The sequence below is a fragment of the Bos indicus x Bos taurus genome, chromosome 4, assembly GCF_003369695.1.
Source record: "Bos indicus x Bos taurus breed Angus x Brahman F1 hybrid chromosome 4, Bos_hybrid_MaternalHap_v2.0, whole genome shotgun sequence".
Classification (NCBI taxonomy): Eukaryota; Metazoa; Chordata; class Mammalia; order Artiodactyla; family Bovidae; genus Bos; species Bos indicus x Bos taurus.
Window position 1 is genome coordinate 119,130,712 of NC_040079.1, and position 72,089 is coordinate 119,202,800.

The window sequence follows — 72,089 nt, forward strand, 5'->3', positions numbered from 1 at the left end:
TTTCTTTGAATGTTGATTTTTTTTTAATTTTCTTGATTAGTAATAAAAATGTTTAAATTGAGAAAAATCTTTCTCAGTACAGTTTTAGAAAACTCCATGTGTTTTGGCATAAAGTATTCTTACTATTATAAATATGTAGAAATATACTTAAACAAATACCTTACAACTTTTGGATCATTTAGTAAACACTGATTATTTCCTAATATCATTGTCCCAAATTCTTTATTATACATTCATATATTTCACATTACTTAATATTCTAAAGAACACATTTTTAAAAAACCCAAAATAATAGAACCTTAAATCTGTTCCAAATGTGAAAAATTCATGGAGAACTCTAATGTAAATATTTAAGTTGTACAATTTTTGTAACCCTCATCATTTTTTACAATATTAAACATTTTTTACAACATTACAAAAAGTCAGAGCACAAAAGTCAGTGGAATCCTGTGAAGACAGTAAAACTGACTCATTAAAAGAATAGTAAAATACAGGTGGGAATTTTTATTTATTTATTTAAATTTTTTTTGAATTTTTTTTATTTAAAAACAAATTTCAATTTCACTATCATATTCTTATTACAGTCAGGTTTCCTTCAGCACAATTGTTTCTAGACTACCATAAGTAGGCAAGATCAGTTTTCCAAGTAAAACAGAAGACAGAAAATTAAATTATATAGCATCTTCCAGTTTGTTGTTAGCTCTCTAAGAAGACTCTTGAAGTACTTCTTTTAAGGTATTTGACTTTTTTATATGTTTAAATCATCCTGTAACTGTTAACATATTCTCCACAATACCTCTCTCCCATAAAAACAATTGGAAAAACCTCACTGACTGTGGGGTTCCCAGGTAGCACTAGTGGTAAAGAACTCACATGCCAAAGCAGGAGATATAAGAGATGCAGATTCAGTCCCTGAGTCAGGAAGATTCCCTGGAGGAGGATGTAGCAACCTATTCCAGTATTCTTGCCTGGAGAATCCCACGGACAGAGGAGCCTGGCAGGCTATGGAAAGAGTTAGACACGACTGAAGCAACACAGCACATACTAAACAAATTTGTTAATAAACAAACAAACTTCATATAACTTACTTCTAACCCACTGAAAGGAAAATAAGTCTAAAAATTGAAGAGAGGAGTCAAAATGAATTATATAGTTTATTGTATAAATTCGTCAATAATAGGGTACTATCAATAATATTTAATTTTCAGAATCAAAAGAATATACACTTTAGATATTTCCAACAAAGAGATACCTAATAGTTGACTCCACATGTGGACTACAGTCTATTTGGGGTTTCCTATAGTCTTAGCTTTCTACTCACTGCTCAATTCCATTCATTCTGCAAACAATGTTGAGAGTCTGCTGTAGCCATTGAGCTAGGTGCAGTGAATTCAGTTTTTAATAAGAGACATGTGGTTGATGCCCGCTTGGGTCTTATACTCTAGTATGAAAGAAAAGTATTAACTAAATCTATGTGCTAAGTCACTTTAGTTGTCCCCAACTCTTTGTGACCCTGTGGACCATAGTCCACTAGGATCTTCTGTCCATGGGATTCTCCAGGCAAGCATACTGGAGTGGATTGCCATTTCCTCCTCCAGGGAACCTTCCCAACCAAAGGATCAAAACTTCATCCATTACATCTCCTGCATTGGCCGGGGAGTTCTTTACCACTACAGCCACCTAGGAAATATGAAGAAAAACATTAGATCTACTAAATGAATAATTGCTTATCTGACATTGCAATAGACTCTGGAAATACATGGGACACAGAGTGTTTATAACAAGAAATATAAATTGGGGCCACACAAATCAGCCCCAAGTGTCAGTAAAGAAAGCAATCATACAATTATGGGACAGTTATATCTGTCAGATTTATCTGCAAACAAATTGAATAAACAGAAAACTAGCAAAAATATTGGGACATCTATAAGGGAAATTTGGGACTTCTATAGAAAACCTATGGAGATATCCCCAAAATTCCAACTCATAAAAGAATACAGAGCTTGAGATATATAACAAGGGAAATGAACAATTTTAATGTTGTTACACTCTGTACAATTTAAATGACAAATTAAAGAAATGGGTGAAACATAAAAAACTATAGTATAAGACAACATAGCCTGAGATAAAAACAAGAGTAGCCTGTGATAACATTGAACATCAAAGCAGAATTGAAGATCTCACTAGGAACTGAGGACAGCCTACAAGGCATTTCAGAAAACTGAGTTAGTAATTCCAATTGGATCTTAAGAAGCTATTCAAAATGCAGCAGAAAAATCAGAAAAGAATACAATGAAAGAAGAGATAATAGATAGGGCAGACAGAAGAAGAGTGATAAACTATGTAAAAGGAACAAATCAAGTGGGTCTGAATTAATAATCAAAGTTAATAATGAAAATTTAGTTGAAGAAAAATGATGTAGGGTAAAATGGCCCATCAAATTCAAGATAACAAAATAGAGTGTACAAGTATTCTCTGTATACTCTTTCAATCTTTCTGTAAATCTAAATCTATTCTAAAATAAAAAGTTTATTTAAAAATACATGAAAAGACATTACTTTCAAAAATTATATATCCATTGGTACATGAAAAGATGTTACTTTCAAAAATTATATATCCATTGTAAAAATTCAGAGAATTATTGACAGACACAAAAATGAATTTAACCACTAGTAATTTTCTTTTCTTTTAAATTATTTTGTTATCTTGCATTCTGAAGGCTGTCTTTTCACCTTGCTTATAGCTTCCTTTGTTGTGCATTCCTATACTCTAACAATGAGAAAACAGGAAGAAAAATTAAGGACACAATTCCATTCACCATTGCAACGAAAAGAATAAAATACTAAGGAATATATCTATTTAAAGAAACAAAAGAACTACATATAGAAAACTATTAAAAAAAAAACAGGTGAAAGAAATCAAAGAGGACACAAATAGATGGAGAAATATACCATATTCATTGATTGGAAGAATCAATATAGTGAAAATGAGTATACTGCCCAAAGCAATCTATAAATTCAGTGCACTCTATCAAGCTACCAAAAATACTTTTCACAGAACTAGATTAAATAATTTCACAGTTTGTATGGAAATACAAAAAAACCTTGAACACCCAAAGCAATCTTGAGAAAGAAGAATGGAACTGGAGGAATCAACCTGCCTGACTTCAGGCTCTACTACAAAGCCACAGTCATCAAGACAGTATGGTACTGGCACAAAGACAGAAATATAGATCAATGGAACAAAATAGAAAGCCCAGACATAAATCCAGGCACCTATGGACACCCTATCTTTGACAAATGAGGTAAGAATATACAATGGAGAAAAGACAATCTCTTTAACAAGTGGTTCTGGGAAAACTGGTCAATGACTTGTAAAAAAATGAAACTAGGACACTTTATAACACCATACGCAAAAATAAACTCAAAATGGATTAAAGATCTAAATGTAAGACCAGAAACAATTAAACTCCTAGAGGAAAGCATAGGCAAAACACTCTCTGACATAAATCACAGCAGGATCCTCTATGACCCACCTCCCAGAATATTGGAAATAAAAGCAAAAATAAACAAATGGGACCTAATTAAATTAAAAGCTTTTGCACAACAAAGGAAACTATAAGCAAGGTGAAAAGACAACCTTCAGAATGGGAGAAAATAATAGCAAACGAAGCAACTGACAAAGAATTAATCTCAAAAATATACAAGCAACTCCTACACCTCAATTCCAGAAAAATAAATGACCCAATCAAAAAATGGGCCAAAGAACTAAGCAGACATTTCTCCAAAGAGGACATACAGATGGCTAACAAACACAGGAAAAGATGCTCAACATCACTCATTATCAGAGAAATGCAAATCAAAACCACAATGAGGTACCATTTCACGCCAGTCAGAATGGCTGCTATCCAAAGTCTACAAGCAATAAATGCTGGAGAGGGTGTGGAGAAAAGGGAACCCTCTTACACTGTTGGTGGGAATGCAAACTAGTACAGCCACTATGGAGAACACTGTGGAGATTCCTTAAAAAACTAGAAATAGAACTGCCATATGACCCAGCAATCCCACTGCTGGGCATACACACTGAGGAAACCAAAATTGAAAGAGACACGTGTACCCCAATGTTCATCGCAGCACTGTTTATAATAGCCAGGACATGGAAGCAACCTAATGTCCATCAGCAGATGAATGGATAAGAAAGCTGTGGTAAACATACACAATGGAATATTACTCAGCCATTAAAAAGAATACATTTGAATCAGTTCTAATGAGTTGGATGAAACTGGAGTCTATTATACAGAATGAAGTAAGCCAGAAAGAAAAACACTGATATAGTATACTAACGCATATATATGAAATTTAGAAAATGGTGATGATAACCTTGTATGCGAGGCGGCAAAAGAGACACAGACGTGTAGAACAGTCTTTTGGACTCTGTGGGAGAGGGCGAGGGTGTGATGGTTTGGGAGAATGACATTGAAACATGTATATTATCATATGTGAAATGGATCGCCAGTCCAGGTTCGATGCATGATACAGGGTGCTCAGGGCTGGTGCACTGGGATGACCCAGAGGGATGGGATGGGGAGGGAGGTGGGAGGGGTGTTCAGAATGGGAAACACATGTACACCCATGGAAGATTCATGTCAATGTATGGCAAAATCAATACAATATTGTAAAGTAATTAGCCTCCAAAAAATAGATAAATAAATAAATTTTAAATAAAGAAAAAACAAGTTCTTAGAGAAAGTGTGCTCATTGCTAGTGCAGCTAGGCCTTCTTAGATGATGAAAATGGAAATATAAATGAGTGTGCACTAACCATGTATATACACACATATATTTCTTTGGGTAATCAATTGCATCTTAATTATGTTACTCATGAGTGCATACTAATGTCTCCAACTCTAACCCATGACCACATGATTCTTCATGGTTTTCCTAGCCTCCTCTTATTGCTTGTCTGAAACTTCCCAATCCAACAGTGAAAGATTGGCTCCCAGTCACCTGCCACCTTGTTCACATGAATTCCAGTGTAATATCCAGTGGCTTATGAAATGTTAATTCATGCCCTCAGAAAAAACAACTCTGTTAGCTGGAACACAGTGCTTGAGATCATTTCCTCTCCACTTTAGACTTTTCTATAGACTCTACTCAATTCCAAAGTTACTGAGCTCAAAACCTTTCCCCCACTACATTCAGCAACTTTGTTTCACACAAATGTGATAGAGTTAGATCCCTTTGTTATATTCTGCATTTTATCTTTGAATCTGAAAACCTCAACCAAGGCTTTAAATGAACATATGCTAAAGGTTATAATATAAAGTTATAGTACAAAGGCTCATACTTTATACTATAAATTTCTATGAGTTCTGAAAAAATAATATTTTATATCCACCACTACAGTATCATACAATATAGTTGAAAGTGAAACTGAAGTTGCTCAGTCGTGTCTGACTCTTTGTGACCCCATGGACTGTAGCCTACCAGGCTCCTCTGTCCATGGGATTTTCCAGGCAATAAAATTGGAGTGGATTGCCATTTCCTTCTCCAGGGGATCTTCCCAACCCAGGGATCAAACCCGGGTCTCCAAACATTGTAGGCAGACGTCTGAGCCACCAGAGAAGTCACAATATAGTTACATTACTCTAAAAATGTAATGTTCATATATTCAACCTTCTCACCCTCTTTGAGCCCCTGGCAACCACTGTTTTGTTTACATAATAATATATAACTGGAATCAAACTGTATACAGTCTTTTCAACTTAATTTTTTATTTGATAATTGCATTTAAGATTCATTCATGTTGTCATATAAATTTGATAGTTAATTCTCTTTCATTGCTTAAGAATATTCCGTTATAGGGATGTCCTATAGTTTATTTATTCATTCACCTAGGGTTCCAAATAGGAAAAGGAGTACGTCAAGGCTGTGTTTTGTCACCCTGCTTATTTAACTTCTATGCAGAGTATATCATGAGAAATGCTGGGCTGGAAGAAGCACAAGCTCGAATCAAGATTGCCGGGTGAAATATCAATAACCTCAGATATGCAGATGACACCACCCTTATGGCAGAAAGTGAAGAGGAACTCAAAAGCCTCTTGATTAAGGTGAAAGAGGAGAGTGAAAAAGTTGGCTTAAAATTCAACAGTCAGAAAACGAAGATCATGGCATCTGGTCCCATCACTTCATGGGAAATAGATGGGGAAACAGTGGAAACAGTGTCAGACTTTGTTTTTGGGAGCTCCAAAATCACTGCAGATGGTGACTGCAGCCATGAAATTAAAAGACACTCACTCCTTGGAAGAGAAGTTATGACCAATCTAGATAGCATATTGAAAAGCAGAGACATTACTTTGCCAACAAAGGTCCATCTAGTCAAGGCTATGGTTTTTCCTGTGGTCATGTATGGATGTGAGAGTTGGATTGTGAAGAAAGCTGAACACTGAAGAATTGATGCTTTTGAACTGTGGTGTTGGAGAAGACTCTTGTGAGTCCCTTGGACTGCAAGGAGATCCAACCAGTCCATTCTGAAGGAGATCAGCCCTGGGATTTCTTTGGAAGGAATGATGCTAAAGCTGAAACTCCAGTACTTAGGCCACCCACCTCATGCGAAGAGTTGACTCACTGGAAAAGACTCTGATGCTGGCAGGGATTAGGGGCAGGAGGAGAAGGGGACGACAGAGGGTGAGATGGCTGGATGGCATCACGGACTCAATGGACATGAGTCTGAGTGAACTCTGGGAGTTGGTGATGGACAGGGAGGCCTGGAGTGCTGCGATTCATGGGGTCGCAAAGAGTCGGACACGACTGAGTGACTGAACTGAACTGATTGTAAGATATCGTAGTTGCATCTAGACAATATAAATGAAGCTTTATCAATAATTGTACATTCTGGTTTTTGTGTGGATATATTTATTCAAATAAGCTTTGTAAATATCTGGAAGCACTACTGCTTATCATAAATTAAGGCAATGATTAGCTCTGCAAAGAGCTGTAAGCATGTCTTGTAAAGTGGTTATACCATATTGCATTCCCACAAGCAATGAATGAGAGTTCTTATTGCTTTGCATCCTCATCAGTACTTGGCATTTTTAGATTTGGGGATTTTAGTTATTCCAATAGGTATTGTAGTTTTATATCTTCACTTCTCCAATGACACATACACTGAATACCTCATCACAAGCTGATCTTCATGGTTTCTCTGGAGATATCCTCTTTGAATATCCTCCCCCCCTCTTTGGTGAGGTATCTGTTCAAATATTTTGCTATATTTTAATATTGTTGTTTTCTTGCTGTTGATATTTAAGAGTTCTTGGTATGTTTGAGATCAAATATTGTAAGTTTCTTATCAAATATGTTTTTTAAGTATTGTCTTCAAGTCTGTAGCTTGTCTATTTATTCTCTTAACAATGTCTTTCACATGGCAGATATTTTTGAGTTTCATGAGTTCCAACATAACCATTTTTCTTTCATGAACTGTGGTTTTGGCATTGTATCTAAAAAAAAAAAAAATCACCACAAAACCCAAAGTAATGTTGATTTTATCCTGTTTTCTTCTAGAAGTTATACAATTGTTTTTAACCTTACTTAGATACTTTACTCAGTATTTTAAGTTATAGAATGATCAGTAATACAGACATCACTTTCAGTTTTGCCAGCTATAATCAACATAATACAGAGAATTAGATGCTAAGAAATACCACAGTGCATGTATGCTCAGTCACTCAGTTGTACCCTATACTTTGCAACTTCATGGACTATAGCCTGCCAGGCTCAGAAGTTATACAGCTTTGCATTCTAGATTTGTGTCTATCATCCTTTCTTGAGATAAATTTTGTGAAAAGTGTACTATATATGTCTAGGTGCATTATTTTATCAGTACATACAGAAGTCCAAGTATTAAATCACTGCTTGTTGAATACTGTATTGCCTCTATTGAGTGGTCCTTGTGCTTTTGTCTCTTCATTTTTTTTAAATTTATTTATTTAAATTGGAGGCTAATTACTTTACAGTATTGTATTGGTTTTGCCATACATCAACATGAATCCACCACAGGTGTACACGTGTTCCCCATCCTGAACACCACTCCCACCTCCCTCCCCATACCATCCCTCTGGGTCATCCCAGTGCGCCAGCCCCAAGCATCCTGTATCCTGCATTGAACTTGGACTGACAATTCGTTTTTTATATGATATTACACGTTTCAATGCCATTCTCCCAAATCATCCCACCCTTACAGCACAAAGTAAGCCAGAAAGAAAAACACCAATACAGTATACTAATGCTATATGGAGAAGGCAATGGCACTCCACTCCAGTACTCTTGCCTGGAAAATACCACAGATGGAGGCGCCTGGTAGGCGGCAGTTCATAGGGTCGCTAAGAGTCAGACACGATGAGCGACTTCCCTTTCACTTTTCACTTTCATGCACTGGAGAAGGAAATGGCAACCCACTCCAGTATTCTTGCCTGGAGAATCCCAGGGGCGGGGGAGCCTGATGGGCTGCCATCTATGGGGTCGCACAGAGTCGGACATGACCGAAGTGACTTAGCAGCAGCAACAACGCATATATATGGAATTTAGAAAGGTGGTAACAATAACCCTGTATGTGAGACAGCAAAAGAGACACAGATGTATAGGACAGTCTCTTTATGCATTTTTAATCACTGATATGGACACATTCCCAAAGTCTCTTGAAGTAGGGATAATGGATTTAGATTAGTTTCATTATTTAACAAGCAATTATTTATCTCAGGCATTGAACAAAGATATATCCAGCTAGGTATATAACGTTTTACTGAATTTTATTTGCTATTCCTTCCCAGGGACATTTTTATTGTTAGACACCAAGTACTGAAGAAAAAACATTGAGCAAAATAACTCAAATTCTACATAAACAGAGCTAATAGCCTGTCAGGAAAAGCAAAATTTTAAAGAAACAATTGTCAAACAGTATGATAAGCTTTATAAGAGAAATAGAGAGTGATTAAGAATCATAGGACAAGGGTATTCTAGTATGAAAGGATCTGGAGTGCATTAGTTTTATGTTGAGTTAGAGTCACAGGCTAGGGGTGGGGACTAGGAATGTCAGGGATACGGGTGGGGAAGATACTGTTCAGAGGGAGAACATTGTGTGCTGACAAAGCACGGTTCATCACCAAGTATGAGAAGAAACACAAAATTTAAATGTGTCAGTGACAAGAGATAAGACTAAAGTGGTAGGCAGGAATCTGGTAGTAGAAATAACCCTAAGACTGCAGCAATTATTCCAGTGATCACGTTGAAATACTGACAATATCTGATTTACCCTTTCAGAAAATCCTTATTACTACAGAGTGGAAAAGACACGGGGTAGTGAAGAGTGGAAGGAGACAACCACATTCAAAAGTTTATGTGATTCAGGTAAGTGATTATAGTGCCCTGGTGTTGAAACTAAGAACTGAAATTCAAGTAATTCAAGCAGGTAAAATCAGCAGCACTTGTAGCTCAGTGAACAAAGGGAAAGGAAGAAAAAAAAAAAAAAAAAAAGCAAGATGACTTGGAGATCTTTTAATTGCAGAATGATTTACAGTATAAGGCCATTCCTGACTTAGAAAACAAAATAGGTACAAATTTGGGAAGATGTGAGCTTGGTGTGCTGGGAGATATTTTCAATAATCAGGTAATCCTAGATCTCAGTAGACATGCTTTAGATAAAATTATAGTCCTGGGAGTTGCCTATAGTGTAATGAGACTGAAAGAGCTGAAGTTGTTAAGAATTAGGTAAAGAATGAACAGAAGGTGGAATAGGACAAAGTGCTTAGCAGTACAGATCAGGGTGGAAAAGGGGGCCTTGAAAAAAAGGTTCACTTCAGTTCAATTCAGTCTCTCAGTCATGTCTGACTCTTTGCGACCCCATGGACTGCAGCATGCCAGGCTTCCCTGTCCATCACCAACTCCCAGAGCTTACTCAAACCCATGTCCACTGAGTCAGTGATGTCATCCAACCATTTCATCGTCTATCATCCCCTTCTCCATCCTTCAATCTTTCCCAGCATCAGGGTCTTTTCAAATGAGTCATTCTTTGCATCAAGTGGCCAAATTATTGGAGTTTCAGCTTCAGTATCAGTCCTTCCAATGAATATTAAGGACTGATTTTCTTTAGGATTGACTGGTTTGATCTCCTTGCAGTCCAAGGGACTCTCAGGAGTCTTCTCCAACACCACAATTCAAAAGCATTGATTATTCAGCTCTCAGCTTTCTTTATAGTCCAACTCTAACATCCATACATGGCTACTGGAAAAACCATAGCTCTGACTAGATGGACCTTTGTTGGCAAAGTGATGCCTCTGTTTTTTAATATGCTGTCTAGGTTTGTTATATCTTTTCCTCCGAGGGACAGCCATCTTTTAATTTCATGGCTGCAGTCAGCATCTGCAGTGATTTGGAGTCCAAGAAAAGAAAGTGTGTCACTGTTTCCCCATTGTTTCCTCATCGATTTGCTGTGAATTGATGGGACCAGATGCCATAATCTTAGTTTTCTGAATGTTGAGTTTTAAGCCAACTTTTTCACTCTCTTCTTTCACTTTCATCAAGAGGCTCTTTAGTTCTTCTTCACTTTCTGCCATAAGTGTGGTGTCATCCACATATCTGAGGTTATTGATATTTCTCCTGGCAATCTTGATTCTAGCTTGTGCTTCTTCCAGCCCAGCATTTTTCATGTTGTACTCTGCATATAAGTTCAATAAGCAGGGTGTCAATATACAGCCTTGATGTACTCTGTTCCTGATTTGGAACCAGTCTGCTGTTCCATGTCCAGTTCTAACTGTTGCTTCTTGACCTTAACACAGATTTTCAGGAGGCAGGCCAGGTGGTCTGGTATTTCCATCTCTTTCAGAATTTTCCACAGTTTATTGTGATCCACATAGTCAAACACTTTGGCATAGTCAATAAAGCGGAATTAGATGTTTTTCGGGAACTCCCTTGCTTTTCCATGATCCAACAGCTGTTGGCAAATGAAATTAAGCAGAACACCGAAGGATCCTCATAGATATTTCTTGTTTGAACCAAAAGTTCTCTTCAGCCTTCCCTTAGCTCCAAAGAGTAGACTTATCTGTCTCCTCAGTTGTGTCTGACTCTTTGTGACCCCATGGATGCAGCCCATCAGACTCTTCTGTTCATGGGATTCCCCCATGCAAGAATTCTAATGTGGGTTGCCATTTCCTCCTCCAGGGGATCTTTCTGACTCAAGAATGGAACTCATGTCTCTGTGTCTCCTGCATTGGCAGGCAGATTCTTTGCCTGCCTGGGGAACCCAAAGCACCTTAAGCAGTTACTGATTAGGGAAGTGAGGGAATTCAGAAACAAAGGCAAACAGTCCAGCAAGAAAACAAATGGTAGCTTAAACAATACTCAGTGATAAAACAGTCCGAGTTCTTCCTCAAGGGATAAACAACAATCTGATGCATATCTTTAAGTTGTTCTGCAGAAACTAAGAAGACTCCTATCCAGGTAAACTTGGGTAGGAGACTTGGTGACTGTCTGCTGAGCACAAACACTAGACCCCAGACTGGTTGGAACCAGATGGTTGAGGATTTAAGATTCCTGTCACCTCATCAGTAGTCAAGCACAAGATAGTCATGCACCTTGCATCCCTCACCCCAAATATTGCCTTAAAAAATGGTTCCCTGGAAACTCTCAATGTCTTTTGATTTGGGGTAAGAAATCAAGCATATTGAAAAGCAGAGACATTACTTTGCCAACAAAGGCCCATCTAGTCAAGGCTATGGTTTTTCCAGTGGTCATGTATGGATGTGAGAGTTGGACTGTGAGCAAAGCTGAATGCTGAAGAATTGATGCTTTTGAACTGTAGTGTTGGAGAAGACTCTTGTGAGTCCCTTGGACTGCAAGGAGATCCAACCAGTCCATTCTGAAGGAGATCAGTCCTGGGTGTTCTTTGGAAGGAATGCTAAAGCTGAAACTCCAGTACTTTGGCCACCTCATGTGAAGAGTGGACTCATTGGAAAAGACTCTAATGCTGGGAGGGATTAGGGGCAGGAGGAGAAGGGGACGACAGAGGATGAAATGACTGGATGGCATCACTGACTAGATGGACATGGGTCTGGGTGAATGCCGGGAGTTGGTGATGGACAGGGAGGCCTACCATGCTGCGATTCATGGGGTCGCAGGGAGTCAGACACAACTGAGCGACTGAACTGAACTGAATTGAACTGAAGAAATCAAGAGAAAGATGTTCAGAAATCAGGGGGGAAAGACCATCTGTGAAGAATGGGGTAGTCTTCAGAATGAAATGATGTTAAGAAGTCAAAATATAAGATAAGGCATGGAAAATGTCTAGGAGTTTTATTTTCCAAGAGTCATTGCAGTGAAATAATTTCAGGGATTTTTTTGTTGGCAAAATCCAGATTACACTGGATTAAATAGTGAATGAAAGTGGGTATAAGTCATCTTTTTCATGTGCACATAGATGGGTTTGTTGCACTGGAGCTTGCTGCACTTCATAGAAGTTCTTATAAATAAAATATATTACAAATAGGAGAGAGAGCTCATGAGGATGGTCTGGGAATAATGTGATTCCATTAGAGTGTATGTGCTGTAAAGAGTAGAAAATCAGGAAAAGCAGACCTAGAGGAATGTGCATTGCCCATAACAAATCCTCTGCCCATCCTCCTATTTGCCCTGTGTCTTTGCCTTTCTTCTATGCTGCTGTCTGGAATGCAGATATGGTTGTGTTGAACCATGAGGACAAAAGGTACATTCTGCTTTTCTGAGGCTCCCAAGAGTAGAAAGCCTGATGGGCCCTGAACCACTGATATCCACTCACCATATTGTCTACAGGACAGAGTTGAAGTTCAATCTTGCTTAAGAGTATTGTTATTTGTTTGCTTTTTATCACTCTGAGCAAAACTTATGTCCTGTTTAAATAATTAACTTCAATCCTGCAGGAAGATTGTGTATATGATGACAGAAAATTGGGTGAACTTTTCTTATGATTGAGAGATTCTATTTAATATTTGGAGTGAGAGTAGCGTGTTCGCACATCATAAAAGAGGAGCTCTGAAGCTGATGGTTGAAGAAGCTGGCAAAAGTCTGAAATAGTAGCTGTGGGGAATGGGAGTAAACCAAATAGGAAAATAATAGATTTGCTATTACTTCAGTGAAAATAACAGAGTTACAGGCTTCACTGAGGGGCTGTTTGAAGCTGGTGAAAATGAATGTTTAATGATGTCAGTTTAATGGTAACGATTTTGAATTTCTTGTTAACTTTTCATTAAAGGGAACTACAGAAAACATAAATGTTTAAATCAATAAATTATCACACTGAGAATACACATAAAACCAGTTCCCAGGACAAAAAACAGATATGACTAGCCCTCTTCGAGTCTCTCTCTACAATTTCAATATTGACTTCAGCTCTGTTTTTTTATTTTTTTAATTGTATTGAATAGTACAATACAGTACATTATTGTTCTGTTTCTGACTTCTTGTGCTCAATATGTGCATGAGGTGTGTCAATTTTGTTGTTTATAGCTGTTTGTCAATTTTCTTTGATGTTTGCTATATGAATACACAATTTATCTATTCTACTGTAGATAAACATCTGGTTTATTTCTAGTTTTGAGTTATTAAAAGTAGTGCTATTGTAAATATGCTTGTACAAGTTTCTTAGAACACATTTATCCACATTCCTATTTTAATATTAGCATAGCTACAACTAAAAAAAAGTTGATGTTGTCAAGTGTTGGCTACTCATAAAGCAGCATAGGAAAGCTCATGCTGTTTAGTAGGAGCAGTAGCAAAATAGTGCTACTATTCTTAAACAGATTGATATGTCTATTAAATCTGTTAAGATGTGCTTAACACTACCAACTGTAATTTCTCTCCTACATATATATATGTACAATATAAATGTATGTATATCTTCATTCTTTCAAATTATAAATCACTAGAAAAACCTTTTTATCACAGAATTCTCTGGGTCTCCTTAAAGAAACTTCCTTACATACCAATACCTTGAGACCTAAAATGCCACCATAGTTCGCTAGTTTAGTAACTTATTGAAATCATGTCATAAATGGAATCTTGGATCTGGTGAAGCTATTAACCAATCCTATGACTATTTCCCTTGTTTCTGAATGAACATTAAACTAGACATACTCAGAAACTTGCAGAATTTTTATATTGGCATCTTTATATAACAAGTTAGGCCAAGACTAGTTAAAGTGATAGCATACTGAATCTAAGTTTGAGAGGGAAGGCAGGGAAGACTGGAGAAAATGATGTATGTGGAAGGGTCAGAAGAGGAATTTTGGATAGATTTTGCAAGATAGTTGACCAACCAACATTGTTGGGATAGTGAAGTAAAATGATAGAAAGAATAAGAGGTTTTGGTAAGTGATGATATGCCAGAATTTATTATTTCCAAGGTACAACTCTTCTAGAAAATGACATAGTTCATAATGAGACAATGAAATCAGGTAATTTTGGTAGGGTAAACAATATTTTTATTTTATATGAAACTACAGGTATGAGATACCAGTATTTGGAAAGCACCATCCAAATGAAGGTTGAAGTAACTAAGGGATGAGAGGATAAGGATAGGTCATAGGTTAGAGATTAAGAGATGAAGTGCTGAATCCTCAATAAATTAAGAAGGTTGGTGTACCTCTTCCATGGAGAATATAGCATGCTGGGACAAGCATGTTAGGTTTAATATAGTCATCTGGCCAAAAAGGATATAAGAATGAGTGCCAGCTGCAGTTTCCCTTTACTCTTATATTTACCACCCTTTCCCCTGTTGCATTCCTTCCCTGTATTTCACTGCTGCAGTGCACCCTTTATGCATGTATGCATACTCACATGCATGCTCACACACACACACACACACACACAGCCCTCTACTCTCAAAATGGAGTTACGAATGCATATTTCATGATTTAGTAAACCTGTCCTCCCAATACAGAACAAATTCCAGGAAATTCTAAAGACCTCCTTTATCTGTTTTTTTTTCTTTCTTAAGTTGCAAGTATTTTTTCAAAGTACAGTTTCCTGTACTCATATTTATTTAAACCCAAAGCCTTTTTGATCTTTCTTAGCAATTATCAAGAGTAATTGATAATTCAGTCTAGCCATTGGGGGCTACTCCCACAGGGCCTATGGGTCTGTCCAAAGAGAATATAAGATGATTTTTACTCTGAGAATTTATACCACTCTGACTTCGAATCAAAATTTCCATTTGTCCAACCTCAAAAACAAAAAAACAAACAAACAAATAAAAACCTCACTACAAAATCCAATCCTTTTAAATAAGTCTTACCTTGTCTCTTTCTGGTTCAGGATAGCAGAGTAGAAGGATGTGCGCTCATCTCCTCTTATGAGAACATCAAAATCACAACTAGCTATAGAACAAACATCAACAGGAGGACACTTGAATCCCATGTGCGAAAACAAAGAAGAAGCCCCAGTGAGATGGTAGGAGGGGCAAAATCACGATTAAAAAAATCCCCATACCCACTGGGTGGGTGACCCACACACTGGAGAAAAATAATACCAAAGAAATTTTCCTACAGTTGTGAAGATTCTGAGCCCCATGTCAAGCTTCCCAATCTGAGAAGCCAACAAAGGGACCAGGAATCTCCAGGGAGTCTGACCTTGAAAGCCAGTGTGATTTGATTATAGGACTTCCACAGGATCGGCAAACAGAGCCTCCAACTTGGAGAGCACAGACTAAATCTTACATGTGCCAAGACCCAGAGAAAAGGAGCAGCAACCCTACAGGAGACTGAACCAAATCTACCTGCTAGTGTTACAGGGTCTCCTGTGGAGGCATGGCTTGTCAGGGACTCAGCACAGGGATGAGGGAACTGACAGCAGCAGTCATGGAGGACCCCCTTTGGTATAAGTACTCTTGGAATTCACCATTAACCCTACTAAAGACCCTATGGATCCCAGGGCTGGGTCCATCTAAAGCCAAATAACTAACAGAGAGGGAGCACAACCCCATCCATCAGAAGATAATTAGATTAAAGCTTTACTGAGAAAAGCCCTGTCCACCAAAGCAAGAGCCCGTTTTTCCTACCTTGTCCCTCCCATCAGGAAGTTTACAGAAGCCTCTTAGCCTCATCCATCAGAGGGTAGACAGAAGAAGCAAGAAGAACCACAATTCCACTGTGGCTATGAAAAAAAAAATTACAGAAAGTTAATCAGGATGAAAATGTAGTCAGTTATGTCCAGGATGAAGGAACAATATAAACCCCCAGAAAAAACATCTAAATGAAAAACAACTAAATAAACCAACCTTTCAGAAAAAGAATTAAGAATAATGATAGTGAGTGAAGATGATACAGGATTTCAGAAATAGAATGGAGACGATGCAAGAAATATTTACCAAAGGCCTAAAAACAAATAGAAATGAATGATTACACTAGAAAGAATCAATAGCAGAATAACTGACACAGAAGAAAAAATAAGTGACCTGGAGGACAGAATGGTGGAAGTCACTGCCACAAAACAGAATATATAAAAAAATGAATGGAGAAAAAAAAGAAGATAGCCTAAGAGACCTGTAGTGCTAGAGAAGTCTCTTGAGAGTCCCTTGGACAGCAAGAAAGCCAAACCAGTTAGTCATAAAGGAAATCAACCCTGAATATTTATTGGAAGGACTGGTGCTGAAGCAGAAGCTCCAATACATTGGCCACCTGAAATGCAGAGTTGACTCATTGAAAAAGACCCTGATGATGAGAAAAATTGAGAGCAAGATGAGAAGGGGGAGACAGAGGATGAGATGGCTGGATGGCTGTCACTGATTCAATGGACTTGAGTTTGATAGTGAAGGGCAGGGAAGTCTGGTGTGCTGCAGTTCCTGGGTGGTTCGGGGCAGGGGGTCACAGAGAGTCAGACACAACTTAGCAACTGAACAGCAAAAGACCTCTGGGGCAACATTAAACCACAAACATTCATTATCTGTTCAGTTGCTCAGGTGTGTCTGAATCCTTGTGGCTCTGTGGACTGCAGCATGCCAGGCTTCCCTGTCCATCACCAACTCCCAGAGCTTGCTCAAACTCACGTCCATCGAGTCAGTTTTGCCATCCAACCAGCTTATCCTCTGTCATCCCCTTCTTCTCCTGCCTTCAATCTTTCCCAGTATCAGGGTCTTTTCCAATGAGTCAGTTCTTCTCATCAGCTGGCCAAATTATTGGAGTTTCAGCTTCAGCATCAGTCCTTCCAATGAACATTCAGGACTGATTTCCTTTAGGATTGACTCTTTGATCTCTTTTCAGTCCAAGGGACTCTCAAGAGTCTCCTTCAACACCACAGTTCAAAAGCATCAATTCATCAGCATTCAGCTTTCTTTATAGTCCAACTCTCAATCTATTCATGACTACTGGAAAAACCATAGCTTTGACTAGACTGACCTTCATCAGGAATGTCTCTGCTTTTTAATATGCTGTCTAGGTTGGTCATAGCTTTTCTTCCAAGGAGCAAGAATCTTTTAATTTCATGGCTGCAGTCCCCATCTGCAGTGATGTTGGAGCCGAAGAAAAGAAAGTCTCTCACTGTTTCCATTGTTTCCCCATCTATTTGCCATGAAGTAATGGGACTGGATGCCATGATTTTAGTTTTTTGAATGTTGAATTTTAACCCAATTTTTTCACTCTCCTCTTTCACTTTCACCAAGAGGCACTTCAGTACTTGTTCACTTTCTGCCATAAGGGTGGTGTCATCTGCATATCTGAGGTTATTGATATTTCTCCTGGCAATCTTGATTCTAGCTTGTGCTTCATCCCTCCTAGAATTTTGCTTGATATACTCTGCATATTAGTTAAATAAGCAGAGTGACAATATACATTCTTGATGTACTCCTTTCCCAATTCAGAACCAGTCTCTTGTTCCATGTCTGGTTCCAACTTTTCCATGCTTCTTGACCTGCATACAGATTTCTCAGGAGGCAGGCCTGCGAAAGTGGTCTAGTATTTCCAACTCTTTAAGAATTTTCCACATTTTTTGTGACCCACACAGTCAAATGCTTTGGCATAGTCAATAAAGCAGAAGTAGATGTGTGTGTGTGTGTGTGTGTGTGTGTAATGTTATAGGGAACTCAGAAGGTGGAGAAAGAAAGGACCCAAGACAACATTTGAAGAGATAATAGATGAAAACTTCCTAACATGGCAAGGGAATACTCAACCAAATCCAGAAAGCACAGAGAATCCCAGGCAGGATAAACCCAAGGAGGAACAGCCCAAAATGCATAGTAATCAAACTGTCAAAAATTAAAGACAAGAATAAAATATTAAAAGCTACAAGGGAAAAATGACAATGTACAAGGCAACGCCTACCTGATTTCTCAACAGAAACTCTCCAATTCAGAAAGGAATGGCACAATATAGTCAAGGTGATGAAAGGGAAGAACCTACAACTAAGAGTACTCTACCCAACAAGCCTCATTCAAATTTGATGGAGAAATTAAAGGTTTTCCAGACAAGCAAAAGTTAAGAGAATTCAGCAATACCAAACCAGTTTTGCAATAAATGCTAAATGAACTTCTCTAGGCAGGAAACACAAGAGAAGGAAAAGACCTACAGAAAATAAACCCAAAACAATTAATATAATGGTAATAGGGTCATACATATCAATAATTACCTTAAATGTAAATGGGTTAAAATCACCAGCCAAAAGACATAGATTTGCAGGTGGATGAAAACATGTGACTACATGCACTTCCACTTACCACATCAGTCTGCTGGACCCCTCAAGTTGTATGTAATTATTTTATATTGTAATTATATATTTTTATATTAGGTTAATAATGTTCCCATTGTGACTTGCAATTATAACTGTTATTATTATTATTTTTTGGTCTGGCTATTGATGTAAAAACTGATATCTTTTACTACTGTGATCATGTAACTATTACTCACTTAATACCATTGTATCATGATTTGTCAACAGAAAAATAATAGAATTCTATATCACCAAGACTACCATTTAATAGAAAAACCTGTAATCGCTTTTCAAAATCCCCATGCATATAAGAATTATCTTGGAATATTTTGAAAAACACAAATACCCAGGTATTGCTTTTTTCTCCAAAGCTCCAAATATGTTTCTAATGAGCAATCATGTTTAAAAACAACTGGCTTTTAGTATATCGATCTTTTACTTTTACCTAGATTGTTTCACTTTTTCTATTTCATATTCAGTGCTCCCATTTCATTTAGTTTATGTTTTCCAATATCTCCATCTGTTCTTTTTTTATATATTCTTTCTCAAGCCTTTATCAAGCATAGTAGAAAAGCCTATATATAAATATATATATATATATATATATGCATATATAGTATGTATAAAGGGTTAGAAAACTTAAAAAAAATAAAGAAGTATTAGTATTTCATCTCGTATCTTGCAAGTTACACAGTCACAATCCTGAAGCTGATATAAATCTAAAAGCCTCATTTTCCTCTTTAACTAGAATGGTCATATCATTTATCATACAAAAGGAGCTGGTTTCTTAAAACAAAAGTATGTGCTGTAAACAATTATGGTGAGACAACTGACAAGAACCAAGACCATTCCAGTGTGGTCATTATGTCTTTAACCATCATAGGACTTCTGGGACACTCCCTTAAAAGGCTTTGGGTTGAATTGGGAAGACACAGAGTTATTATGATGACAGTGATCCCTTATTTAACTCACTGAACCCTTTCTACTACAGCTAGACTGATTCCAATTAAGTTTATTGCTATAAAGATCTATTAATAATCACATTAACATATCTGGCTTGGTTTGCTGAAATTTCACACATACTGGAGTCATGCCAAAGCCCTTTCCCTAGTATAACTCTATGGTATAACAGGGCTAAACCAATTCTAGATCTCTGAACTGTTGTCTTGGCACCTCCTAATACACATCTCATGAATACAGGGTTTTATTTAGCTTTGATGTTTTGAACTCCAGTGTTTCTCTCAGACTTCAGGATCTTTATTTCAGAAATACAGTTATAATTTACCACTGCTTGCCTTTGGAGAAGCTGAGAAGACTCCCATACTTTCCTCCTAACAACTCATTGTAAGATTTAACTAGACTTTCTTTTTCATTCATTCTGATTTTCATGAAAAGGTTCACGAGTCAAAATTAGGGATAAATGACAATAAAATAATAATTAGCTTTTACTGAGACTTTACTGTACAGTGGTCCTCAATATTTTTAGCATCAGGGACTGGTTTTGTGGAAGCCAATTTTTCCACAGATGATGGCGCAAGGTTAGGGGGAGATTTGGGATGATTCAGTGCATTACATTTATTGAGTGCTTAACTTCTATTATTATTACATCAGCTTCTCCTCAGATCATCAGGCATTATGCCCTGGAGTTTAGGGACCCCTATTTTCCTCACAAGATATAAAACCCTATTTATGGGGAAACTGCATAATATCTAGGGAGGATGTCACTTGCTTGAGGATATAGCGATAAATACTGAGGAGAAACTTGAACTCAGTCTGCAATAGTAAATAATTAGGAGATGTATACTTAAAAATGTAAAGCTAGTTAAATGTCTATAAATTTATTTATTTTCTTGAAAGATTTTCTACAGCACCTTATAAGTTATTATTTATTTTATAAATATAGGCAAAGAACCATGGAAATTACAAACTCTACCAAAAATTACTGGTTTTCCTGTATTTTGGGTTTCTTTACCCAAATAATTACCCATTGTACAAAAATAGATTAGAAAGTAGTTATTCATGCCTAATCAACCTCACATGATTTTTAATGTATAAAAAGCATATGTTAAAATTAATAAATATCTCAAAAGCTGCATTTTGACTTTGAAATAAGAAATAGTCTGGAAATAGCAGATTTAGTTACAAGATCCTCAGCTTTCCTTACCTCATGGTTTCTAGTCATAGATATCTTACTATGGGATGGACATATACTATTCATGTTAACTTTTTTTCTAACGAAGAACTTAACAGAAAAAAAACTTGTGGGTATAAGAGTCAATGAGTTTTGGGAAGGGCAAATAGGGGTGGGGGATTAAGTACAAACTACTTTGGGGAACTTCCCTGGTGGTCCAGTAACCTTGAAATGCAGGGGATACAAGTTTGATCCTTGGTCTGGGAAGTAAGATCCGACATGGCACAGAGCAACTAAGCCCACACAATGCAACTACTGAATTGGTGCCCCACACCTAGAGAGTCTGCACTGGAAGGAAAGATCCCACATGATACAACTAAGACATGACATGCCCTAATTAATTAATTAAAAACTATTATGTGTAGAATAAATAAGCTACAAGGATATATTGTACAACACAAGGAATACAGCCAATAGTTTATAATAATTATAAGTGGAGTATAAGCTTTAAAACTGTAAATTACTTTGCTGTACACCTGTAATTTATATAATAATGTACATCAACTATCACAATCTTAAGAAAAGGGTCCATAGGTTTGTAGAGGACATCTAAGCAGATCATGATATTAACTTTTACCAAAAATGTGACACTTCCTTTGCTGTTTCCAGGGGCCACCGCCAGGCCAGATGTTACATTTTCAAAATGATATAACATGACCTCATGAATAATTAAGAGTTCTTACTTCATAAACTTCAATTCCAAAGTTACATAGAGCTCCACAGAATAATTTAGATCTAGGTAATTTATAGTTTAGTCATGTACAGAAAGAAAAGATAAAGGGAGAAATGTCATGCAGAAATTTTAAATGAACAGTTGTATGATGGACAATTAGAGTCTATATAGGCCATCTGGCTCTATGATATTGCTGTTCATTTCCAACAACCATCAATAACCTCACTCTCAGAATCATTTATAAGATGAGATATGAAACAACAAGTTGTATAGAGAAGATTTAAAGACTCAATTCAAAGATTCAAAGATTTCAGAGTCTGAAAATACAAATGACTTGTGCACTCATGCCTAGGAAAGAGTTTGAGTGGAGTTGATTTTATTTTCAATGCTGACTTTTTCAGTATAAATAGAACCAAGAGTATGAAAAACAAACTTTTGTTTGTTCGTTTGTCTTAAAATGTTTAATTCTCTACTAAGAGCTAAGAGCCTAAAGAAATAAAGCCTTGACTTGGTTTTGTGTGTGTGTGTGTGTGTGTGATACAACTGACTATCACTAGCAGCCCTAATCCCTCATATGTAGAATGGTTTGGATTCATTCCTTACTGAGTTCCATGCTGGTTCTGAAATTCACTTATTTTGTGAAGATATGCTGTGTATATGTCTGGAAAGTATATTATTCATATTTTTTGTCATTATTGTGTGTCCTTGACTCTGTCAATCTTTGGAAATCTGACAATGTGGAGGATACTGGTAAACCCAGCATTACCAAACCTTCTAGAATTCAGAGGAAAATAAATTTTAAAAGCTCATCTTTAGTTGATAGAAGTTAATGTCTTTCTCTTTGACATTTATTAGTTGGAACAGATTCTTTGAATTGTCAGTATTACTTCCATATTTAAAGACTTTATTATTATTTAATTATTTAAATATTGCTGCTAAGTCGCTTCAGTCGTGTCCGATTCTGTGTGACCCCATAGACGGCAGCCCACCAGGCTTCCCTGTTCATGGGATTCTCCAGGCAAGAACACTGGAGTGGGTTGCCATTTCCTTCTCTAATGCATGAAAGTGAAAAGTGAAAGTGAAGTCACTCAGTCGTGTCCGACTCTAGCGACCCATGGACTGCAGCCTACCAGGCTCCTCCATCTATGGGATTTTCTAGGCAGAAGTACTGGAGTGGGATGCCATTGTCTTCTCCATTTAAACATTAACATTTATTAATAATTAATATTATTTAATATTTAATTCCTCTTATTTTCCCAAATGAGGAAAAATAATGCAGGCATGAGGTTACAAATGAAAATTTTCTTCAATACCCTGCAATATTCTCTCTTACTCAGTCTTGAGCTCCTCCAAAGAATGTGTTCAAGACCACGGAGGGAGGCTCTTTAGGGGCAGGAATGTAAAAGTGTGTTCACTCCACAGCACTGTGAGATGTCTGCAAGAGATGAGAGATGAAGATGAAGAGAAGAGAGATGAAGAGATGAAGTTTATGCCTCCACCTCCTAAGGGTGATCTTCCTATTCCAGAATTGGCTTTAATGATTATTTATAAATAAAATACATAATTTTGTGACTTCCACTTACTCAGAAAATGAAAAATGTTTACATTGGGCATTTAAGCCCCAACTTAGGAGAGATGATGGAAATGTAATATAAAATATCACTCTATCACAAGTCTATGACAGTGAAATGTAGTGATTTCCCATTAAGTCCAAGATGCAAAAATGCCTAAAATCCTTCCAAGGAGAAAGAAATGATTTAGTCTATAATCACCGAACTTGATGAGCCCCCTCTCCAGTCAACTCTTGGATGGATGGATGGCTCTGAAGGCATTTGTAAAGGCCTACAGACTCATAAGGGAACAGTGTTTGAAAGACAAAAGTTAAACAAGTTTGTTTTTGTTTTTTTTTATACACACACAGGATAAATTCCAATGAAAATAAGAAAGGAAGGAAGGAAAGGAAAAGAAAGAAAAATAAAAACCAAAGGAGGACAATGGAATGAATTCAAGCTGAGAAAGCAGCATATAAACATTTCTAGATAGCATATTCAAAAGCAGAGACATTACTTTGCCAACAAAGGTCCATTTAGTCAAGGCTATGGTTTTTCCTGTGGTTATGTATGGATGTGAGAGTTGAACTGTGAAAAAGGCTGAGTGCCAAAGAATTGATGCTTTTGAACTGTGGTGTTGGAGAAGACTCTTGAGAGTCCCTTGGACTGCAAGGAGATCCAACCAGTCCATTCTGAAGGAGATCAGCCCTGGGATTTCTTTGGAAGGAATGATGCTAAAGCTGAAACTCCAGTACTTTGGCCACCTCATGCGAAGAGTTGACTCATTGGAAAAGACTCTGATGCTGGGAGGGATTGGGGGCAGGAGGAGAAGGGGACGACAGAGGATGAGATGGCTGGATGGCATCACTGACTTGATGGACGTGAGTCTGAGTGAACTCCGGGAGTTGGTGATGGACAGAGAGGCCTGGTGTGCTGCGATTCATGGGGTCGCAAAGAGTCGGACACGACTGAGCCACTGAACTGAACCGATTATAAATCTTAGGGTTAAATAGCTGTGACAATGTTCAGTCACTAAGTTTTGTCTGACTCTTTGTGAGCCTATGGACTGTAGCATGTCAGGCTCCTCTGTCCTCCACTATCTCCTGAAATTTGCACAAATTCATGTCCTCTGATGGGCTTCCCAGGTGGCACTAGTGGTAAAGAACCTGCCTGCCAATGCAGGAGACTTAAGAGCTCCCTGGGTTGGGAAGATTCCCCTGGAGGTGTGTATACCAACTCACTGCAGTATTCTTGCCTGGAGAATCCCATGGACAGTGGAACCTGGCAAGCTACAGTCCACAGGGTCATGAAGAGTTGGACAAGACTGAAATGACTTAGCACACACATGTCCATTGATATTTAAACTTTGAAAAGAAAAATAAAAGAGCAAAAGCTAATTCAAAGAGCAAGAACACAATAATAAAAACGAGATCATAATTTTTTGTAACATCTATTTCATAAGTATTTTCAAAGAAGAGATATGCAATTGTTTTATAAGATAAGGCATAGCAAAGAGCAGGAAATATCTCTCCCACAACTGGATGAAGACAGGTTTTCTTTCCTTGAAGTTGCTTCCAATCCTATAGGAGAATATAATGTTTTACAAGGACTTATTTAAAATAATGGGACTTAGAACTGTGTCATTTGGTATACTGGATATATTTGGGTTTTAATTTAATTTAATTTTATTTCAAAGTATTTATATAGAAACATTTTGTCTTTAATAAGGCAAATGTTCTAAAACAGGTAATGCAGATGTCCTTGTGATGATGTACCAAGTATTAAGAAAACACTTTGGTCTCACTGGCAAGACTGAAAATAAAATATATATCAGGCAATTTTCATAAGGAAAAGAGCATAGATTTTTTCCCAATTTTATCTCCCTTCTTTCTTCATTTCTTACTTTTTCCTTTCTTCTTTCCTTCCTTTCCATCATTTTCCTTCTTTTACTGCTTAAATGCTTATAACTTTCTATTTAAAGAAGCTTGATAGTTTGTCCTATAAAAACGTTTCTCACTCTACTTTTCAAATTTTCAACTTATTTGTATTGTACTTCTGCAGTTACATTGACCAAGTTACCCTTAAAAAGAGCTGACATGCTTTGCTAAATTAATTCAGAACTTCCTTTGCTTAAAATGGGCACCCTTTTCTTTATATTAGAAACAGTTCTAACCACAGATAACCTTCAAGTCAGGTCATTTCCATGACATATTAATCTCATGTTTATGTGAAATATTAAAAGAAAGCTAAAACCTTGTGATTAAACACTGCACACATCTTGTTAGACATATAATTTAAAGCTGGAGGTGACTAACCTCTGAGGATCGAATATCTTCATACTTTTACTTTTCAGATAATACTGTACTGAGTAGCTGGATTAATTTGGATTTTTTTTTTCTATATTGTGAATACATTCTCCATAAGAGAGTGTTTCGATGTAAAATGATTTATTTTCTTGAAAAGACATCCTTCAGAATTCTTTGCTCAAGAGGAAGGATAAGGAATCATGTTAGCCTAAACATGAACAAATATAAAACGTCCCTCATGACTTTCTCCAAGTCTTACAGTCTGCCAAACCACAGTGAAAAATAAATATATCTCCAGAAAATAATATTGTTCTGAAGTTACTGTGCCTTAATTTTCTGAACATTTAAGTTACTGCTGTATCCGACAGTATTTTTTTTTTTTTTCTGGTCTGTGAAGGAATTAGCCACCTACATATTTTTAGCAATAAAATGAAAATACATATACGGCATTGGTTTCCTGACAGCATTGTTAACACTTAGTCATATTTCCAAATAATACTGAAAATCTGTGGTAGAGATGCATGGAAGTAACAGTGAGAATAAAATACCTGGCACTGTGTTTAAAGGGCAAATAATTTTAATTTTATTAAGAAGATTTAAATTCACTGCCTAACGGTGGACAGTCTTTAAAGAGACAGATATTGCTTTTAGATTCTTAATAACAGAATACACATCTCAAATCTTCTCCATGGAAGACATCGTAAAGCTTACTGTACTTTTTCTTCCTAAAACAGTATTTGTTATTAATAGAATCTCAGGGAACAATAAATCGTTACTATGTTAGCCAAAAGAAAAACAAAATAAAAATAGACCATGAAATAAAGACCCTAATGGTATTTGAGACCCCTCCCCCACCGCCAAAATACACGTCAGATGGAGGCTGGGAAAGCAAAGTAGTATATGAATTAGCAAAAACAAATAAATGAAAGCGTAAAAGTGGTACGACTTTTCTTTCTGGAAAATTCCCTCAATACGTGACTTTTTGTACTTTTCATCTCTTCCATTCACCAGCAAGAGTGATACGGTCCCTGCAGGAGCCGCTTCTCTTCCGCGCGAGGTTGCTCAGCAATAAATCCGTGTGAAATAATAGCTTGCGCTCTTCCTAGTTAGAGCAGTTAATAACTGGTTAAGCGACATCTCCCTCCAATGGCTGTTTTCGTCGCCCCGGCGCAGTGTCTTCGCCTAGTCCCGTCCCTCTCCTTCCCGGCGAGCCCCGTCCTCCCGCCCGCGGCCCCGGCCCCGTCCTCGTAGCCCCGCCGCAGTCCGCGCGCCGGGACTCACTGAGGCGGGAGAGGATCAGTTGGCCGGAAGCAGCGCCTGGGGACGGACCGCTGCCGCCGCTCTCCGGAACTCAGGCGTAGACCGAACGCGGCCCGGCGCGCACGGAGTTAACGGCGCCGCGGCGCGAAGAGCGGAGAGGGCGCGAGTCCTCGAGGCCCCCGCCCCGCGCCGTCCCCGCGTCCCGCGCCCCGCGCCCCGCACCCCGCACCGCGGGCTGACGCCGGACCCGCCGCAGGAAGCGGAAGGCGGGCAGCCGAGCGGCGAGCACTACTCCGCGCCGAGGTCCGGGTGTGTAAGCGCAGCCCGCCAGAGCCGAGCCCAGTATCCAGCCCTCGACCGCGCCGCCAACTCCCAGTCCCTGCTCCGGGTCCCCAGAGCAGTCCAAGCAGGCGAGGGGCGGGATGTTCGCAGCTCCACACCCTGGGCGCTGAGACCAAGCCTGCCGGACAGTGGCATTCCTTTCTTGTGAAGCTTTTTGGCTGTTGGATACACCCATGTGACCTCCCCCCCCCCCACCCCGCCAACCTTACACTTTTTGGAATGATGGGGATCTTTTTGGCATATGTTGGATTTGTTTTCTTTTCCGTTTTATATGTACAGCAAGGGCTTTCTTCTCAAGGTAAGTCTGTGCTCACTGGCAAGTATACATTTGCTCGCGGTGTGTGTGTGTGTGTGTGTGTGTGTGTGTGTGTGTGTGTGTGTGTCTTTGCGTTCAAAGAACGGCCAGGCAGATGTAGTCAGGTTCTTAGCAAGTAACAATGAATAGTGTTCTGTTTGGCATTTTTCTTTAAAGTTTATTAATAGTAGCCCAGCTAGATTTGAGAGAAAATACAGTTGGTTACTGACAACGAGGTGGGTTCCTCGGTGAGCACAAACACAGAGCTATGAGTGTGTGTGTGTGTGTGTTCCCTCTATGTGCATGCACAGGGTAACGACTCTTGCATACATTATTTTCGCAAACAGAGCTGAGCATGGGGGTCTCTCCATGGTGAGCCCTCCTCTATGTAGGCAGTATGGGTTTAGAGTTTCGTTTTTCTGTGTCCGTGTGACTTCGTTTGCGTGTGTGTTTATCAAAGGACAGACTCCTCTGAGGACCCATAAAAAGGCACGACTTGCATTACAAGCAGCAGCAGCCTGCTGAATCCAGTTGTTCAGGACTTCGCAGGCTGCAGTGATCATTTCAGCACCATGAACAGATCACATCTCTGCTGCCAGAAGACTGCATCACTTCTGCAGACAGAAATGCCATCAACGGAAAAGTCCTTTTAAGATCAGAATGTCTTCTTAACATCTCCCGTTTCCTCTAAGTATAAATACAGTTCTATTTCAGTAGAGATCATGTTGGGATTTTATAAATTTTTAAAAGAGACACTGATGGCGCCTTGCTTTAAAAAGTGGGGGCAAAGTGCATCCACCCTAAATCGACCCTGCAGCCCCCCAGTCCTCCTCCCCATGAGTACGCATTGTAGCTGTACACTTCCTTAAGCTACAAATCTGTCCTAGACTTTTAAGGAATCATCAGCCTTTCTCAGAGTGTCTCTTAGACAAGATAAGAAAAACCATCCAACGCATTCCGTGTTAGGGAAGTGCCTTTGGGAGAGAGGAAACATATTTTTGTGAGTTTCACCATAGCTCCATGAATCTTGCAAACTAGCAGTATCAAGATTTGTAATGAAAAGGCTAAAAAAAAATCTCTAGTGACTTTATAACAATCTTTAATCTGAACCAAGCCCAGGTGTGTGATTCTTACATCCCATGATGTATGACAATTTACAATACAAAAGCTTGTTGGGAACAGATATGAAGGTTAATTTGGAAAGAAAGAAAGAAATATACACAGCTTAAAAAAGTGTGCAACTTGTTTCAATGCTGTAGCCCTCCAATCACAACTGCTAATGTGTTGTGATATATATCAGGAATGTAAATTTTGACAGATAATCGTGATCTTTTCTCTATTTCATGGAACATCCAGTTAGTCACAGATTGTTCAGAAACCTGGACATAAGAGGCTCTCTTCATGTACCAGCTTGACAGATATGTGTAAAATGTACTTCCCTGAATCCCTCAGTAAGTTTTGGGGAATACTGCAGTCTGACAAAAGGTATTTGTATCTAACTATGAGCAGCCTGGCTAGCAGAGGGGAGTTATTGGAAAGCTTGTTAACCTTTCTATTATCTGGATTTGATCAACAACAAAATGATTTAGGCTTGATACCAAAAATAAGACAAGAAAGAGGCCAAGGAAAACGGTGGAGGGAGCCTCTGGGATATCATAGAGGGTTTTTTTTTTGTTTGTTTGTTTTTTTTAAAGACCCAGGAAAATGTAGTGAGCTCACAAGAGATGCTGTCAAGAGTGGAGTGCGTATTCCAAAAGGGTGCGTTTGTTTTGCAGCAAAATTTACCGAGTTTCCGCGGAATGTGACAGCAACCGAGGGGCAGAATGTGGAGATGTCCTGCGCTTTCCAGAGCGGCTCTGCCTCGGTGTACCTGGAGATCCAGTGGTGGTTCCTGCGGGGGCCGGAGGACCTGGAGCCTGGGGCCGATGTGGCCGGGGCACAGGTAGCAGAGTTGCGTCGCCCGAATTGCCTGCTTCGTGTCCGGCCCACTCACTGACTTAGACTCCTGAGTGTCCAGCCGGAATCTCGGCCAAGATGGTGTTGGGGCGCCCCTGGGAACACCCGTGGCTCACCTGGCGGCAAGGATGACGCCTAGGGATGCCAGGGGTGAACCCTGTCCTGGCGACACGGCGTTAAAACCAAGGGAAAGCAGGTTGTCTAGTCTTTCCCGGTTAAGAACTGGGAATAGACTCCTCCTTTTAGCACTGGACATTGTCAGCAGCCCTAGATGGCACTGCTGCGTCGATACATCCCCGGACACTCGCTATCCCTTCAGTATGGTGGGATGGGGACAAATTCTGTCGGTTTTTCCATCACCCCCACCCCCACCCCCTTGCGTTTTTACCACCTCTGCCAGACGCAGAGGGAAGGAGCGGGGAGAGAGATGGAGAGGAGGGGGAGACTGAACAGGAGGAGAGACAGAGGAGGGGGAATGGAAGGGGATAGAGGAGGTGGGAAGAGACCGAGGAGGGGGGATGGAGATGGGGAAAGGAGAGACGGGGTGACGGAAAAAAGGGAATGGGGAGTGACGGAGGAACCCCAGTGGAGAGGGGGTGGGGAGGGGAGGAGAGGAGAGGGGGCGGGTAGAGAAACGAGGGTCTGAACAGAGAAGGAGGTAGTTCTGCAAAAGAGGCTGCAGATGTGCGGGGGTGAGTGAAGGTCTGTAGGAGTGACAGCAGGGAATGACAGAATGCAGTCACCGAGATCCCAGGTCTCCCATCCCCCGCAGACGCCCGCACCCCGGGCACTGACCCGAATGCAGCTCCTCGAGTTTGCCAGTCCCAGTCCCCAGAGTCCGAGCACGCCCTCGAAGATTCCTCACCCCCCGCCCCACCCCCAGAGTTCCCTGTCCCCTAATCCCCGCTCCCGCTCCCGAGTCCCCAAGCACAGCCACAGGGATTGGTCCCCTGGTGGGTAGGGCAGTGCCCCTCCCTCCGGGTTTGCGCTGCGGAGGGCTCCGGCTGGGCGAGGTCTGAGCATCCGTATGCCCCGCTCCCCGTTCCTCCCCACAGGCTGAGCTGCTGCCAGACCGGGACCCTGACGGAGATGGGACCAAGATCAGCGTGAGTGTCAATGCAACTGCTGCACTCGGGCCGGGGCACCAGTTAGTGAATTTCGGTTTTCAAAAATGTTTATACTTACCGTTCCCAATAGAGGAAATTTGCACACGCAGGACAAGAGCCCTCTGGCTCTGTCTTACCTTACCTCACTGGGTACAAACACATTGAAGCAGATTTAGAATTCATACAATAAAATTATTTATCATAATGGTATAAATATTTGAAAAATTACTTGGGAATCATTTTTCACCCAAAGAGGAATGTGACACTTTCTTGCTTTTATTAACTATAACAGTAAAAGGCAGCAATACTAATAATTTATTTATACCAATAATTATCCTTCAATAGCAAGTAAAAGATGAAAATCTTCCCAGGCAGAAAAAAAAATTAAAGCGTCCAACAGGGAGTTGAAGTTGTAATTAAAATAACTCAACTTTAAATGGCATTGGCATTTCTAATGCCAGTGTTCAAAATCATGTAATATAAGACCAAAAGCCAATATAAATATAAAAGCATTGTTAGAGGAGGTTAACCTGTTGAAAATACAGAGATGTGTTTCTACTCTGCTGGTTATTACTGCTCATAATTGTCTGAAATTAGAAAGAAAATTTACTATACCTCAGAGGAAGCCATCTAGAATCACTTTATACTAATAGAATTATTTAGTTTGTTGATAATTAGTAAACAACTTTCCATTACTAGAAGTAATATGTGTATAAGGAATCTGAAAATCACATTTTAAAAGGAAATTTATTCTGAGGCTATTTTAAGCACATATAAAGTAATAGAATATTGGGGTTACATCATAATAATGTAAAAATATGCTAATAAAATCAAATTCTCTAATCTAAATATATAATCTCAGCATGGAAGAAAATGTCAAAAATAAGATACAAACCAGAAACTCCCAATTTCTTTTCATAAACTCACTGACTTTTTAGATTCTTTCAATTTAATTATTCTTATATCACAGAATCTGTTGTTTTCCAACAGTGCTAGAAAAGCTTTATTGGTAAGATCAGTAATTAATGATGTTTTTCTTAAATGTTCATTTATATATACACATATAATTAGATAGATTGTTTATTTCCTATTCATCTTTCATTTTTCACCCATACCCCAATCCTCCAAAGACAGGTGGTAAAGCAGCCTCACACATTTTGAGCTAGAGAAACATGCAGTTAGTTGCATAGTCATGCACACAACTGCTAACAGCATTATCAATGCCCAGAGTTCATACAATCTAGTCAACTGGAAAGAGCTCTAAACACAGAGGTAGGAAGCAGTGTGTTCCCAGTTCACCTGGTATGTGACCTTGAACATAGATCCTAAGCCAGCAGTTAATTTTAATTCCCAGGTGAGTTTTTACAAAATACAGTATGAGCTTTGCCCTGGAAAGATGCAGAGTGTTTCTGCATTAATCCAAATGAGAGTATTTTCTGAACCTCCTCAGATGATTCTAGTGTATAGTCAACATTGACAAGCACTGACCCCAACCCCCTAAGCCTCAGTATATTATAAAATGGAATAATAACAATATATAAGCACTCTGACTACCCCAACATTATCAGGACACCCAGTTGAAAATATATTTGAAACTACTATTTCCCATTAGTTTTACAGTCTTAATAATATTTGTATGTAATTTTCATGTACATAAATGCATACTTACGGTTATGGTTCAGATGTTGAAAACTGTTTATATATACAGTTCTATATGTAAAAACCAGATGAACACTTCCCAGATTTTCTAAATTATTTATGACTGTTTGAAAGTGTAATGCCCAGTACAGGAATAACTTTTTGCCTTCTCACTTCTCTTCTTTGTCTTTTGAAATTAATTTGGAAATTATCCAAATCCAGATCTTGAGTGTCATATGAAGTCCATCGTTGTCAGTCATGGATAATATGATAATATGATGTATATCAAATCTACCTCTTCTGATAAAAATGCTTATAGATCTATTGCATATTATGTAGAATTTTGTATATTATATATTACCATATATATATTGGTGTTAATCTGGTATAAACAATATCAGAAGTGAGAGTCAGTTTCTATTTTGAAAATCAAAGCAGTGTTTAATTAATGGCATCTCAAGTTCCAACAGCACACAGACCCTGTGGTAGCAGGGGCATATATTCCGAGTCATAGGATTTCAGGTGATATTCATTTGCTCCCTGAGTCTTGCCACCCCATGACTATAGGTCAGACTGCACCAACATCTGGAGTAAAAACTTTACTATCCAAGTCTATTTTGCCAGTCTGTTTAGTAATCATCCTGAAGTGGGGATTAAAAGCACATTCCCACTTAAACTCAGCTGTGACCAACAGCATGTTTTTGTGATCTCTCAGAGTGGTAGGTAGCCTACAGTGAAGAAGAGGCTTTGTAAACTATGCACACATTAGGTTCTGCTTCATTCAGTTGAGCTCACCTGGCAGAGGCCAGTCCCCTGATGGGATCATGGTAGAGCTGGTACCAAATGCCAACCATGTGGCTTATGGAATCTGGTTCAGCTGGACTAAACTCATGTTTCCATGATCTTGTGAATCTAGGTGTTAATAGAATAAGATAAATAAGATCTTCTAATTAGACTGCTGAGGAAATAAAAAGCTTTCTGACTGTGGCTGTGAGGCCATTAAGACCTTTTAATTTTCCAACCTTAGAAAGCTCAGGACAAGATATGGAAACCAAATCACTTGATGTAGCACTTTGTTTTTTTACCTACAATTTTTCAGACAGTGAAAGTCCAAGGCAATGACATCTCTCACAAGCTTCAGATTTCCAAAGTGAGGAAAAAGGATGAAGGCTTATATGAGTGCAGGGTGACCGACGCCAATTATGGAGAGCTTCAGGAACACAAAGCCCAGGCCTACCTAAAAGTCAACGCCAACAGCCACGCCCGGAGGATGCAGGCCTTCGAGGCCTCACCCATGTGGCTGCAGGATATGAAACCTCGCAAGAATGTCTCCGTGGCAGCTCCCAGCAGTATGCACAGCTCTGCCAACCAGCGAGTGCCCTCCACTTCCAGCCCTCAAGAGGTAGCCAAAATCCCCAAACAAAGTCCACAATCAGGTATGGAAACCCATTTTACCACTCACAAACCCTCCACAGGAAGATGGGTCAGTGTAGACAGATTTATGTGTGATGGTTTCTCTAAAATTAGAGAGCAAGTTCAGTTAAAATGAGGATGAGCTATGAGAGCCAGAGGCTGACCTTTCCTGAAGGTGTGAATTGCCCCATTAGTTGCTGGCAGTGCCTCATGTCCAGGGAATCTGAGGGCTGGACTTCTTTTCCTTCTGTATTTACACACTATAAGCACAATAAATCATGTGCATTTGGTTGCATTGTAAATACATGTTCATTTTCTCTACAGATTTATGTGTTGATAATGACCCAAATTAAGAGACTTTCACTTCATCATGTAAATGAAAGAGACACACCACATTTTCAGAGACTCATAGCTTTAAGCAGGACCAGTTACCAAGGGCTTCTGTTTTGAAGGAGAAACTTCAGCTGCCTGTGATGAAAGTGATTATGGTAATAGGAGGAAGTAAGGCGGGGTGAAAGGCAGAAAGTGGTACAGTGATAAGGCAGCTCCTGTCAATGTGGCTTCGATGCCAATTTAGAAGCTTAGTCACACATTTCCTAAGTCAGCTGTACAAGTTAAAGCTGTTCTGAATAGCATTAATTTATGCACTGATTCAGCCAATGGAAACTCACTGAAGTTTTAACCTTGGCATGGAATGAGCAGTACCTTACACTACCCTAGACTGTTCTGCATCCTGTTCAAATGCTTGATGCAGTATTATAGGATGAAGGGAGCATAAAATATTGAATTTCTCAGTTTTGAGTTTGTTTCTTTATAGTTTATCATTGAAGAATTATTGATACTACTATTGTAATAGAAAATTATATTGCTAACATTCAAATTCTTTTTAGCTACTAGATTTTTAAAATTTCATCATTTTATCAGGATGATTTATATATAAATAAACATTTAAATATATTTTTACATTTATATGTAAAAATTAAAAAATATGTACATATATATATATATATATATATTTATCAGTCACGTCCAACTCGAGACCTCATGGACTGTAGCCTGCCAGGCTCTTCTGTCCATGGAATATTCCAGGCAATAATACTGGAGTGGGTTGCTGTTTCTTCCCTTTCTCCAGGGGATCTTCCCAGCCCAGGGTTCAAATCTGTGTCTCCTGTGCCTCCTGCATTGGCAGGTAGATTCTTTACCACTGAGACATCTGGGAAGCCCATGTGTGTGCATGTGTATATCTTTAAATACTTATTTATAAACAATATTTTAAAAATAATATATCCCACCCTAGATTCCTCCTTAGGCTTCATATGCTAATGGAGACTATTTGTTGTGAGCTTGACTAAGGGTCCCTGTGATGTAGGTAAGCAGCTATCCCAGCATGTCTTGCTTACGGCACCTTATGCCATACTGAAAGGAGACAGCTTCTCTGAAGCCATATTTGTGTGACTTTGTCTCATTTTCTTCTTTATCATCTCTTTTGTCCCCCAAAGGAAAAAACCAAGTTAAAAAATATATACACATGTGTACACACACACATATACACACACATGCACACACACACACCTAATGGTAGAAATTTTTTTAGCCATTATTTGGTAAAGATGTTATACTTTTGGAGACATTGTCTTCGTCCCTTTCTCACTGTCAAAATAAGAACCTAAATGCTATATGCAAAATTTCAGAGGCCACTCAGCAGACAATTTACAGCCTAATTGATGAGGACTCCAAATCATGGAACTGAAGTTATTAGCCTGCATAGAATATTCCAGGCTAGAAATCATAAATCCATTTTGTGGAATCAGATTACTTATCCCAGATGAAGGATTCTAAGCATAGGATGAAAAGTTCTATTTCTAAATTCTTTACATTTTGGATTGAATAATATACTCTAAAAAGATTCATTTTATTTTAATATCTTTTTCTTAGTCTGATTGGTGCTAAGTGGCAAAGGCTATACAAATCTAACAAATTTCAAAGAGAAATCACCACTCATTTTCCACCCATCATCAGCCTCACCCATTGCTTCTTCTAAAGGAACAGGGTGTACTGCTTATGCAAGCCTGTATCCATCCAAAGCTATTTCCATTAAAAATTATCAGCAGTAGCAAAGGTTAATCTGAAACACATTAAAAATTTTCATTTCTATTTTCTTCTATGATTGAATACTGGAAAATATTTTATATACATTTAACATTTTCTAACTTCTAGTGCAGAAGCTATGGTGGCCCAGCCACTCATTTTATTCATGTGTAAGTCTCTGTGCTTGCACAATTATTGCATAAGATACAGTTTTGGGGTTAAATATCTATATAATCTTTCCTCTAACACCCACATCCTGATTTGTAATTTCGCTTTATGATTTTTCAGGTTATATTCAAATAAAGCTGATTTCAATACCCATGCTTCATTTATTCACTCTCCATCCTTTCGAGAACTTGTATGCCAAGCACAATGATACAAAAATGGAAGACATACTTCCATTCGTCAAAGAGTTAATCGTTTTTATATTTTCATTTGTGAGAAAACAAAATATTTGTAAATTACACTGACCATGCATCTTTGCTTTCCTGTTTTATTAAAGGCAAGATATGATGAAGACAAAATAATTGAAATCTTGCCTTTACAGACCAAGAGTTATATTAGCCTTTTGTTTTTTCACTTGATATAGGAAGGCATGTGTCATCCATGGTGTCTGTGACACTATAATACCAACCTGTTACCAAAAGCTGGGCTGTTGGCCTTTTATTTTCATCACAGTTTTTACTTAGTTGACTGAACTATTTATTTTGAAATACTCAGTTCCTAATTCATACTTCTTTCTGTCAAAGTAGTTCTGTCTCTCTTTGAAGGAAAAGTATTAGCTGAAAATAACTCTGAATATATATTATAACATTCAAATTACTCAATTTTCCTAGAGCAGAAATTTATGTTAAAAATATGGAAAAATAGTCTTTTATTATCTGTATATCACAAAATATATAGCTACTTTACCAGATATTTTTTTCAAAAGCTAATGCACATGTAACTATCCAATTGAGCTGTATCTTTATGGTGTTTATTTTTAATTCTTTTAATTCTACCTACATTTGATAATCCACAATTAGAACCAAAATACTGAAGAAAAATCATAAAGCAAATAAATAGAACTTGGCTTTTGCAGTTCCTTAGGTTTTTCTCTTCTCCAATCTTTGTAGCCATAACTAACATTTAGAATGTCCTACAGGTGTTCTGAGGGTAACAAGTCCTGATTCTAGCATGAACTGGTTTGGTTCCATCTGCACTGAGAACCAGAGAAGGCAATGGCACCCCACTCCAGTACTCTTGCCTGGAAAATACCATGGACAGAGGAGCCTGGTAGGCTGCAGTCCATGGAGTCTCGAAGAGTCTGACATGACTGAGTGACTTCACTTTCACTTTTCACTTTCATGCATTGGAGAAGGAAATGGCAACCCATTCCAGTGTTCTTGCCTGGAGAACCCCAGGGACAGGGGAGTCTGGTGGGCTACCGTCTATGGGGTTGCACAGAGTCGGACAGGACTGAAGCGACTTAGCAGCAGCAGCAGCAGCACTGAGAACAGATCCCCAAGTACCTCAATAAACTACATCATTCTCTACTCATTTCTTTCTATCTCATGGAGAACATCTACTTCATACAGAAGCCAAACCTCCCCTCCATCCACCACCACCCCAGTTTCCTACTTTTGTCCTTCCCCACCCAGTCTATACTCTCTTCTACGGATCCCCTCTCCACACACCCCCTTGCCAACAAGCCAATGAAGGTGTGAACGCAGCCTGGCCCAGTCCCACCCCATCCTGGCAGCTACACCCCTAAAGGTCACACCCACAGCCCCACCCCTCAGCTGCTGGTGTCCTGAACTCCCCTCTGGCCCCTTCAAGTTGACTGTTAGCATTCCCCTTTCTCTCTGTGGACTTCTCCAACTAAATTCCTCTCTTAAATGTAGTTCTTTTCCCATTCTCAGTGTTCCAGTATCATCCATTTCTATGGTTTCAACTGCTAAGTTTTCCTCAGAAAATTTCTCAGTCTGTTGCAAAAAAGAGAACCCCTTCCAGGGCCTGAGAGTGGGCTTTTGTCTAACACTCTGAAATGAATTGTCTGAGGAGACACAAGTGCTGACAAAGCAAGAGACTTTATTGGGAAGGGGCACCTGGGTCGAGAGCAGTGAGGTATGAGAACCCAGGAGAAGGTCTGCCACATGACTTGCAGTCTTGGGCTTATGGTAATGGGGTTAGTTGCCGGCTTGTCTGTGGCCAATCATCCTGTTTGGCCCATATTTGGTGACTCGGGGTCCTTGCTGGTGGCTTGTACATCACTCAGCCAAGATGGGTTCCAGCGAGGAGGATTCTGGGAGGTGGTAGGACCTCATAGATTGGGCATCAGTTCAGATCAGATCAGTCGCTCAGTCGTGTCCGACTCTTTGTGACCCCATGAATCGCAGCACACCAGGCCTCCCTGTCCATCACCAACTCCTGGAGTTCACTCAGACTTATGTCCATCAAGTCAGTGATGCCATCCAGCCATCTCATCTCTGTCGTCCCCTTCTCCTCCTGTCCCCAATCCCTCCAGCATCAGAGTCTTTTCCAATGAGTCATTTGGCATATGAACTGATATCTCCTCTGTTCTTTTGACCTTTCCCAAATCCTTCCTGTCGGTGGTAGCTTGTTAGTTCCACATTCCTTACCAGAACTTCCGGTTGTAAGATAACTAATGCAAGTGATTACTGTTGTGCCTGACCAAGGCAGGTAGTTTTGGTCAGTGGTTCCCCTAACAAATTGACAGTCTGTCCTGACTTCCCTCTGGAGAGCCAGACCAGGGCTCCTGCTGTCCCCGTTAACCCCACCACCACCGCCATGTCTGTTCTAGGATCCCTGTGCAGAGCAGAACCCCTGCACAGTGGTTGACAGCAGCTGTTGACACATGTGCCTTTTGTGCCCACCCTGAGCCTGGACTGGACTGTGACTGCTGTGACAATGAGACAGGAAGGAGTAATACCTCACCAGCCAATTCCAGACCTTTCCTACAAGAGAATAGGCAGCCTCTGCTGTGGCCTTAGAGCCAGCCATTGAGCACCAAGTGCAACTGCCTTGAAACATGGTGCTGACTGAAGGCAGCCAGCCTTTGACTTGAGCCCCAGGTGACCATCCCACAGACCTGTGAGACATAATAATAAATTGTTGTCTTAAGGTACTAGGTTTTAGGGTGGCTTGTTTCATGGCAATAAATATTTAGATCATATCCCTAAATATTCAAAAATTGAATTTATTATTTTAGCTTTCTCACCAAAAAAAAAAAAAAATATATATATATATATATATATATATATATTCTTCCTCTGGTGTTCCCCAGTTCTCTTAATAACACCATCACAGGTAATGAGGAAATCTTGAATATGCTCATAATCTCAATATGTGGAACACGTCACAACAGAACATAAGTATTAAATAATTATCGTTTCCAAAGCACCATCACAGATTTTCAAGGTCTCATTTCCAAGCTATTTCTCCTGATTTCCTAACCCTCACACATAATCTTCTAAATTGCTCTTTCCTGAATGTTTTCAGATATTTCTTACCTCTGTGACTTTGAAAATGACGTTTTCTTTCCCTCTTTTTGGACTCTACTCAAATGCAGATTCTTTTATAAAACTTTCTCCTGTTGTCTTAGTCAGAATTGGCTGTTTCCTCATTCAGGTCTCCACAGCAACTTATTTACACTTACTTTGAAGTCCCCATTGTATCCTTTTCCCTGGGGCGTTCCTCCTTTCAGTTGTAGAAGTCCCATTTTCTGGGAAACCTGACATACAGACAAAATAGTAGTCACCCTAAAGATGAATTTTTGGCTACAACGATCACCCCTTCTTTTGCCTTCCTGTAAGTGTCTAGGACAAGTGGATGTCTTGTTTGGGGAGAAAAGGAAGAGAGAGAGGGCAGATAGAACTTTGCTTTTGTCTTCTTTGTTCTTATATTTGCATAAATCGATTACGTTGCCTCTGTTTCAAAAACGATCAAGACTCCTAAACAGTGTTTTTCAAAGTGCAGATGTCCTGTGCCAGACTGACAAGGAAGCTTATTAAAAAGTTCATATCCCAGAACAAATGTCTTGAGTCTAGAAGCAGAAATACCCATTTTTATGTGCAGTTAATTATGAGAATCATTCTCTCTAAAAAGTTCTTATGAGTGAGAGAAAAAAAATCATTATGTACTATGAGATGTGTGTGCATGTGTGTGCAACTAAAAAATACACTTTTAGAAACTGGTCTTCTGTTATTGTTTTCTCCAGTATTGTTTTGGACTTTTGTGAAACTGTTCTCTTCAAGCTGGCACTCATAAGAAAACTGGCCATAGTTAAGGTGTAGTCATGTTTCCATGTGTGGTTGCTCAGCAGGAATACTGATTCTCTGAACTCAGAGATATGATTGTTATGTTTTCAACATGATGTGAACCTGAGCATTGAGAGGCAGCTGCTGCTCCAGCTGCTAGAATCCAAGGGCTCCGGAAGCTCCTCTCTGGCTTACAAATGTAGCAGCTTTCCAAAAGTGGTCAAATAGAGAAATGATCTTAAAACAGATTTCAGAGCTGGTGAGGGGAGGTAGATGAGGGGCTCAGTGTCTTTCTGGAGGTTATTTTCCTGAGTTAAAATATGAGGAAATGGTGCACGACATCCAGGTAGAGAGCCACATGTATAATCCAGACCTCAATGTTGATTTTGGTTTAATGATCTAACTTGGCTGCTTACACAGGTTAAATTAATTTGATCATTGTAATTCTATCAGTTAAATGGCTGCTATGTAAATCAAGCAGCCATGAATAAGATGAAAAATAGATTTGAGGCAATGCTTTGGATAATACAGGTCAAAGGATCTGCTGGAGCTATGTTTGAGTTTGAATTATGCAGAGTAAGAGTCTGTACTGGCTAAATTCTCCTGTAAACTATATTTAACTTAACTGGTTGAAATTCAGTAACTAGCTGGGTCTGTAAAACCAAGGCTCCATTTTGTGCTGTAAGAGTTTTTTCAATGCATGAACACTTAAGTGTTCTGCAAGGTTCGTTTGTGATTACTAGGGCTCTGTGATTGAGGAGCCATGAAGCAGAATTTGCCAGTATTTTAAGATCTTGTCACGAGTGATTTCATTCTCCTTAAGGTTTCAGGAAGCTGCCAGAGGAGCTTTATCTGGATAGATGACCAAAGGGTTGAGAAGGTGCTGGAAAGACCTCACTCTGTTGGTCAAAATAGAGAGAATTCTCAAGAAAGGCAAGGGCTCCTTCTTCCAAGGAACACTGCTGCCACCTATAGCCTGACAGGTGTATTCATTTCAGCTGCGCGTGCTCAGTTGCTCAGTCGTGTCTGACTGTGAGCCCATGGACTGTAGCCTGCCAGACTCCTCTGTCCATTGGATTTTCCAGCAAGAATACTGGAGTAGGTTGTCATTTCCTATTCCATCGGATCTTCCCGACCCAGGGATCGAACCGGCGTTTCCTGCGTCTCCGTCATTGGCAGGCAGCTTCTTTACATCTGTGCCAAAGAGGCAGAAATCCAGGGGAACATGCTTCTTAGACCAGCTGGTTCTCTCACCAGGGGAGGTGGTGGGCACAGTTATTAGACTGTTCTTGTCTCATGTCCATCACTCACAGCTGCATGTACCTCTGCTTCCTCAGTTATTAAATAGGAATGATCCTCATGGTTTTGAGAATTAAATGAAATTATGTACATAGAGACCATGTCACTGATCAACTCTCGATAAGTGACAAGTAGTTGGCTGTGTGTAGGTGATGAGCTAAAGAAGGGAGAATGGGTCTTCGTTCCTGACTACCTTTTATTCGTAATTTCAGAGCTTCCTTTTTTTCTTCTGTCACAGTGATGTTAATTAATGATAAATTGTCCACTACATAATCATACCACATTAGCCACCAACTGTCTTGACCAAGGTTATAACTAGATGGTTGACTTTATTGGTTACAAAATAATAAAATTCCAAAGGATTTTTAGGACTTTGAGCTGTGACCTGAATAAGTAATGTGTTTATGGAAGCTGAAGTTATACACACTGTGTGCTATTGTAATTAAATTCAAGCTTTCAGAAAAGACCCTCAGAAATTTTTTTAAATCACAAAATAACTATGGAAAGTGAAAATGAAAGTCTCTGAGTTATGTCCGACTCTTTGCAACCCCACAGGTGCATCTGAAAACATAAACAAGAATATTATTAAAAGCTTTAAAAAGAGAGAAAAGCAAAATGGATTTAGAGCCTTATAATAAGAATGGCATAGTAGTAGTAGATAACATTGTTTCCTAGATACTGTGTTTGTTGAGTGAGCTGCATACAAATCTCCCTGAACCTCAGAGTCTTTATCTATAAAATTGAGGTAGTGACACATGTGCCCTAAATAACATTTTAGCATTGCGTCATGATATATTTTAAACATCTATCAGATTACCTGGCACATGAGTGAGGTCGTCACTTTTTGGTTCTCTGAAATAACCATGCATAAAGAGGGCAATAAAGCAACATAAATATAAACAGAGAAGGCTCTAAAATAGTAAAATACAATAATATCTTATGTATTAAAATATAATAATTAAAGGTGAATTTATTTAATAAACTTAAAAAAAGAGTACAATTTAGGCTACATATCCAAATGAACTTAAATTAAGAGCTGAGCAGAAAAGAGAAATTTGACACAGGAAGATTAGCATAAAATCAGAGGCCTGACGGTTTAACATTACTAAAGAAAGTTTAAAGTTACAAAATATACAAATGAAAATAACATTGTACTATAAATAATTTAAAACATTTGTTTGATTAAATCAAGTGTAACTAATAAGTGGTGTAACAGACAAGGAAATATTTGTGTCTAACACTCAGGGAAAGAAGGGAAAAATGTCCATTTTAGAAATGCAAATGATTATGTAATCCACTCCAAATGACTTAGAGATATCAAAAGTGATCATGTAATAGCATAGCATAGCAATATTGATAAGCTCAAAGCAAAGATATAAACCTAAATCAGTTCTCCATATGACAGCAATAACCAGATAGAAAATATTTGCAGCATAATATATAATCCTCAATAGTAAAAAGAAAAGGGTATAACATATCTAATTTTTTAAAGGAATAGCAAATAAATAGTATAAATATAAAAATGATTAGAACACTTTGTTAGAAGAGTTTAGGGTTGAATAAATGAGAAAATATGCTGTTTTGGGATGAACAATCTCAGTACTGGAAATATGTCAAGTTTTTCAAAAGTATTTGTAGATTCGTTGCATTCCCAGTCAAATCCATAGTCAATTTTGAAAATTTGACACATGTAATTTGGCAAAGATGTGGCTCAGCTGGTAAAGAATCTGCCTGCAATGTGGGAGACCTGGGTTCGATCCCTGGGTTGGGAGGATCCCCTGGAGAAGGGAAAGGCTACCCACTCCAGTATTCTAGCCTGGAGAATTGCATGGAGTGTATAGTCCATGGGGTTGTAAAGAGTCGGACACAACTGAGCAACTTTCACTTTCACTTAATAATCAATACATGCCAGGAAGGTTACAGTGACTCAGGTATTCTGCTGTATCATTGCTTGCAGGGTGAATTGATACTTCCTTTCTGGAGGGAAATTGGCAAGAAAGATTGGTCTCAGGGCTTGAGGCTGGCCCTGAGATGATGTTCTGGGAGGAAAATCCAAAGAGCTCAGGAAAGAGGCAGACCCAGATCTGTGAACAGGAATGCATATCACAGAGCTCTGCCCACAATGGGAAATACTCACAGGACCAATAGGCGAGAAGTGTCCCAGTGAGCATGGCAAAACCATACAATGGATAGTAAGCACCTTCTAGAATCATGTCTTCAAAGAAAGTTTAATGAAATTAGAAAAGAACCAATATATAATATAATGTGAAAAAATACAGGACAAAGAACTTTAAAGTGAAAACATAAAGAATACTAAATTTTAAGTCAATCTGAGATATTCACATAGAAAATAACAAGAAATAATATGAAAATGCCCATCAAATTATCTGATTATTTTGTTTGTATTGATAACATTTGTACACTGATAATTTATTATTTTTGTCATAAGGAAAAGATATTCGAAATTGCCCAAATTTAAAAATAAGCCAGTGTCAGACAGCTCTTGAGAGAGAAAACAAAGAAAATACATTGAACAAATAAACAAAAGCAAAGTAAAAGTTTTGTGTAATTGTGAAGCTTATGACAAAAAACTCACATGTACACATATGTGTGTATGTATATTAAAAGCACTATGGTGAAAGTGGTGTCCCTAGAAATTGCTAGTAGCATTGAAATTAAGAGCATTATATCTAATTTCCTGGGAGCTGGTTGGAGAATCTGACCATCAAATTATTCTTATTTGTCTAAACATAATGGGTGTTATCTTGATAAATTTATATTGATAAAATAAATCAAGCACATATAAAGTCTTTAAATAAAATTTCATGCAGTTACTTTTCCTCTCTATAATATGACTAACTGAGCCCCCAATTTGGAAGGAGATCAAAGTGATGAGCAGAGGTATGGTCACCAGGGGTGCCAAGGAAAGTCAATACTCTGGGAGATTTTATACATATTAACCGTGTTTTATTTCATATGAATGCTTCAAAAAAGTCTGAGAGAGCATTTCTGTATGAATTCAGAATCCTATCTGCATTAAAAGATCCAATATAGGTTAAACTCTCAGTGCTTGAAATAAAGCAAATTGCAAAAGCTAGGGGCACCCTTAGGACACTGTCCTTACAGTAATGTAAGTGTGATGGGATCAGAACTCTGGCCCACAGGCCCTCAGCAAAGCCATCCCACCTTGGCACCAGTTGTCCTCATAGATTATTCTTGAGTTGAATGTGCTTCTTTAAGTGCTCAGACAAACATTTGTTAAGATGCAAATCAGTTTCTAGCCTCAGACAGAACTCCTGAGTAGCAGTCCTTCACCTACTCTCTGAGCAAACAGTGTATTGTATAAACCCTCTCAGTTTCAGTTCCTGAATCAGCAGAATGATTGTGTCAGCCTCCTGGGACCACAGTCAGAGGTAAAGAAATATTAGCTACTATTGTCCTAATCATCACCCTATATGCATCAGGATCAGTTCTTACTTGGATGAATCAATTACAGTGAAAATGTGCTGTTTTGAGATGCACTGTGGTCCTAGCAGGCGGAAGGCAGTTTCACTTTTGTGCCCATTCTTGAGTTGCTGTAGAAAGTAGGAACCCCAAAAGCCTGCTGTAAACAAAAAAGTCTGGGACCTTCTGTTGTGAATGGGGTATCACTCCTGCACCTTGTCACCTAGACCTTTGTGTACATGGGCAGCTGTGCTTGTCTCCCTCAGCTACAAGAGGCCTCATAACTAGAAGAGAGGTGTAAATCTGCTCACTAAAGGAAAGCGGGAAAGGAAATTTAAACAGCTGCTGCCAACATGCCTGGGCAAAATAGGCGATTTATGTATTAGGTCAAAATGAAGCACATTTCTTTTAAAAAATGGATCTCTATAAGAAATTGGCACTAGTTCCATAGGAATCTAATAAAAAGATACTCTTTTCAAAAAATTATAGGATAAAATCATCCTATTATTTGACCCTTCCCCTTAAGTCGTGGTTTAGTATGTGAAAACCTGAATAAAAATTGCATTAAAAGATAGCTCAAATTTTCTCACAGCTACTTTCATATCGTAAAGCTGACACCTATAATAAAAAAGAGGTTAGTCAAGGCCTGTCTGTAACCTAGGCCTCTTCACAGGCAAAACAGTTATTTCAGTGTTGCTTCTTTTATTATTGGAAAATTTCCATTTTAAGTTTGTTCATGGGATAAGCATCACTAATATTCACTTTGAGAAAATTAAGATTCTGGAGCCAGATCAGAGAGCCACAGCAGGACATAAGTTGTGTCCTTTCTCTTTTCTTGCTCCTTTTAATCCCACTAGATACTCAAACAAGAAGAAGAACCCATGAGGATTATACCTAAATCTGTAGATCTGTGCCCTGAATTGCAACTCTTCCCCATATCAAAACCAAGAGTTGTCCTCACATAGGAAATTAATCCATCAAGACAATCCCAGCCCAGAGAAAGAGGATATTTAAAGAGCTGGCAAGATTTAGATGTGATAAATTATCTAGATAGTTGTCTCAATGTTCTACTTACTTCTCTGAATTAAATATCCATATCCCATATCTTTCCTGGTGGCCAGAAACTTTGGTTGTCTTTCTCTTCCCACCACTAATGGTGGTACTTTGAACATCAACTTAACTTTTCCTGGTTCCAGGCTATCAAATTTAGATTAAAAGTATAGAAAAGAGGTCATAGAAAGAAGAGGAGATGTAAGAATAAGGGTGGGACCACATCTCATTCAAATATTTAAATTAATTTGGAGGAAACTTTAAGATCTAAAAGACTATAATAGAAAATTTCAAAATAATATTATATCATCAGACATTTGGCATACTGTATGGCACAAAACAAACTTTATTAATGTTTAGGAAAACAAAGAAGCTGATGTTTTCATATCCAATACTTATCAGTTCAGTCTTAGGGAAAGTTTATTTTTTTCCCTAAAGCCAGTTGTATTTTCTCTGAAAAGATTATTGTACATTTAAATAATAGCTTCACATCTTAATCTAATATGTGGAGGCAGTGAGGCAAGGTTGCAATGCCTGAGGGAGTTTCAGAAAAAAGCGCATCCAGACTGTGAGTTGATCTGACTGCATTGCTGTGCCCTCATTTCTGTACCTTTGTTTAATTATCTATTAACTGTGTAACCTAGATTGAGTTATTATATGCCACTGAATTACATTTTCCTAATCTGTGTGTTCACTGTATGGGCCTAATGAGAGGATAAACGAAGACAATATTTGTATGTCACATGTATATGTATTCCCTGACACATGGTAGGTGCTGAATCTTCCAGTTTGCTGCGAAGGAGAGGATGCTGCTTTGTTCAATCTGCCCAGTGTCTTCCACCCTCATGGCTGTAGATGGAGAGGGGTGAAAAAAAAAAAAAGGCAGTTCAGAAGGAACCATCTAAAAAGGAAGGTGCAAAAAGGGAGCCAAGTCCTTCCATCTGGCAAACAGATGAGGGCCCGGCAGGCTTTCCAGTTCAGACGCTGTGCTGAGTTAATCAAGGCAGGAGGAAGGCAGTGACTGAAAATGTGGGTAAATGGTTCCTTCTCCACCTGATCCCCAAGGATTCCAAGGTCGCGACTCCGTGTTGTTGTGATAGGTTCTTATTTTGTCTTGTTTCTTATAAAAGAAGTAGATGGAATTTTCTGTTATTCTCTGAAATAATTGTTATGCATAGTGAAGATAAAATATCTGAAGCTTTTTTCTTTCCTATTTCTCATTGGCCAAACTCATTTGTCACAGACACAGTCTTGGGCAGCGGTCTTGTTTATCCACATCCCAGTGAGGGCAGTGTGATGCGCTATCACCAGAAACAAAAAGGACTGAAGAAGAAAGCTAAATTTTGCCTGTACTCATGAGACTTCTAAGAAGCCTTCTTAGACTTTTCCATTTACAAAATGGAGCAAATCCCTCTTCACCCTACCTTACAAAGGCATGAGAAATTGCACCTGAGAGAGCACTGAGGAATCTTTAAACATAAAAACAAATGAAAGGCATCATTATTGCACTGAAGTCAAAGGACATCATGAAATCACATTCTGAATCAGAGAAAAATCTTCAGATTCTGTTAGACTGCTCCTCATCGAAGCATGTTATCTGCACATTTTCTAGCCATAATTTAGATAATAGCATCTCCCTTTCTTCTTTACAGGGTATTTTGTGGTGGGGGCAAAAGTTTAAAGACTCAAGGCATTGCTTTACAATTTGAGAATATTAAAAAAATTCCTAAAATTTTATCCTTGCCTTTAATGAGTTTATAGTGTAATCAGTGGGGTAAGATACAAATATAATGAGTTATAAGTCAATGTGAGCCCTGTTAAGGCCATAAGAGAGGCAAAACCAGAATCACCAGGAAGATTAGAGGAGAAAGAGCTTACAGCTGCTCAGTGGGAACAGACACAGCAGAATACAGGTTATCTGAGGGGAAGAGTTGCTTAAATGAATGATCATTTTTAGGGAAAAACAGATCATCTTAGCTTGGTTTCAGCACAGAGCGAAAGGAAACCAAATAAAGCAAAACAGATGACCTAATACAATTTCTGGCCTCCTCATGAGAAAACATATATAAAACAATAAAATGCAAACAATTGTTATGCTCATTTTAGGAAACATCAAAGAAATAAATACATTTTTTGAGATTTCAGAAGTGAGTGGCTGCAGAGGAAATTAGAAGTCAGGACTCCTGATTGCAATCCTGAATCTCATCATTCCAAAACAATAACAACAATAGAGCATGAGTAGCCAAAGTTTGCACTTTATAAAAAAAGTATTGTTTTTTTAATTTTCTTTAGAATAAACCATAGCATGTTTGATAAGACAATAATGTTATATTCAGAATGTGTGCTTGTGTGTGATAAGTTGTTTTAGTTGTGGCTGACTCTTTGGGACCATAGCTTTCCAGGCTCCTCTGTCCATGGGATTTTCCAGGCACTGGAGTGTGTTGCCATGTCCTCCTCCAGGGGATCTTCCCCACCTAAGGATTGAACCCAGATCTCTTACGTCTCCTGCATTGGCTTTACCGCTAGTGCCACTTGGGAAGCCCTATATATTCAGAATAGTGTGCATCTAAATGAAATTGACTATGATGATTATTTTTTAAAATTACATAGGACACAGTATATCATTTTCGAGTCTCAGATTTCACTGTTGAAATCTTTGGGGTTACAAAGATGAATAAGCACATATCCCTTCTTTCCAGACATGAATAAAACCTTTAGAAAGAAGAGAGAAACAATCTGTGATTTGATGACAGAACAGATTTGTTCTAGAATTTACTGTATGGGGAAAAAAAACATAATTGGCTTGACAGAAATAGATTTCACTTAATGAACAATATGCTAGTAATGCAAGTGCCTAAAGTGGATGAATGATTACAATCTGAAAAAAACGTTATGTGTTGCAGTGGTTTATTGCATATCTGATGGCAATTCAAAATATTAACCTTAACATATTCTGTACAGTATATAATTGGGTTTGTTTGCAGTTATACTGCCCATGTAAATTTTGTTTTAATTTGCACATACTGGACACAGTATAATAGAAAATGTTGTGTCAGAATGGCAGCTGTTCCCTTCGAATCTCATCATTCTCAGGAATGATGGACATCTCCTGTGAAGGGTTGATTAGTTGAGAAAAGAGGCACATAATTCACAGTTTCAGCAAGTTTGAGCCAATCTGCAATGCTTATACTGAAAAGGAAACATTTCACAAAATACCATTTTTGAAGAATTAATCATTTTCCTTGGTTTTATTGTTTTTAGCATTTTTAAACCTTTATTCAGTATCATACATACTTTGTGTCAAATACTACTGGCAATTTAAGGAGTCATGTAATCATTTTGTTTCTTTCTTTCTTTTAATTACATGAATTTCTTTCTTTTAATTAAATGAATTCCTGTCAAAGAGTCTCCCTTCAAAGATAACAAGGGCACATATTTAATTTTGGCTCTGATGCAAGTGATTCTACATGGATTGTATCTATTTTCCCTGTATAATCTTTATATTTAGAGCCACACGTGGACTGTACCTTTACTTTTGCATTTTTAACATTTGTCACCCAGCTTGAGTGAAGCAACATGCTCCAGAGACCCACCACTGACCTTGGGTTTTGAGTCATAGATTTCTGTGTTAAGTACATGACTCACCGCCTAAACAAAGGCAAATCAATGGTGACACTTAAGTAACCTAACTAGAAACATTAATGTGAGTCTGCTAAACCACCCCTTTAGAACCCTAAATATTTACTCTACAGTAACTTTTTGAGAGTGTGTGCTTTCACCTTAATTTCTATCACTACCAATGTGGAGCTGAAATATTCAAAAGATTGAATTTGCCTACCTTCACTCCCCTCAAACCCTTTTAACTTTTCTTGAATTAAAATAAAGGAAGAAAGAAAAGAAATGCTTTAAGGTCCATCACATTTTTGTTTTCTTATCAATAATGATAATTACTAGTAAAGGTATATCATTTACATTCATGGATAAAATATGTGAAGAAAAATGCAAAAGGACAATTTCATTCCCTCCCTTATGTAGTCTCAGAGAGCTGTCAAACATGTCCAGTTCTTGATAGTGCTAAATTTTCTTCAGATTTTAAGGATAAAAAGTTGAAAAAGCTCTTCCTCTAAAAGCAGATGCCCAAATGCACACGCTCCAGAACCTGTTCTCCTTGCCCTTGAGAAGCCTGCTGCCCTTGGTTTGGTTTTCACCTCCTGTGGTTTTACGCTTGCAGTGGTAGAACAGGGGATGTGTTTTTAGACACCCATTTAGGAACAACCAAATAACTATAGGGAATAATCCTCATAGAATTGCTTGAGAAAAAAAGTATCTGCATTTGTTCCTCTCAGTGTTCCCAACCATGAAACGGCATGGTTCGAAAACAGACAAAGCAAACAAGACCACTTCCTGGGACTGAAATACTTTGTATGTGTTGTTATTTGCAGTGCATGCCAAGACATTCATGGGCACCAGAGCCAAGCTGGCGAGCTAATTAAATATATATATGTATGTGTTTAAAACAGCCTAATAAGGAGCATTGGAAATCTTCGAGATGAGCGAATATCTTATAACTTCTTCCGCAGGTGCGAGGATAGCTACAAGCCATGGACTTTCTGTCCTGCTTCTTGTCTGTGGCTTTGTGAAGGGTGCTTTGCTTTAGTCTAAAGTGCTGACTTTTTTCCAATATCACTTTCTCTTCTTAAAGCAAAGAGCAAATCGCCTGTAAAATCTACGGAGCGGACAGCAAAGTTGACCCTAAACTCCAAGCACCACTCTGCACCCACTGTACTCTAATTACCTACACAAGGAGCGCCTGCTTTCCGAAGCATAAACGAAGAGGCTATCTCACGCTTTGTTCATAACATTTTCTTGGGCAAATCACTGATCTTTTATTTCAAGAGAATTAGTGTGAAGTGATAGAACATTTTCTAATAGCAAGATCTATATTTTTCCTTTTCTTTTGGCTACTCAAAGCATCATCTCATTGACTGCTCAGGGGTTGGCCTGACCGTCCTCGGTATAGTGAATATTTACCACAGACACCACTGATTTCCTGCTAAAGACCCATTATCTGCAGAAAGTAAGCAGAGATCAAAAGGCTACAGAACATAAACTATCATCAAACAAAACTCCTGGCTGGGGGCAAGAACAAAACTTTCAACCCTGCAAGTCAACAACATTATTTTAAATAAGAAATAATAATTTAAATAAGAAATAAAAATTTTAAATAAGAAATAATAAGAGAATTTTTTTTTAAATTTTCCCCCTTTTCTTGGGCTTGTCTCCTTTTTCTTGATTGTAGTTCTTATTCCATGCTGGCAAATGCTGATTATGGCCAATCCCTGTAAATCCTGGGAGGTTTATATGAAGACATTTTAAGCATTATATATTTCAGTGCATTTTAAGTCATTTTGCAATTCTTGTATACACAAATGACAAATTCTGTAATTGCTTATAGTATGTGTGATACAACTTCAAAGTAGATAGACTCTGAGCCTCATGCAAGCTGATTTTTATCATTCTCTATATAAATATATACAAATAAATATCTATATGTTGGACCATCAACTAACTTTCTTTTTGGATAAAACATTTGTTTTTCACTTACAATTCCTATATAGTGGGTATTTTGTAATGCATTGTTTCACTTCCACAGGCTTGACAGTTGCAGGTGGCTTCTGTTGCCCCCTGCTTCCTTCTGGAAAATGCATATTCAAAATTGTATTGGTCTCTGATAAATGAATTAATTTTGTTATGTGTATGCTGTGTTGGAATTTGCTATGTTCCTTTATATAAGGTGTTTATTGGGGTTTGAGGATCTTTTGACTGAGAATCTACGTGCTCTTGTTTTGACAGCCATTCCTGTATCATCATCATTTTTGTCAAAAAGCAATGTTGTTTCTATAAAATTTGCCTGGGAAGGGGATATGGGGAAGGTGAAGTGGTCATCATGAGTCCCTAAATTCATGAAAGAACACTTTTTGCTATGGCTAAAAAAATGTTGCTTCCTTTGATATGTATGAATTTTTCTAGCTCTGTTATTCTGTTACTTGCTAATTATATTTTAATGTCTGCTAATTAAAATTAAAATTTGGTTGTTGGCTAAATATAGTATGCAAAAGATGACTACAAATTCCCAACTAAAGAAGATAATGTGTTCGGTTTTCACTAGTTAAGTGAATTATAATTTTAAATATTTCATTCTTATTTTGGGGTTTATGACTATTTTATTTGGAACCTATTTTCTACTCTGGCAAAGAATGATAGGCAGAACTAGCATTGTGTTCCATATACACTATGGAATAGATATGGTTGAGTTAGAAATTACCTGAGTTTTCCTTCCAGAGAGATTCTTCCATTTTCATTCATAACAAACCAGAAGATCATCTCTATAAGACCAGCAGCACCAAGCCTAAGGTCCTAGACTGGAGCCTGAAGCAATGAATACCTCTGCTTTTCAAAGGTAAATGCATTGATTTTCTGCAATTCAGTTACAAGCAAGGTGATATTTTCATTATATCCTTAACATTATCTTCTGAGAAATTATGTTTCATGCTAAATCTTTTATTGACATTTTCTGTTCACTTGGCTTATTATTTCAGTCTAATGAGAAAAAAATAAAATATTTGGTTGCACTATTTTATTAACTTAGAAATTTATTTTCTTTCAAGGTAAATGCTTAAAATGCATAAAATAACAAGATAAATATTATTTATTAAGTCTATCTGGACTTTAAAGTTTGTATACATTCAAGCATAAATAAGTATACATTTTCAAATTCAGTCAGACTGGGAAAATCCACCATGTAATTTACTTTACACAAAGTTCAGGTCATGAGATTGATCAGTTCTAAGGCAAGATGGACATGTATCTGTATCAGTGATCTTCACCATGCTCACTTGTAATAAAGAACATTATGCTGGTTGGAAAAACTCTCATTACACTCATTGCATGAGGGTACAAAATAACAGTTCTTTGTCAGTATGCTACCAAGAGTCTGACTTACTGACTTCTTTGAGCAAGAACATGGCATACAATCTATTTCTCCAAGCTGGAAATTTTAATGTGAATCTTAAATATTGGAACAAAAACTATAACAAAGAGATGTCTAGTTTTACCATACACTGTGTCCCTCTGGGACTAATTACTTGGTATGTAACTATGACTATAGAAGCAAATAAAGATTGAAAAATAAGTTATTTGACTTTCTCGACCTTGACATCCAAGGTTATATGATAAATATTTTTATAAGAATAAGTCACAAAAAGCTCAAATTGCTTACATGAATTTAAGTCAAATTCTTGAATTCTTTCTTAAAGATTTACAAACCGCTTACAAAAGAGGCAATGCAAATGAAAATGCTGGAACATAAAATAAGCAAAAATCATCTAAGGCAGGAGCTCTTAATCTGAGTTAGTAAATAAAATTAGCAGAGTCCATGAACCCACTGAAATTATGTGTGTATTTTTGCACATGTGTATTTGTTTAATGGAGATTGTCCTTCACATTCATTGATTCTGAAAGTGATTAGATTATGATTTGCTGACCTAAAAGGTTGGATACTTCTGAGCACCTTAAAGGACCTGCATGCATGTGTGCTAAGTTGCTTCAGTCATATCTGACTCTTTGTGATACAATGGACTGCCAGGCTCCTTTATCCATAGGATTCCCCAGGTAAGAATACTGGAGTGGGGTGCCATGCCCTCCTCCAGGGGATTTTCCCAACCAAGGATCGAACTCACCTCCTCTGATTTCTTCATTGCAGGCAGACTCTTTATTGCAGGGCCTACTTATTATAATTTTGAACTAGTTTACCTGAAAGTTCTTGGAAGCAGGACATGTTAAGGGAAATAGTATATCTGTATTGGCAAAGAAAACATATTTTTAAATCCAGGAAATTTTTATTAAATTTATGATACACAGCATGGATGAATAGATATGGCATGATATCTGTTGAATTTTTAGGATCAATGTTAAAATCTCAAATATAACTTTACAAAATATACACAGAAGATACTATTCAAATAAGTGATTCTGGTATTGATCCTTTATAAAAGGCAAAATATTAAATTAATGGTAATTCTATGAGAAAAAAATAATTGGAAAGGGCAAATGCAGTCTGTCTCAGATAACAAACTGTGATGACTGCATCTGGGAATTAAGGCTGTGAAGCTACAAAATATGTAGGTACATAATTTCAAATATTAAACCCAAATAACTTTAATTTCAGAACTGCTTATTAATGAGGGAAGCAGTCTATTAAACAGGAAGTGTTGTAAACCTCAGAGTTTCAGGGATGAAGTAGATAAGATCCTTTCCTGTATCTAGAGAGAGACAATAAACATTCATAAACAAGAAATATAAGACATTGGTAAATTCTAAGAAGAAAAACTCAGTAGGTTTTTCTTAAGGAGTTTGACTAGGTGTGGTCAAGGGAGATTGCTCTGAGGAGGTGACATTTATGCAAAAGTTGAATGATGAGAGGCCAGTCAAGAGAGGATCTGAAAGAAGAGGCTTCAAAGAGAAGGAACTACTTGTGCAAAACTCCTGCTGTGAGTGAATCCAGGCTTGCAGGCTAGAGAGAGGGCTGAAGTGTGGGAAGTCAGGGGAATTCCCTGACAGGAGGTCAGAAAATCCCAGTGTGAGGTTTTATTCTGCTCTCTGGAGCCCATTTCTTTTGGGGTTAATTTTAGCTTGTAAACAAGACTTCTTTGGGAACAAAACAGTCCTTCAAGTAGTCAGTCAAGTTATACGTGTGTATAGAAGCTGCAGGGTTATATTAAGCATGACAAAATTGAACTCAACAGTTTGATGCTAATTTAAAATTGATGATTTTGAGGAGGAAACGGAAAGATTGAAAGATGATCAGAACTGCTTTTTGTGTAGCACTAATAATAATAATTACAAATGTTATTTGAATTAAAAGCGTGAGTATATAAATTGAAAGTGCAGACAGATTGAAAGAAATGAGACTCACTCCTAGGCACTTGTTGGTAAAATATTGTAATTTAAAACAGTAGAGGGAAGTGGAAAATCTACATGTGCATCAAAAAAAGAGTGATCAAAAAATTAGAAAATGGGAATTAAGAATTATCTATAATACAAATCTCAGAAGACAATAGATTAAAGAGTATAATGGTGAAAATATTGTAACAAAATAACTTTATACTTAGTTAAATTGTATTTTCATTGTTAAAGGAATAAAATTATTCTGAAATAGTCAAGGGTCAAAGAAAAATAGCATATATGTACTCTTCAATTCTCTAACCAAGATAGGAATCAAATATGATGTTAAAAATAAGTAGGCAAAAATAAATATAAATTTAAAAATAAATAAATATAAGCTGTCTACCATATAAGCGTCTACCATATGAAAGTGTTAAATCCAAAGAATCATTGAATATTTTATTGCATTTCACTGTATGTGAATGAAACTAAAGTTTCACAAAACAATATTTATCCTTATTTTGTGCATGCAATGAAATGCACTCTAGTATTTTCTGTGTTGTTCTGTTCCTGTTTTGTTAACGTGTGCCATAAAATATTAAATTGATTCTACAAAACAAAGTTTGAAGAAAACAGTATCACAGGTGTACTTTATTCCAAAATTTGATACAAATGATGAGCTAATTAAATAACAGTAAATACTATGAAACAATAAATTGAGTTTCTGAACTCTTATTATGCTTCTTAAAAAATAAGAAGTTAGAGGTGATCCAAGGGGAAAAAAATAATAATAATGTGGCATGAATCACGTTGGGGACAGGAGAGTGATTAGGCTGTTGTGTCTGTGGTCTTCCTGTTCTGTTTTAGGTTCCTATCTTTTTCTTTTCTGGTTTATCATCATCTGAAACCCCTTCCTATATTTGAGATATCCCCCACTCCTAGTCACAACTGATGTGGTCCTCCCAGGAGATGTTTCCTTCTTCAAAGCTGAGAAGTACCTTGGAGAGTGGCATGCTAGCACATGGAAATTCACTCCCAGCCATCTCCAGAGATCAAGGGAATGATGGAGGACATGCGAGCAGTGATATTTAACCACTAGAGGAAAGGCATGTGTGGTGACCAAAACAAGAAGTGACTCCAGGAAGATAATGAGAACCATCTGACCCGATTTTGAATAGTTGGTTGATTGTGAGATCTTCAGGAAGGAACCAGAAGCACAGCCTTCTTAAGCACTTAAGTAAGTGAAGTTGCTCAGTCATGTCCGACTTTGCGACCCCATGGACTGTAGCCTACCAGGTTCCTCTGTCCATGGGATTTTCCAGCAATAGTACTGGAGTGGATTGCCATTTCCTTCTCCAGGGGATCTTCCTGACCCAGGGATCAAACCTGGATCTCCTGCATTGTAGACAGACGCTTTACTGTCTGAGCCACCAGGGAAGTTGAGCACTTACTGGAAAACAAATTGGCAGAGCACCAAGTTAAAAGTGTAGTTATTTTCTACTTTACTGCAATTAGAATAAAGGGATTTTTTTTTTTTTTTTTTTTTAACATGGAAGGGATGAAAATACTCCTTTACTGGTCTTGCCTCAAAGTTACATTGATTCTCCAGGTCTGGGCCTCAGTTAGCCCCCTCACCAGCCCCTCAGATATCCTGTTGGCTGTGCTACTGTGATGGCAGCATGTTGATGAGATCTGGAGCTCAGGAAGAAACAGCACCCTGGAGGCCATAATAATATACCCTATGTAGGGCAACGATGGCTTCAAGTGTACCTTTAAACATGCAAGGAAGTACTAATCTCAATCTTCCACAAAGTATTTCAGTAAAATGGAAAAATATGGCTTGCTCTCAACTCATTTTATAAGACAAGCATTACCTTGCTAGAAAACCCAACAGTGGCAGTGAGAGAAAGGGCCATTACAGGCTCTAATGAATGTGGATTCAAAAGTCATCCATAGAATAAAAACAAATTCATCAATATATAATATATAATACATCATATGGAATGAACATAGCTTATGTCAGGAATGCAAAGTTGAAAAAGCCAACAATGGTCTTGGATTGCTGTCCTCAGAAACCTAAATAAGACCAAGATTCAGGTCTAATTGATTTGTCTGGGGGACTCTTGAATCATGATTAGAAGAGGAGGAGGTAAGACAAAGAAGGAAAGGCAGGCTGTGTCATCAAGTCAGCTACCACTGTGGGAACCAGAGGTCAATCCGACAGGGAAATGAAGCAAGTGGTATAAGGCGCACCTCAGCGTTACCCTCATCCAAAGGAGAAGCTGGAATAAATATCAGACCTGCCAGCAATCAGTTGAGTGTGGCTGCCCCTAGTGGAGAAAGAAGGTAAATGGGGTTCATTTCCAGGCCCTTGAAGCTTGCTTTGTGCACAAGCAGAACAGCCTCTGCACCTTTTATCACAATCTTCAGGAAAAGGACTGCAAGTACTGGCAATGAGAAATGTGCTTGAATACACTGAAGTGCTGAGGTTCATCTGATATGGACCACAGCAGCTCCTGCTGCAGCAGTAACAGAACAAAAGAGAAAAGATGCATTTATCTCAGTAGATGAAAGAAAGGCGTTTGATGAAATTCAACATCTGTTTATGATTTAAAACTCTCAGAACACTAGGAATAAAAAAGCCCTTCCTTACCCTAGGAATGAGTATTTTCAAAACCTTTGTAGCAAACATCATACTCAATTATGACCCTGAATATTTTCCCTTTATAGTCAGAAATGGGAAGCCGATATGTATCTACCAGTCAAGACTGTTCTTAGAACCATTTTAATGATCCACAATTGGGAAGAACACAAAAGACCACTATAGTGGTATGTGGGTATGTGTTTAGTCGTGTCCAACCCTTTGTGACCCCATGGACTGACTGTAACCTGCCAGGTTCCTCTGTCTATGGAATTTTACAGGCAAGAATACTGGAGTGGTTTGCCATTTCCTACGCCAGGGAATCTTCCCAACCCAGGGATCGAACCCGCCTCTCTTGTGTCTCCTGCACTGGCAAGTGGATTCTTTATCACTGCACCACCTGGGAAGCCCATTAAAAGGATATACTGGACAACAAATGAATCAACCAGGGCTATTTACAGCATTATGGGTGAATCTTAAAACCGTAATTGATACTTGATCGATTGAAGACGTAAGGGGATACATACAGCAGGAAGTTCATACAAAATTCAAGAATAAGTAAAGTTGTATCACTGTTTGAAATATACTGGAACATTCCCTCGAGAATGGAGAGATTTGTCACACTTTGTCCCTCCCAACACTAAGAAAGAGCTCATGTTTCATGGGCCTGTTTGGATTTTGAAAACAACACACTCTTCAGTCTGGTGTGCTCTAATTAACCTATTCAGTGACCTGAAAGTTCGCCAGATTTGAGTGTAAGCCAGAGGAAGAGTGTACATTTACCTGGTCCAGGCCATGATAGAAGTAGCCTTGCCCATCACCCCTTATAGCCCTGTAGGGCCCACAGGGTTTAAAGTGTCTCATTAGTTTCAGGACTTTCTTTGGGGCCTGCTAAAAATCTTTCTAGGAGAATTATTATTAATGCCATCAGAATTTTGTAAGAAAGCCATCCTTTCTGCAGCAAGTCACTACTTTTAAGAAACCATTTACCACTGTTTCTTAGTAGAGATTAAATAAATTTGGAACACCAAGCAGTTAAACAGTCTATCAGGACTTACTGGTTTCTATAAAGTCCAGGATACCACACTAGCTCCATCAAGCAGAAGTAAGACAATATCTAAGAAGGTCTGAAAGGTACAAATAACCACATAAAAATGTCACACCCTTAGTTTCACTATTTCCGACATGCCATCAATACTCTATCAACCCATGTTATAGTGTCCTGAACAATTAGTTCCCCATAAACAAAAAAGTTTAAATTTGACTTTGAATAATTTTTCCAGAAAATTCTCTTCTTTTAAGATATTTAGAGAACAAACAAAATTTGAAATATCCAAGAGCAGATCCCTGACAATAAAATATATGTATAAAATACATGTATATATGCATGTTTTATATATATTATGAATACAGTATATGATAACAACAACCTTCATAATCAACTGAGGAAAGTTTTATAAACAATCTTGAAATAACTGATCAACTCTTTAGACAAAATTTCAAGCAAATTAAAGTGAGGAAATAATAAATTAGGGCAATATAAGACAAAATTTATGTAGGTAAAAATTCAAAATCAAAAGAAGAAATAAGGGAAAAAAGACTTCAACTTATATGACATGCCCAAATCAATATTCTTTCCATGTTTTTCATCTTAAATCAGTAAGCAAAGGAAAAACAATTCAAAATTGTTTTGAAATTTTTCAAGAGAAATATAAATAGCCAATATACATGAAAATACTCAATCTCACTAAAGCAAAAGAAAATGATAGCAAGACCAATACTTTGTAAACTTAAATCTGAATTTGAGAAAAATGGATATTCTTAAATGTTTTATTATAAAACAAGAAATTGTATAAATTATATCCTCAACCCAAGAAGGTAAAAATTACTATTTGAATAAACCACAAAAGATTAGAAGGAATAAAAAAGATAAACACAAAAATAATTAACAATATAGTAAAAATAACTTAAAGAACAGATAGTTTGATAGATTCAAAAAACCTGGAAGAAAATAAAATGTTAAGACTTAAAACAAAAGGTAAGACACTAAAAGTAACCCAAGACTATAACATATATGCCTATGATAACCCATAGTAGGTTCAGAGGCATAAAAATCTCCAACTGGTGACTGGTAACCTCAACCTCCAATTCAAGGAAAGCACTGTCTGTCAACTGATGGAGGCATACTTCCCTGAAGAACCAAAATTGCCAAATGAGCAGATGTGGAAAGGGACAGAAAGCAAAACTTCTGTCAGTGGGTAATTAGGTTTAACAGTACGAAGAGCCACTCTCACTTCCAGCCTTGGCTCCTGGACCCCCATAATCTGGCTTTGGGAAATTATCACCATGTATCAGATGTTGATTCAAACCATACATTATTTTTCTGGGTATTGATACCTACTGGGTTTCCCAGGTGGCTCAGTGGTAAACAATCCACCTGCAGTGCAAGAGATACAAGAGACATGGGTTCAGTCCCTGGGTCAGGAAGATCCCCTGGAGAAGGAAATGGCAACCCACTCCAGTATTCTTGCCTGGATAATTCCATGAACAGAGGAGCCTTGTGCACTACAGTCCATGGGATCACAAAGAGTCCAACATGACTGAGCAACTGAGCATGCACACATTGATACCAATTAGGGTATAACTGAGTCTTCAACAGACCCTGTCTTTGTCTACTTATGTTGTTTCTTGGCGATGAGGTATGTGGTAACATCAGTGAATTCTATGGGTGTATATCCTTTGGGATACTTCTGCTGTGGAATGATTCCTTAATCAAAGTCAGTGTTGGGATGATAGTGCCAAAGGAAGAAAACCCATGCACAGACTGTATATTCTACACAGAATAAATGGTATCCTTTCTGTAATGGAAAGAATCCAGTGTAATCAGCCTACTACTGTTTAGGTTTTCCTGGGAATGGTGCCATGTCAGGGGTTCAACACTGGTTTCTACTATAGGCAAGTTGGGCCCTTGGCAGAGTGGCAGCCAGAACCGTCTTTGTGTGTGGAAGCCCCATTCACTGAACCCAAGAGTATGTGTTAATATAAGATGAAATAAGGCAATATAAGATTATAGTATATCTAAGAAAATAATGATCACCTCTACAGATGATATATATTTGATAAAGTTCAAAATTCTTTAAAAAAATTGTGAACTTGAATAGCTAATTTTGTGTAATTTTTGATGATACAAAAAACGGAAAGAATACTATATATAATTTGCAGGTAAATAATTATCTGCCGAAAAAGCATAAGAGGGTATACTGATATATTTTAGGGCTAGTGTGTGACTAGTTGCTCAGTCATGTCTGGCTCTTTGTGACCCCATGGACTGTCATCCACTAGGGTCCTTCAGGCTAGAATACTGGAGTGGGTTGCTGTTTCCCTTCTCCAGTGGATCTTCCTGACCCAGGGATTGAACCTGCGTCTCCTGAATTGCAGGCAGATTCTTTACCATCTGAGCCACTAGGGAAGCCCCAAAACCAGAGCACCCAAACAGAGACATGAACCCTGGACCCTAAGATTAAACATCTGATGCTCTACCGACTGAACTTTCTGAGCTTAGGGCTAGTGGTTAACCATAATAGATACATGTTAATATACTTAGACAGCATGTACTTTGCTCTATGCCAGATAGAAAAACATAGTGGAAAATTATTTTAAGCTTAATCTTGGAGAAGGAATGAGGGGAAATAGCCAAAGAAAATATTTAAAGAGTAATGAATGGAGAGTTAACCTCCCAGATAATGAAAGCATGATAATTAAAATAATGTGGTTTGGGTCCAAATATTGACAGGAAGATAAGTGGAACATAATGAATGTTCCAGAAAGTACTCAAGTGTGTATAAAAATAATACATGATAAAGGCAATATGAACAAGCAACTGGGAAAGTGAAATTATTTAATCAGTAATCAATTTTATTGAAAGGTGGTTGCATATTCACTTTTCACCATGAATTAGTGAATATTAGACAATTAAATTGTGGATTAGACAATCATATGGGAAAAAAGAAAAAACTGATGAAAGAGTTAAGCATAAAGGAACAGAAATAAGCAATTATACAGGAAAGTAATCAATAGATAAAATACATAGAAATATAAAATTTCTGTAATATAACTTTTGGAAAGTAACAATTTGGAAAGAAAAACAGGCAAAAAATAAACAGGATGATTATATCCTTAATATTTATGCAGATCATATATATGGAAGAAAGGCAGGAATACCCAGTTAGAAAATTGGCTAATGACACAAATAACTGTTGGACAAAGAAAAAATATTTTAAAATTAATTTTATTGGAGTTTAGTTGATTTACAATGTGTTAGTTTCTGCTGTGCAGCAAAGTGACTCAGTTATGCACATACATGTATTCACTCTTTTTTAGATTATTTTCCCACATAGGCTATTCAAGAATATTGAGTAGAGTTCCCTGAGCTATAACAGTGGATTTTTATTAGTTTTCTATTTTGTATATAGTAGTGTGTATGTGTCAATCCCAGTTCCCAGTTTATCCCCCATTGTTTCCCCTTTGGTAACCATAAATTTGTTTTATATGTCTGTGACTCTATTTCTGTTTTGTAAATATGTTTATTTTTACCATTTTTTAGATTCCATAGATAAGCAATGTCATACAATATTTGGGTTTCTCTAAAGAATAAAACAAGTGATGTGGAGGAAATTGAAGTTATAAGAGAAGAGTTTTTATAAAGCTATGCAAACATGGGAGAAATATAAACATTATGTACCTTTCTATTGACTCAGTACTTTGTAGACATATTTCCTAAATGTTTGTTGGCATATAGTATTGTGTAGAAAATGTTCAAAGCCATAATAAATCTTATCTCTGGGTTGGTCAGCTGCTTTTCCCCCAGAAGCTTTTAGGACTTAAAAATATCTTTAAATGTTAAATTTGTTGTGGAAATATTTCTTTCTTATGTAAATTATCTCATCATCGTTAATTTGAATATAGTCATTTTTGTTGCTGGAAGATATAGGCTTTGAAAACTTTTGGTCAGAAAAGCCGCTTTTAGCTTAAAGTCTGAGCTTGTGACAGATCCTTAAGTGTGCAAATAACCCTACTTGCCAAACTACTAGGAACTTGTCTGACAGTGAACAATTTGTAGACAGTCCTCTTTAGCCTGTTTTTACACAAGTATCCAAAAGTGATTTGCCCAGGTCCTGGCACATAGTAGATAAAAAATAAATGTATCTTTCTATTGTTATTTTTTATGACAAAGTCATATGGTTCAGATTTCCATTTCTGTTGTGTCAACGTCAGCTTATTTCTGATAAGTAGGTAAACCTACATCTAGGGAAGTGCAATAAAAATGATAAAAATGGAGATTCAAGTCAACATCTAGCTAAAAAGAACAAGGAAGCAGGACCGCCGCTGCCTGGCTTCATGACTGACCATAGAGCTGCCGCTGCCTAAGCAGGGTGGGGCTGGCGAAGGAACAGACAAGTAAACCAATGGAGCAGAACAGAGGGCTAAACACAGACACGCACAAATATAGTCAATGACCTTTGACAACAAAGCAATGACAGTTCAATGGAGAAAAGGTAGTCTTTTCAATAAATGAAACTGGACAGCACCTGAAGAACAATAAATACTGGCACTGGTCTTAATACCTTTCATAAAAATTAACTCAAGGTGTATCTAAATGAAAGAGCTGACTGTGAAACATAGAACTATAAAACTCATAGAAAAATAGAAAATCTAGATGATTTAGTGGAGAATTTTTAGATATAATACAAAACATACTCTATGAGAGAAAAATTGATGTCAAATTTTACTAAAATTAAAAACGTCTGTGAAAGATTTTTTTTAATAATATAAAGATAAACCATAGGCTAGGAAAAAATACTTATAAAACACATTTCTGATAAAGGACTTGTATCCAAAATATACATTAAATGCTAAGACAATAATAAAACAGTTAACCCATTTTTAAAAATATACAAAAGATCTGAGTAGACACCTTACTGAAGAAAAATATACTGATGGAAACTAAGCATATGAAAATGTGCTCAATATTATAACTCATTAAGGAATTCAAAATTAAATGAGATACCATTATACACCTATTGAACAGTTAAAATTCAAAATTTTAACTATATATTCCAAATTTTGATTAACAATATACCAAAAGCTAGGGAGGATGTGGAGCAACAGAAACTCATTCATTGCTTGTGGAAATACAAAATGGTTACAGCCACTTTGGAAGGCAGTGTGACAATTTCTTGCATAGTTAAATATAGTCTTACCATGTAGTTCGGCAATTACACTCCTAAGTATTTACACAGATGAGTTGAAACCTTATGTCTCCATGAAAACCTACACATAAAAGTTTATGGCAGCTTTATTTATAATGGTCAAAAACTGGAAGTGACCAAGATGTCCTTTGAAAAGTGAATGGCTAAAGAACTGTGACAATATTCATGAAATGAGCTGTAATTCAGTGACAAAAAGAAATTTGAATCAAGCCATGAATAGATACAGAGAAAACTTAAATGCATATTTCTAAGTGAAAGAAAAGACTGTAGCATACTGTATGATTCCAAATATATGACATCCAGAAAGGCAAAACTATGAAGACAGTAAACAATCAGTGGTTGCCAGGAACTTAGTGGGAAGAAGGAAAGAAGATGGATGAAAGTACAGGGGTGGAAGTACAGTGAAGCTATTCTGTATTATACCCTACTACTGGTTAAGTGACATAGTGCATTTGTTAAAATCTGACCATTATATCTACTACTGCGGGCAGGAATCCCTCAGAAGAAATGGCGTAGCCATCGTGGTCAACAAGAGAGTCCGAAATGCAGTACTTGGATGCAATCTCAAAAACGACAGAATGATCTCTGTTCATTTCCAAGGCAAACCATTCAATATCACAGTAATCCAAGTCTATGCCCCAACCAATAATGCTGAAGAAGCTGAAGCTGAATGATTCTATGAAGACTTACAAGACCTTTCAGAACTAACACCTAAAAATGATGTCCTTTTCATTATAGGCGACTGGAATGCAAAAGTAGGAAGTCAAGAAACACCTTGAGTAACAGACAAATTTGGCCTTGGAATATGGAATGAAGCAGGGCAAAGACTAATAGAGTTTTGCCAAGAAAATGCACTGGTCATAACAAACACCCTCTTCCAACAACACAAGAGAAGATTCTACACATGGACATCACCAGATGGTCAACACCAAAATCAGATTGATTATATTCTTTGAAACTAAAAATGGAGAAGCTCTATACAGTCAGCAAAAACAAGACCAGGAGCTGACTGTGGCTCAGATCATGAACTCCTTATTGCCAAATTCAGACTTGAATTGAAGAAAGTAGGGAAAACCACTAGACCATTCAGGTATGACCTAAATCAAATCCCTTATGATTATACAGTGGAAGTGAGAAATAGATTTAAGGGCCTAGATCTGATAAATAGAGTGCCTGGTGAACTATGGAATGAGGTTTGTGACATTGTACAGGAGACAGGGATCAAGACTATCCCCATGGAAAAGAAATGCAAAAAACCAAAATGGCTGTCTGGGGAGGCTTTACAAATAGCTGTGAAAAGAAGAGAAGTGAAAAGCAAAGGAGAAAGGAAAGATATAAGCATCTGAATGCAGAATTCCAAAGAATAGCAAGAAGAGATAAGAAAGCCTTCTTCAGTGATCAATGCAAATAAATAGAGGAAAACAACAGAATGGGAAACACTAGAGATAGCTTCAAGAAAATTAGAGATACCAAGGGAACATTTCATGCAAAGATGGGCTCGATAAAGGACAGAAATTGTATGGACCTAACAGAAGCAGAAGATATTAAGAAGAGATGGCAAGAATACACAGAAGAACTGTACAAAAAAGATCTTCACGACCCAGAGAATCACGATGGTGTGATCACTGACCTAGAGCCAGACATCCTGGAATGTGAAGTCAAGTGGGCCTTAGAAAGCATCACTACGAACAAAGCTAGTGGAGGTGATGGAATTCCAGTTGAGCTATTTCAAATCCTGAAAGATGATGCCGTGGAAGTGCTGCATTCAATATACCAGCAAATTTGGAAAACTTAGCAATGGCCACAGGACTGGAAAAGGTCAGTTTTCATTCCAATCCCAAAGAAAGGCAGTGCCAAAGAATGCTCAAACTACTGCACAATTGCACTCATCTGACATGCTAGTAATGTAATGCTCAAAATTCTCCAAGCCAGGCTTCAGCAATATGTGAACTGTGAACTTCCTGATGTTCAAGCTGGTTTTAGAAAAGGTAAAGAAACTAGAGATCAAATTGCCAACATCTGCTGGATCATGGAAAAAAGCAAGAGAGTTCCAGAAAAACATCTATTTCTGCTTTATTGACTATGCCAAAGCCTTTGACTGTGTGCATCACAATAAACTGTGGAAAATTCTGAAAGAGATGGGAATACCAGACCACCTGACCTGCCTCTTGAGAAACCTATATGCAGGTCAGGAAGCAATGGTTAGAACTGGACATGGAACAACAGACTAGTTCCAAATAGGAAAAGGAGTACCTCAAGGCTGTATATTGTCACCTTGCTTGTTTAACTTCTATGCAGAGTACATCATGAGAAACGCTGGGCTGGAAGAAGCACAAGCTGGAATCAAGATTGCCAGCAGAAATATCAATAACCTCAGATATGCAGATGACACCACCCTTCTGGCAGAAAGTGAAGAGGAACTAAAAAGCCTCCTGATGAAAGTGAAAGAGGAGAGTGAAAAAGTTGGCTTAAAGCTCAACATTCAGAAAACGAAGATTATGGCAACCGGTCCCATCACTTCCTGGGAAATAGATGGGGAAACAGTGGAAACAGTGTCAGGGTTTATTTTGGGGGGCTCCCAAATCACTGCAGATGGTGACTGCAGCCATGAAATTAAACGACGCTTACTCCTTGGAAGGAAAGTTATGACCAACCTAGAGAGCATATTCAAAAGCAGAGACATTACTTTGCCAACAAAGGTCCGTCTAGTCAAGGCTATGGTTTTTCCAGTGGTCGTGTATGGATGTGAAAGTTGGACTGTGAAGAAAGCTGAGCACTGAAGAATTGATGCTTTTGAACTGTGGTGTTGGAGAAGACTCTTGAGAGTCCCTTGGACTGCAAGGAGATCCTACCAGTCCATTCTAAAGGAGATAAGTCCTGGGTGTTCTTTGGAAGGAATGATGCTAAAGCTGAAACTCCAATACTTTGGCCACCTCATGCGAAGAGTTGACTTATTGGAAAAGACTCTGATGCTTGGAGGGATTGGGGGCAGGAGGAGAAGGGGACGACAGAGGATGAGATGACTGGATGGCATCACTGACTCGATGGACATGAGTTTGGGTGGACTCCAGGAGATGGTGATGGACAGGGAGGCCTGGCGTGTTGCAATTCATGGGGTGGCAAAGAGTCAGACAGGACTGAGCAACTGAACTGAACTGAACTGAAAAGACAAAGAAGGGGAAAGCCCGCAAAAATAGAGCAAAGGAAGGTCAAAGAAGGGTCCGAGGACCGGAATGAAGACTTCAGGTAGATCAGCATTCCTGGCTGAGCCCAATTTGCATAGGGCAGGCCGAGGGGGAAGAAAACATATAAAAGAAGGAGCCAAGCACTCTCTGTCTCTCTCTCGCTCCCATGTGCGGAAACACACTGGCACGCTCCTCCACCCTCTTCTCTTCTTTGAGGATGGATTCTCCTGCAATCTTCTAAATAAAATTGAGCTGTAACACGGATTTACCTAAGAGCTATAACATGGTCCGTTCGAGACCTGAGAGCTATAACATGGTCTTTCCAAGACCCGAGAGCTGTGACACGCCGAGGGGGCTTTAATGTCCATCACTCCAAATCTTTGTTGTAATGAGACAAAGAACCGAGGAGCATACACTCACCTGACACAGGGGTACAGATCTCACCCTATTTCTCAAAGGTTGTTGCTGAACAAAAAGACGCTTGACCTCCAGAGGAGAAGAATTCGATCCGGGGCCAGAGACAAGGCTTGATCGCTCAGAGATTTTGTGTAATAAAGTTCTATTAAAGTATAAAGGAGATAGAGAGAGCTTCTGTCATAGGCGTCAGAAGGGGGCAGAAAGAGTACCCCCCTGCTAGTCTTCAGCTGGATGTTATATAGTCACTAGCAGTCTGTTAATGAAAGAAAGGAATGTCTTAAAACTCAGAATGACACCAGGCCCCTCATCTATAAGATGCATTTTGGAATAATCTTGGCACTAGATGATTCATCCCAGGCCATAAAATGATTGACTTGAATCTTGTAGAAGGGCAGATTACCATACAAATAGTTTCATTTACATAGATTACGGGAAAAATATCTGAGTATAACACATTGGTTTGCCAAGTAGGTTCTGAGCCATTAGGCGGAACCAACTTGAAGACAGAGTTTGGGGTAAATGCATAGTACATTAACATAGCTTAAGACAAACATTTCCATAAGAAAAATGCATTGGTTAACTCAAGGTTTGAGAATAGTTAACTTCAGGGGAAACCAGGTGTCATTATGGCAACACAGTATTTTAAGAGAAACCTCCTTTTAAACTTGAGTAGAGAAGGAAAAACTACAGCTAGTTTGTTTCCTCCTGCCACTTAAGAGAGATAAAAATGTCTGACACTTGCAGGGTATTTTCTCCGTTTGGAGACCCCTGGCTTTCCTGCCTGTTACCCTATCATTTCTAAAGTATCTTTCTCCAAATGACACCTACCCATCCTGTGCTTTTCTAGAAGTGGTAGGTGCTATGGGAACATGTTATACATCCATGATTATAGTCTGCATGTTCCTCACAACTAAAAATGCTGTAGGTCGGTGATGAATTACATGCCCAGAGAAGTATTCCAACAAAGTAAATGTAAATATAAAAATAATCATAATAAAATAAAATTTCACTCTGTTTTCAGCAATTTTATCCCACATCTTGTCACTGTTCCCTCTTTGTTGGCTTGCCTTCTCCATTTTCTGCTCATCACATTCATTATTTTAAGCTTGTTAGTATGTAAGGTGTTATTGTTACTTAGTGTGTTTCATTTCATTAATAGGTATCTCTGTGAAAGACACAGACTTCAGAAAATTTAAATAATGAGGACAAGATTGTGCAGGTGGGAAAAGACAGGACTCTAAGACACTTTGCTTCCTAAACTGGTGTCGTTTCTCTCATACATGTTCCTTTCAACAAAAATGATGCCTTCTACCAAAGAAGTAGCATGCCCATGATGAGCCACTTAACCTCCCTGGTCCCCAATTTCCTCATCTGTCAGTGAGAATTATGAATCCTACACTGACTATCTCATATGGTGCCTGCAAGAAGAAAGTAAGATAATGTATGTGAAGAAATTTCTGAAGTGCTAATAAAAAATTAAAAGTGTCATTTTATTATCTCCACATGGAAGACAGCTGAAGAACACTGGGATTTAAAATACCAGATTTGATCTCTTACTACTTGTGTTACCATGACAAATAGTGAAAGTCATTTGGACCTAATGCTTTTTCCAACTATGACTCAAAAATATGAGCTAAATGATCACACAGGTCCCCACTATTCACTGAATCAAGGTTTGGATTAAACTGATGTCTGATTCATGGTTTCCCAATTTCCAGTACCCTTTAAGATTTTGAAATAAGTACCAGATTTGCAAAAAGAGAAAAAAAAAAAAAAAAAAGCAATTAAGAATTCTTAGAAACAATTTTCTAAGGGCACAATGCCTTAGGATTTTGAGTAAGAAAACCAGCTGTGCCTACATTATACTGCAGTCACCATCTTTGTGTGTTTGTCGCTCAGTTGTCTGACTCTTTGCGACTCCATGGACTGTAGCCCACCAGGCATCTCTCTGCATGGAATTCTCCTGGCAAGAATAATGGACTGGGTAGCCAGTCCCTTCTTCAGGGGAATCTTTCAGACCCAGGGATCAAACCCTGGTCTCCTGCACTGCAGGCAGATTCTTTACAGCCTGAGCCACTAGGGAACCATACAGAAAGTTCCCAAATAGTGCCAGTGAAGAGTGGTGAAAACAAATTCCATTTTTAAAGACTCAGGTTGGCCATTAGTGTAGTTCCAGAATTGTGAGTATTTCACATTAACCAAGCATCAACAAAGCTGGATTTAGAAGTGCCCTCAAAGGTCCACCACACTCACAGAGCAAGCCCCAATGTTCCATGCTCCCTTGTAGATGCAACAGCTGAGCCCTGAGCAGAAGTGGTAGGTAGGTCCTCCACTGAGTGGTGGCTGCTGTGAGGTGGTTAGAGAATCTGCTCCCTGAGCCAAAGGACTCTGTCAGGACAAGATAGAGTTCAGAAGTCCTAGTGAAAATAAATAAGAGAAAACTTCATTTAAAATGGAGTCAGGAGGCCAAAGAGTCGGACAGGACTGAGCAACTGAACTGAACTGAGGAGGCCCCAAAGAGGACTCTCATGCAGGTACAGCCATGCAGCCTGCATAACCAAGCAGAAAGGACAACAGTAGGGAAGTCTATTTGTGTAGAATTCTTTGTGTAGAATTCTCTTCTCAAGTTCTTGTCCCTGTTGGTAAGAATTTACTTTTTGATCTGCTACAAGGAGAACATTTTTCACATGGGAATTTCATCTCCTACTTTTAAGAAAAGGAAGGAAGGGCCCTCCCTACCCCAACAATAGTGCACTAGCCACCCTTGCAGCCAAGGAGAACCTGCCCCAACCTTGAACTCATTCTCCTCCAGTGAACTTTTATCCAAAGCAACTCTCCCCAGGTTCCTCCTAAAACCTAATAAGCATTGACTTTCCTTTTGTCTCTTTGTGAGAAAGCAGATAGATAGGTCCCTGGGCTGATCAGCTGGAATTTGTCAGGCTGAGCAAATTGGACCTTGTCTCTCTCTCATATTTCAAGGAAAAATAGCTGGAGCAGAGAGGATCTGAGTCCTGCTGGAGTAAAAGACAAGATGATCATATCTGTAATTCTTGAGGTCAAGGAGACCTCCTTGAATAAACACTTGCAGAAAGGTTTCTCAGGGGTGAGAAAGGGAGAGAGTACTACCCCATACTATGTGCTATTAATCTCCTAGAGACCTTCCCACTGGAATCCATCTTAGCTAAAAGATATGCATGTATATCAGAAGGGCCCTGGGTCAGATAAGATATGGGAAATGAAGCAAGATGACTGGCCAAAGGAAAAAAGACCCAGAAGATGCTCCCATATAACCAATTTAAACTACCCTTTTAGGGATCCTCATTAGACGATGTACACTCTTGTCTGGATGGGTAGTTCTGCTTGTCTTCTGTCAAATTCTGTGCCTATTTTACTATTTCAGTCTTCTTGTAAAACTCTTTTTTTCAGAGAAGTCTAGAGCAAGGGATCTGCTACTAGCCACCAGTCCCTGGTGGTCTTATGGTTAAGATTCCTGGTTTTTACCCAGACAGCCCAGGTTCAATTCTCAGGCAGGAAATTAAGATCTGACTTCAAGTTGCCACATGCTGCTGTCACCCTGAGCTCATTTGGACTTGCCTTTGGTTCATAAAATCTTGCTTGTCCTGATTCCTAGGTGAACACATTTTGCTCTTTCTACTGGTTGTTTTATCCTTAATGTCAACAGTTACAGTCTGGGAACTTTGGGTTTTCATCTCTGCCACCATCTCTTCTGTATCAGTAAACAATCCAGGTGGTAGGGAAAGATGGTCCCATTTCAATCCAGCAGAATCACACAAGATCAATCCCTGGACATCAATGCAAAGTCATTTCCTGTCCAGGAACTGAGATGGGAAGGACCAGGGTGGATTTCAGAAGGGCTAAGACCAATCTCAGTGAAAGTGAAGTCGCTGGGTAGTGTCTAACTCTTTGTGGCCCCATGGACTGTAGATTACCATGCCCCCTGTCTGTGGGATTTTCCAGGCAAGAGTACTGGAGTGGGTTGCCATTTCCTTCTCCAGAAGATCTTCCCAACCCAGGGATCAAACCTGGGTCTCCTGCATTATAGGCAGACACTTTACCATCTGAGCCACTAGGGAGGTCAGTACCCAAGAGCAAATCCTAGTCCTTGACAGAGCACAATTCACATTTTGCAAAAGGTGAAAACCTCGTGTGTACAAGATTAAGATACAAATGAACTGAAAACAGTGGACTTTATTAAAGACAGTTCATATTGATCACAAAAATCAATCAGATACATGTCACAGATATTTTAAAAATAAATATTATAAAGTCTCAGATTGTTTATAACCATTGCTAACAGTCTACTCTAAAACAAATGAACCCAAATATGGGGAAAATAATCTTTATATTAGTTGAACTGAAATATAATCAAAATAGTATTTTGATATATAAAAGGACATTTAAGGGTTTGTGGAGAAGGAAATGGATACCCACTCCAGTGTTCTTTCCTGGAGAACCTCAGGGATGGAGAGCCTGGTAGGCTGCCGTCTATGGGGTCACACAGAGTCGGACACGACTGAAGCGACTTAGCAGTAGTATCATGGAAAAGTTATTGAAAAAATATCAAGACATGAAATTTTATGAAAAATGCAATGATGATAACTAGTATCATCAATATTTACAATGTGCCAAGCACATTTCTAAGATATTTACATATGTTAACTTCATTCTCATAAACATATGAAGTAGGCAATTTTTCCCAGTTTCTGGATAAGGAATCCTAGGATCAAAGAGTTTAAGTAACATGCAAATTACTCAGTGTCCCAGAGAGAGTACACCACATAGTCGAGATCTAAAACAAAGTGCTTGGTTTCAGGTTCTTTACTTATAATGACTATGCTACATTAGCAACAACATACACACACATAATTAATACTGGACTCATATAAACCAAAATATGACTGGTCATTGCACTATTTAAGGTCATTTATAGATCATCTTTTCAACTTAATAACTTTTTTTCTTTTTCGGCTTACATGTCCAGTTGCTCCATTCCATCCCAAAGAAAAAGAAAAGCAAGAAGGC

At 38.3% G+C, this 72,089-nt stretch overlaps 1 protein-coding gene across 4 annotated transcripts; it reads left to right on the forward strand.

Annotated features, from left to right (window-relative positions):
* Positions 1 to 25,827: 25,827 nt before the first annotated feature.
* VSTM2A (V-set and transmembrane domain containing 2A) lies at positions 25,828 to 52,783 on the forward strand. 4 transcript variants are annotated; one of them, XM_027540268.1, is made up of 5 exons: positions 25,828 to 27,341; positions 29,114 to 29,280; positions 30,350 to 30,400; positions 33,138 to 33,474; positions 50,172 to 52,783. In XM_027540268.1, exons 1-5 carry the CDS (start codon positions 27,263 to 27,265, stop codon positions 50,246 to 50,248), a joined length of 711 nt encoding a protein of 236 aa, XP_027396069.1. In that variant the 5' UTR covers positions 25,828 to 27,262; the 3' UTR covers positions 50,249 to 52,783. The 4 variants fall into 4 exon arrangements, with proteins under 4 accessions (XP_027396069.1, XP_027396068.1, XP_027396070.1 ...); XM_027540267.1 differs by having other exon boundaries at positions 50,294 to 52,783; XM_027540269.1 differs by lacking the exon at positions 50,172 to 52,783 and adding an exon at positions 50,034 to 50,165.
* Positions 52,784 to 72,089: the final 19,306 nt, after the last annotated feature.

Excerpts from the sequence above, each read along its gene's own strand:
- VSTM2A (XM_027540266.1), top strand. The coding sequence starts at position 27,263 with ATGATGGGGATCTTTTTGGCATATGTTGGATTTGTTTTCTTTTCCGTT. Across the intron at positions 27,342-29,113 it reads GCAAGGGCTTTCTTCTCAAG|CAAAATTTACCGAGTTTCCG; the intron begins GTAAGTCTGTGC and ends TTTGTTTTGCAG. Across the intron at positions 33,475-46,834 it reads CAAACAAAGTCCACAATCAG|ACACAGTCTTGGGCAGCGGT; the intron begins GTATGGAAACCC and ends CATTTGTCACAG.